Raw genomic sequence first — 71,181 nt, forward strand, 5'->3', positions numbered from 1 at the left:
GAACTATTTCCTGGTTTAGTTCAGCGAATAGAGGGAAGTTTGAGGGAAATGTCTGTGTGTGTGAGAGAGTGAGAGAGAGAGTGTTTGTGCGTGTGTGAGAGAAAGATTGTGCGAGTGAGTGTGTGAATGAAAGACAGAAAGATTATTATTAATAATATAATCCTTGCATTCGATGTCGCACTTTGTCACATCGTTGAAATCTCTCAAATTGCTTCAAAGAATATACTGTAAAGTGTAGTAACTGTGGGCGAAATGCATTCACCGACAAGAGATTACTAAGTGATCTATTTGTGTGTGTTTCCCCTCCCCCACGATAGCTGGAGCCTGCCTTTTCCTGAGAGAAGTACTGTGCTATCAACGCAACCTGGACTTCAATGCCTGCTATAACACTGCTCTCTCTCTGGCCTCTATCTCCCTGCAGTGTGCCAGGTCAGGGTGGAAAGGCTTCAGATCTTGCAGTATCTGGGGAGTGTGAGGTCTCTCGGTGGAGGGGGTGAAGAGAGAAGACTTTGAACGAGGGGGAGTAGGGGGGGAAGGGGACGGGGGGAAGTGGGAGGGGAGTGGGGAGAGGGTAGGAGTCTATGTGGAAAAACAACAAACCACAACTTTGTAGTCTCTCGCTCCAAGGCAAGACACATACACAACACCCATACACTTCGAAGTGGTTTCGGTGGCCGGCTCGGCTGGGCAGGTCAGGTCAGTGTCTTTAGTTTCAAAGATTTAACTCGAGCAGAGAGATTGCAGAGTCACAACCGGGTGTAATGTTTCTTGTTTTTATTTGTGTGTATATTTTTTAAAATAAAGTGCATGTGTGTGTGTGTCTCTCTCTCTTCTGGACACCATCCAGATACTCAGGGCTGCTGCTGCCTGTCATGTTTTAAGCTGTTTTTCTGTAAGGGAAGCCTCTCATGTTTGCAGCTTTCAACTCCTCCATGTCCGTCTGATGTGTTAAGCGCTCCGGGACCCTGCCCCACGCGAAGAGGACCTATATAAATGGAGGGGACGGCTGTGTGTAAACATTTACTTTTTCAGTTAAACATTGCTTCATATTCAATAGTACTTTTTAAAAAAAAGATGTATATATCTATTGTGACTCTCCCTTTAACACATGTCTGAGCTCAAAGCTAGACTTCTTCAACAATCAGCTTGATGCTGTTATAGGAAGATGATTAGGTTGGTGGTCAAACAGACCAAAGAGCCTGTAGCGTAATGGTTAGCAAGCTCACCTCGCAAGCAAGAGTACTCGGGTTCGATTCTTGGGCGGTGGGGGGTGGCAAAACTTTAGACAAGTCACTGCACTTTAGATTATATTCTCTGAAGCGCTTTAAGGTGTTTCGATGATGTGATTATTATTAGTTTCATTGGAAATTTCACTTGTGGACTTTCCTTAGTAGATAACACATTCCCGGGTGGGGCAAAACCTTAGGCATGTTTCCTTTCTCCACATGCCTCTGCATACCAAGCAGTAAGTAGGTACCCGTTTGATAGTCAATTAGCAGATCGCCCTCCGGGGGTTATAATCCCTTCAAAAAATAATAAATAATAATTTGGTCATTCAATCCACAACTGTTTGTGGAACACTGCTGTGCGCAGTCTCCCATAAAATACACAGTCACTACACTTTACAGAATATTCTGTGAGGCACTTTAAGGTTTTTCAAAGATGTGATTATTATTATTTTCATTGGAAATTTCACTTGTGGACTTTCCCCAGGAGATAACAGAATGAATCCATGATAGATAGGGTGAGCTGTACATGATTGCGGAAAGTGCCAGTTTAATGGCTTGTGTTCTTTGCTTATTCCGTGCTCAAAGTACAATGGCTGATTGCAGATATTTCCCTTATTGCCAGGGAGCGACCTTTTTTGAGAGAGGACTGAGGAGTGCTGGGAGAGAAGGTGAGGGACTGAGGAGTGCCAGGGGGTGAAGGGATAAAGTCTTTATGTTTTGAGCAGCTGCAAGACTGAGGTCTGCCGATGATAGGTAATCTGATTGGTTGCGCTTTCGGTTCTGATCTTTATCGAATGTTAACTGCTGCAAACTCTTTCAGTGCATTTCATCAACATTCCCAACTGTAGATCAGAGTTGTCTCATCGCATGTGAACATACATCAAAACAGTCCCTTTGCAACCAGTTTGGTTGCAGTTTGATCTGTTGGCTAATGTAAGGGGCTTTACTGGCAAAGCACTCTCCAGGTTAGTGAACTCTCGAGAGCAGCATTTCAGTGGTTTTAGTCTACAGTCCTGCAGACTTTGTCCCTGATCTTGAAGGGAAGTGTAACTGGATTGTTATTTTTTTCCTCAATTTGCCGTCTGCATTTGGCTGTGCTATCAGACAGCGCTATCAATGGCAAGCTATGCGGTTATAGCCTGTTAGACTCCAGCAGTTACCCCAACGTACAATCCCCAAGCCTTGCTTTTGCCAACCTGGGTCTAATACTTTCCGAAATAAGGTAAGCAGGATGCATCCCTCCAGGGAGAGAGAGCACGCATTCCGTTCCAACAATCTATTCTTGGGATTTCCATGCTAGGTGGGATGCATGGAATTCACGTCTTGGTTTGGAGACTCTTGAGCAGGTGATGGGTTTCCACACGTGTCAGGCACCCAGCTGGGCAAGAAAGAAATCTCCATGGTCTCCTTTTAGAAAGCTTTGCACTAAAGCTTTCACACGTTACCTCACTTATCTGTTGCCACTGTTGAAAAGATTACGTCTGCTACGCTGTGCGCCACAATCCTAGATTATGCCAGGCTGCGTCTTGAGGTTTTAAGAGTTTAATCTCTTATTAAAGAGAGCTGTCACCTTGCACTGCTATCTTTGGCAAAGCTGAATGATTGATTGAGTGATTTGATTCAAGTACCTAACCCTCCTGGTGGGTTGGAAAAGAAAACTGTTGATGTGACAGGCGCTAAGCAAATGTAACTTGGTTGTTGTTTATTGTTCGGGACCGAGTCTATTGAAGCTTTAACGTGGATTATCCCATGTGTTAGGTCGAGGATGTCAGGTCTTCACCTGGGAAAGAGGAGAGATGAGAGACGGCTGGAGCTGTCCAGGGATTTCACTGTCGCCTCGCCCGCCGAGTTTGTCACTCGGTTTGGGGGAACGCGGGTCATTGAAAAGGTACGGAACATTAGGTGTCGTTTCTGAAACTGAGACGTCTCAAAGCACTTCACAGAATATACTGTAAAGTGCATTGACTGTGTATTTTGTGGGCGAAACGCAGCAGCCACAATTGCGCACAGCAGCGTCCCACAAACAGATGTGGATTGAGTGGCCAAATTATTACTACAGTAAACCTCACATGAGTCGTATCAGTTGGGACCTTACATTTAATATGACTTATGCAAAGTATGAGTTATGTCAAACTTGGATAGAATATAAACTCTTGTCAGGGACCTGGGCAGATGTACGACTTGGGCAGATTGTACGATCTATACAGATCAGACTGATGCAAGTTTTACTGTATTCCTTCCTTCCTCAGGTGCTCATTGCTAACAATGGCATTGCAGCGGTTAAATGCATGCGGTCCATCCGCCGATGGTCATACGAAATGTTTCGGAACGAGAGGGCGATTCGGTTTGTGGTGATGGTGACTCCCGAGGACCTGAAGGCTAATGCAGGTACACTCCGGGGATTCAGTCTGAAGCTCCCTCTCAGTTCCGCTCGGCCAACTGTGGCCTGCTTCATGTTCTCCATCCACGGTCAATTTTCAGCCACTTTGTCTTTGCTCCTTGGAACTTCCTCTCTAAGCCCCTCCGCATCGGAGTCCCATAGCGTAGTGCGTTCCAGGACGCTACCACGCCAGCAGGACGCTATATAAATGCAAGTTGTTGTAGTATTGGTTACAGCGCTTGCTTTACAAGCGAGAGGACCCGGGTTTGTGTCCCGGGTGGGACAAGACGTTAAGCAAGTTTCCTTACTCCACATGCTTCTGTTTACCTAGCCAGAAAGTAGGAACCCGACTGTTAGTTGATTGGTGGAATAATCCCTTCCAAAAAAAAGAAATAATAATAATTTGGTCACTCAATCCACGACTGTTTGTGGGATGCCGCTGTGCGCAATTGGCTGCTGTGTTTTGCCCACAAAATATACAGTCAGTTCACTTTACAGTGAATCCTGTGAAGTGCTTTGAGATGCCTCAACGACGTGATAAGGCGCCGTAACAAATGCAAAGATTATTATTATTATTGGTCTTCTTAACACAAGACTTCTTTTCCTTTGAAAACCCGCTCCTTCAGAGTACATCAAAATGGCGGACCAGTACGTGCCAGTCTCTGGGGGATCCAACAATAACAACTACGCCAATGTGGAGCTGATCGTGGACATTGCAAAGAGAATCCCAGTGCAGGTAAATGGCAGTGTTTTTTTTTGTTGGTCAGCCGGTGTCTGACACATGCAGAAACCCATCGCTATGCTTCAGAGTCTCCAAACCAAGCAGTTTTTCACTGGTTTCCTGGCCGATAATCCCTCAGTTAAAATCGGTCATTCACTTTGTCGTGTGCAAATCGGCTGCTACGTTTGGCCTACAAATGTACAGTAAACCCTATGAAGATCTTTGAGACTTCTTGACAACACAAGGTGTCACGAAGTCTCAAACATGTCTTATGTTGTCAAGACATTTCAAATGCAAGGATGATTATTATTATTATTACTGGGTGTCAAGACAACACAGACAGACACAATACAAAACCACAACACAAATGCTCTATAATATAAACCAATGAAGATGTGCATCAATATCCACGTCCTCCCATGTTCCTCCAGGCGGTGTGGGCTGGCTGGGGACATGCCTCGGAGAATCCCAAACTCCCGGAGCTTCTGCAGCTGCACGGTGTGGCATTTCTAGGTAAGACCCTTTCAGTGACAGACCCAGTTGTACAGCAGAAAATATCTCCTTTTCCTGATGCAGTGAGGGCAAGCCTTTGGAGTGTGGCAAGATTGGTGAAACTGATGTAATCTGAACCCTGCAGAATGAATGAGGTAGCGGTGGTCCAACTTGATCCAATCTGCTCCTCGCCAGCCCTTGCATTCCTTATGTACTGGATGGTAATCAACTGGATATATAACATTAAGAAGCTTTGGGGCAGTAGGAACAAAGCAGATAGGGTAAAAAATATATTTCCCTTCTATTTGTGACCTGATTTTAAAACCACACTCTCTGGATCTCCATCCTGGACTCCCTCCAACTTACTCCCTCCTTCATTCAAGGTCCGTCTTAAGACCTACCTTTTTGACCTCGCTTTATGATCATCCTTTCCCCAACATACCTGCTTTGGCTCCCACCCCCACCTTGCATGCCCAGCCAGGATTGCTAAGTACCTTGGTACATCCTCCTGACGTGAAAGCTTCTGTGTAAATGTAATGTGTTCTACACTTGAGACATTTGCTCCATTCTGTTAATCTTTTGCATGCTTCATTTACATTTGTGTTTCCCTTCCCCCTCCTGCAGGTCCTTCCAGTCAGGCTATGTGGGCATTGGGTGATAAGATAGCCTCCTCCATCGTAGCTCAGACTGCTGGGATCCCAACATTACCTTGGAGTGGAAGCGGTAAGGGGTTAAGGCATAGTGGGAAACCTTTCCCTCCCAATAGATTGGGGAGGGAGGAGAGGAGAGCGAAAGGTTGTTAGATGGAAATTGTAACTTGTGTATTGTGCAATGCTTATTCGATTCTGTACCCTCCAATGCTTACTGTTGCAACACCTTGGTACAACAAATATTTGAGTGTTATTGGAACTTTTACTGATAGGGCAGATCAGAGTTGATAAGGTTCGCCAACCTATTTTGACTGAGTCATTATTAGGTTATTTCTGCCTTGTGACCAGGAAGATGTTAAAGGACTTCCCACCCCTCTCCTCCCAACCACCATCTACCACTGTTCGAAAGAATCGTGAAGTTTTTCTCCTTCTTTTTCAGCTGGGACAAATTTACCCCAAATTCAAACCTAATTAATTATTCAAACCTTGTTTTCATGATAATAGTAATCAATGCATTTGATCCAGGGCCTTATTACTTCCATCAATATCTCAAAGCACTTCCTACACTTTTAGTAGAGTGGAGTGACTGTATTCTTGAAGGCGAACATAGTGGCCAATTTGCACACAGGAATGTCCTGCAAACAGCCATGAAATGAACGACCAATTTTATTTGGGTGATTGTTAGCCAGGGACACCGGGAGAGAGTTTGTACGGAGTTGAAATTTTAATGTGCATGTGGAACTCTTAGATGCTCTTAAGCATGCAATGGATTTCTGTGTATCAGACACCTGGATGACTGAAAAAAAATCCAAGGCTTCCATACTTCTGCGAGGGACTCAAATGTGTTGGTGCTGGGTGTGTTTAGGTTTGACTGTGGAATGGTCGAAGGAAGATGAGATGCTGCGGAGGATGGTTCATGTGCCATTGGACGTGTACAGGGATGGCTGTGTGGGAGATGTCAATGAGGGCCTGGAGGTAGGCGCTGTTGCCAAGATATTTACACAAATGCTTCTTGAAGGTAGGACATAGGCTACAACAACAACAGCAACAGCAACTCATTACACAGTTTCAGCATCCAGCTTTCCCAGCAAAGGAGCAGTTTGCCTTAGATACAGAGTCAAGCCTCCACCTTCTCTGATCCACCGTTCTCACCGACCCTCGCGTTCAGCAGTATGTCCCAAGGCACTGGATAGTCAGGGTTTTGCACATAATCATTACTGTGTGTGTGTGTGTGTAGGCTGCAGAGAAGATTGGCTATCCAGTGATGGTGAAGGCATCCGAAGGCGGTGGAGGTAAAGGAATTCGAAAGGTCAACAGTGCAGATGATTTCCCCAACCTGTTCAGACAAGTAAGTGGGCGTCAGCCTCTCAGCACAACTTGGGGTCTAATGTGTGGGATTTCTCAATAAAAAAGATGTACGTATCAAATATCTACAACATTGAATGTGCTGAAGAAGTGTATAAAATGTGGCACTGATACGATTGGGGCATCAGATCCATGTCTTTGGCTGAAAGTAACATAATTTTCCAGTGAGCTTCACTGGGTAGCACTCAACTGACTTGCCTCCTTCAAGACCCATCTCAAGATCTTCCTCTTCGACTGCGCTCCTCGGTCACCCTCCTACCCCCACCCTCCCTGCCCTCCACCCCTCTTGATCCCAACCCCAACTCAGGTGCAAATCCCTGAATGTCCAGTGCTTTGGGACATGAAAGGCGCTGTGTAAATTTAACCTTTTTGTTGTTGTGTCAGGTCCAGGCTGAGGTGCCCAGCTCCCCAATATTCATCATGCAGATGGCTCAGAATGCCCGGCACCTGGAGGTACAGATCCTGGCGGATCAATACGGCAATGCCATCTCCCTGTTCGGCCGTGACTGCTCCATCCAACGCCGGCACCAGAAGATCATTGAAGAAGCGCCAGCCAGCATAGCCAACCAGGCCGTGCTGGAGTACATGGAACAGGTGGGGGTTTCTGTCTGTGTGTGCGTGTGTGTGTGTGTGTGTGTAGGGTACATAGAATTATGTACCCTAATTTTGCCCTACCTCAATTCCCGAGAGGGGCTAAACCTTACCCCACACACCTCTGTTTACCCAGCATTAAGTAGGAACCCTGTTGGTAGTCAATTAGTGGATCGCTTTGCGGGGGTGATAACCCCTTCAAAAATAATAATAATCATAAAAATTTGGTCACTCAATCCATAACTATTGGTGGGACGCTGCTGTGACAATTGGCTGTCGCGTTTCACCCACAAAATACACAGTCAATTCACTTGACAGTATATTCTGTGAAGAGCTTGGAGTTGTCTTAACAACATTAATGTGGCGTCTTTGAGCGTGATAAGGCGCATCAAATGCAAGGATTATTATTATAATTAAGATGAATGTTACAGCCCAGAAATATATCATTTGGCCCAACTCGTGTTCAGTTGCATCAACCTAATCTTGACTCTGCATTTATTGCTCCTTTACAGTGTGCGGTGAGAATTGCCAAAATGGTGGGCTACGTGAGTGCGGGGACGGTGGAATACCTCTACAGCCCAGATGGTAGCTTCCACTTCCTGGAACTGAACCCACGCCTGCAAGTGGAACATCCCTGCACTGAGATGATAGCTGACGTCAATCTGCCCGCTGCCCAACTTCAGGTAAAACCTCCAGCCAGGTAAACTGTGAACGTAGACCCTCCAGGTTACAGGTAGAATCTTCAGCCAGGTAAATTCTGAGTCGATGCCAACAATTTGATGCGCTGTATCAAACGCAAGGATTATTATTAATAAAATGTATTTATCTCAGTCCGCGGGTCCATGTGTTCATCATGCCTGTGCTTTTGGTTGTTGATGTACAGATTGCCATGGGGATTCCCTTACACAGGATTAAGGATATCCGGGTTCTGTACGGAGCACCTCCTTGGGGCGACTCGCAAATCAACCTGGAAACGCCAGCTAACAACCCGAGCCCCAGGGGTCATGTCATCGCTGCCCGCATCACCAGTGAAAACCCAGAAGAGGTAACAGCAACAACAACAATAATTTGGTCACTCACTGCACGACTGTTTGTGGGACACTGCTGTGCGCAATGGGCTGCCGCGATTCGCCCACAAACCACACAGTCACCACTTTACTGTATATTCTGTGAAGCGCTTTTGAGATGTCTCAACGACGTGAAAAGGCACTGTATCAAATGCAAGGATTTTTATTATTATTTATCACTGGCTTACAGATTCCGTAGAATGTTAGGGTTGAAGGCACTTAAAGTAAAAGCAACAGTTGATCTCCTTGGAAGGACTTGATGGAATCTGCTTAGTCTGAGAAATATTGGATGTTACGTTTTGTTTCTTCTCTCTCTCTCTCTCTCGCCAGGGATTTAAGCCAAGCTCAGGAACTGTCCAGGAGCTGAATTTCCGCAGCAACAAAAATGTCTGGGGCTACTTCAGCGTGGCTGCCGCAGGAGGGCTCCATGAGTTTGCTGATTCCCAGTTTGGCCACTGCTTCTCCTGGGGAGAGAACCGCGAGGAAGCCATCTCGTTAGTACAGTACCAATTATATAGGACGCCACAGAAAAGCAAGTTATTGTTGTTGGTTCAGTCCTGGGGCAGTCAGTCAACTTCCCACTTTGTTGCGAGCGACTATCTTGCATCATCAGCACACACACACACACACTTGCACACACACGCACTCACGCACACAAACACATACAGGGTTTTTTTTTTCATCAACCAGGCGGAAACCCATCACCGTTGCTTAAGAGTCTCCAAACCAAACTGAGAATTCCGTACGTCCCACCTACCCATGGAATTCCGAGAGATCGTATCTGGGATTTATTGTCATTTCCTTTGCAGGAACATGGTCCTGGCCCTGAAGGAGCTATCAATCCGCGGGGACTTTAGGACAACAGTCGAGTACTTGATCAAGCTGCTGGAAACCGAGAGCTTCCAATGCAATGAGATAGACACCGGCTGGCTTGATGAACTCATCGCCGACAAAATCCAGGTACGGATACTGTCCTGTGTGTATTCAACGAAGGTCGAGCAGAATTCAACGTTAGGTGGATATGAGAGAGGAATATTTACAATGTTCACCCATAAAACACACAGTCTATCCTCTTTACAATATACCCTGTGAAGCGCTTTGGGATGTCCTCCTGACATAAAATGCCAAATGCAAGGATTATTATTATTATTATTAATGTTTTTATTTTGTGCTCCTTTAGGCTGAGAAGCCGGACACTATGCTCGGCGTGGTCTGTGGTGCATTACACGTGGCGGATTCAATCTTTCAGACCAGTATGGCCGACTTCTTACACTCTCTCGAGAGGCAAGTTGTGGGGACGGGGAGGTGCCTTTTGAAATGTAATTTGATGGCGATTGTTTTCTCTTCACTATGGGACATGCTGTTTTTTTAATGTTGTGTTCTTCCTTTTACACAGAGGACAGGTGCTCCCAGCCCACAGTCTGTTAAACACAGGGAACGTGGAGCTCATCTATGAAGGAATTAAATATTCTATGCAGGTATGTACTGTGTTGTGTGTATTATAATGTGTGTATTCTATGCAGGTATAGTAGGCATTGTAGTGGTGTCCTGTAGCTTGGTTACCCTGCTCGCCTCACAACCGAGAGGACCTGGGTTCGATTCCCAGGCAGGGCAAAACCTTAGGCAAGTTTCCTTACTCCACAAGCCTCTGTTTGCCTAGCAGTAAGTAGGAACGCAGTTGTTAGTCGAACGGGGGATCGCTTTCCGGAGTTATTAATCCCTTCATTAAAAAAATCCACATGACTATTTGTGGACACTGCTGTGTGCAATTGGCTTCTGTGTTTCTGCCACAACATACACAGTCAATTTCACTTTACAGTATTTTCTGTGAGCGCTTTGAGACGTCTCAACCACGTGATAAGGCGCTGTATTGAATGCAAGGACTATTATTTTATATTATTGAGCTGGTTGAACGTGGAGGCTCTCCTGCTGCTATGTGTGATTCTCGTTCTTCCTTCTCTTTCGCGTCCAACCTGCAGGTGACTCGCCAGTTGCTGACGACCTACATTGTTATTCTGAACGGCTCTCACGTCGAGGTTGACCTTCACCGGCTGAGCGATGGTGGTCTCCTGTTGTCCTATGACGGTAGCAGTTACACCACGTACATGAAGGAGGAGATCGACAAGTAAGAAATACAGCCGCCAGGCTACTTTATAGCGGGCACGAGTTCTCTGGAAGTCCCTACTACTCACTCGCTTGTTCAAACCCTCAGGTACCTGATAACAGTTGGTAACAAGACCTGTGTGTTTGACAAGGAGAAAGACCCCTCGGTGCTGAGGGCCCCCTCTACTGGTAAACTTCTGCAGTACCTCGTCGAAGATGGAGGTCATGTCTTTGCAGGACAGTGCTACGCGGAGATCGAGGTATGTCGAGTCGGGTGCAGTTTAAAAGAGAGGGTCACACCCAGGCCCTGATCACGGAGACTTGTAGCGTGTTGTTTACAGCACTTGCCTCGCGAGCGAGAGGACGTCGTGTGGAGTGAGGAAACGTGCCTAAGGTTTCAACCCACCCGGGAATCGAACTCGGGTCCTCCCGCTTGTGATTCGAGCGCACTAACCACTACCTGTGGGATTAAAGACTGTCTCGTGTCCACACAGGTCATGAAGATGGTTATGGTGCTGACTGTAGAGGAGGCAGGGTGTGTGCATTTCATCAAGAGACCGGGAGCTTGTCTGGACCAAGGCTGTATTGTGGCCAGGCTGGAGTTGGATGATCCTAAGAACCTTCATCCAGTAAGTGTGATCTACCTTCAAAGGTGTTTACAATTATAAAAAGGTTTGATAAGGTCAGCCTTGGTGATGCTAATGCCTCAGTGTATCGGGGAGTGAATGCTGGCTTGGGAGCTAGGCTTCTCTCACAAACCAGGCCAGTGCAGTTACTCACTGAGTTTGGTTGAACAAATCTTGGCAAGAACATCACTGTCCTTCCTCCCTTCCTTCCTTGCCCTCTAGGCCCAGCTCTACAAAGGATTCTTCAAGCCACAGCAGACGCTGCCAATCGCTGGGGAGAAACTGCATCAGGTGTTTCACAGTGTCTGGAGAACCTGGTCAATGTCATGAATGGTTACTGCCTGCCCGAGCCATACTTCAGCATCAAGGTAAATGGCGGGGTTAGGGCAGTGCACTTGCAAACTGGAGCTCCCATGTCCAGGTCTTGACTTTCATCTCTAGAGCACAACAATGTGAAGCCCAAGTCGATTGCAAAACTAAGGGAAATTAAATTAGTACTTGGGTTTGGAGTAGGTAGGTACCATGATCTGAATGGCCTTCTCTTGTTACTATTTTCTGATGTTCTAAAGAGCGGGTAATTTTTCCAGTGTCCTGACCAATATTATGTGGGCAAAAGTTAAACACAATACATTACAAATTAACATTTACTTAGCGCCTTTCACGTCAGGAGGACGTCTCAAGACGCTTAACAGTAATGGCTTGGCACCCGAGCTGGCAATGGGAGTCGAGTGGGGGTGGGGAGGAGAAAGATGACCGAACGTGTGGTCAAAGAGGTAGGTCTTGATGGGGCCCAGTCTGCACTAGCAACAACCCATAAACAACAAAGTGAGTCGTCAGAATTTAATTTCAAGATGTTTAAACCTACCTCTCTCTCTCATTCTCTCTCTCACTGTCTCTCACTCACTCTTGCTCTCAGGTTAAGGTGTGGATCACAAAGCTAATGGAGACTCTTCGAGACGCCTCGTTGCCTCTTCTCGAGTTGCAAGACATTATGACCAGCATCTCAGGCAGAATCCCCGCTAGCGTGGAGAAAGCCATTCGCAAAGTGGTGGCTCAGTACGCCAGCAACATCACCTCAGTGCTCTGCCAGTTCCCCAGCCAGCAGGTAAACCAAGCCTCATCCTATATGTATGGGAGGCCTGTAGCGTATTGACAGGACAGGACGTGGTGCGGGCCAGGCCAGTGCCTGCTGAGCGGAGGGAGCAGACAGGTTGGTGAAGTTTTAATAGGTCGCAGAGATAGGGTGGAGCAAGGCCATGGAGGGCTTTGAAGTTGAGGACAGGGATCTTGAACTCGATCCTCTGGGGGATGGGGAGCCAGCGAAGCCGGGCGAGGGTGGGGGTGATCGATTCACAAAGTCTTACTTCAGCTACAAGAGTGAGTATTGGCTCAGTCAATGAGGAAGGGGAAAAGGCCCAACACTGCTTTGAACGTGCACTGTCTCACCTCTTGGCTATTTCAGTGGTTTCAGTCCCACTCACTCCCCTCGTGCTCCCTTCCCGAATTAAATTTCAGATTGCAAACATCCTCGACAGCCACGCAGCCACCCTGCAGCGCAAGGCTGACCGCGAAGTCTTCTTCATGAACACGCAGAGCATTGTTCAGCTGGTGCAGCGGTAAGTGTCCTTCTGTGAAAGCTGCTCCGTACGTTGGATACTTTAGGAACTGTATCAAAAGTCCTGTAGTGTAGTGGTTAGAGCACTCACCTCGCAAGTGAGAGGACCCGGGTTCGATTCCCGGGTGGAGGGAAACCTTGGGCAAGTTTCCTTATTCCACACACCTCTGTTTACCTAGCAGTAAATAGGAACTCGGTTGTTCATCGATTGGTGGAATGCTTTCCGGGGTATTAATCCATTCATAAAATAAATAATAATAATTTGCTCACTAAGACTGTTTGTGGGAAACTGCTACACGCAATTGGCTCCTGTGTTTCGACTACAAAATATGCAGTCAATTCACTTTACAGTATATTCGGTGAAGCGCTTTGAGACGTCTCGACTACTTCGCTACAGGACTCCAAATGCAAGTTGTTGTTGTTGGTGTCAAGGTGTCGTATTTAGTTTGTTTTCTCTTGTCAGTTACCGCAGTGGGATTCGTGGGCACTTGAAGTCGGTTGTCCTCGACCTGCTGAGGAGATACTTGTGCGTGGAAACTCAGTTCCAGCAAGGTGAAAAATGTTCTTAAATTTAGATTAAAAACAAAGGGAGGAAGGACAGCTTGAGATTATTTGGCTTGGGAAAGAGACGGACACGGTTTCCATTAGATGCTTTCCTATACAATTACACAGCGCCTTTCACTTCGGGAGGATGTCCCGAGGCGCTGGACAGTCAGGGATTTGCACTCGACCCGGGAGTGGTATCAGGAGGGGTGGAGGGTAAGGATATGAGGGTGAACAAAGGCGCAATCGAAGAGGAGGGTCTTGAGACGGGCCTTGAAAGAGACAGGCTTCTAACGCACAGATCTTGACATCCTTTCCGTTTTAGCGCATTACGACAAGTGTGTGATCAACATGAGAGAGCAGAACAAACCCGACATGACACCCGTCCTGGAGTGTATCTTCTCCCACGCCCAGGTCGCCAAGAAGAACCACCTGGTTATCATGCTGATCGTGAGTATGGCGCTGAGCAGTGAGCTAAGGGGCAGCGAGGAGGGGAAAGATGATGAAGAAAGACCGAAAGCGCGTGTTTGGAGGCGAGCCTTGAAATAGGGAAGGGAGGGAGGGAGCGAGTCGGACGGACCTGGGAGTAGATTCATTTATCTTCACTTTCCTCTCCTTGCTGTGGGATGGAGGTGGGAGTAGAGAGGCTGAAGGCCTGACTGCTGATGGTGGAGTGGGCTGGGTGGAGGATGTGGGGCAGGCCGGAGCCCGCTGAGCTTGAGATGAGAGAGAGATACCATGAGCCTTGCCTTGGTGGTCGTGCTGTATCATTGCGTCTCTGAGGAGAGGGATTGAGACGGTCCTGATATTAAACATCAGAGATGAATTTGTTCGCTTTTATTTCTCACCTGTTTTAGGATCAGCTTTGTTCCCGGGATCCCACACTGACAGATGAACTGATGCTGATCCTAACAGACCTGACACAGCTCAGCAGAACAGAGAACTCCAAGGTGGCTCTTCGAGCTAGACAGGTGAGGATTCTTCACTGCTCTGATAATTAATAATACTAATTAATTAATTCTTGCATTCGATCAATTCATTCCGACATCTCAAAGCGCTTTACGTACTTAATTTTACTGTAAAATGCCTTGACTGTACTTGTGGGCAAATTCGGCAGTCAATTTGCAGTGTCCCACAAACAGCCATGTTAGTCAATGACCAGTTTTATCTGAAGTCATTGGGACACTGGGAGAAACTTCTTTCTCTTTTTGAGTAGTGCCACGGGATCTATAACGCCCACTTGAACAGACGTAGACAAAACCCTGGTTTTTACGTCTCATCCGAAAGACGGCATTTCTGACATTGGAGTGTCAGCCTAGACTGTGAACTCAAGTCCTCGATGTGAACTCAAGCCCACAGTCTTCTGTCTCAGAGACGAGAGTGTTGCCGACAAAATATATAGCATATTCTGTGTTGCGCTTTGAGAGGTCTCGAAGACGTGACAAGGCGCTATATCAAATGCAAGGAATATTATTATTATTGTTGTAAATTATGCCTGGATGTTAACATTGTTCTTTTCCTCTCGTGCGTCTCTATTCCAGGTGCTGATTGCGTCGCACTTGCCATCCTACGAGTTGCGGCACAACCAAGTGGAGTCCATCTTCCTCTCCGCCATTGACGAGTATGGACACCAGTTCTGCCCAGAGAACCTGAAGGTGTGGCTACAACAATTCTGTCCATGTGTCTGAGCTGTGACAGGGTTACTATTCCCCTTCGTGATATGACACTCTGTACCTTGGTCTGGAGGTGCTGTGTTAGAAGACATTGGTAGACGTTCAGATAGTCTGATACAAATTTACCTTTATACAGTTAAACACAGGTGTGTGTGGAGTAAGGAAACTTGCCTAAGGTTTCGCCCCGCCCAGGCCCCGCCTGTGTCCTCTCTCTTGTGAGGCGAGCGCTCTAACTACTACGCTATAGGAATAACTCCCAAGTGACTAGAATTTCACAGGCTGAAGGTGCATGGCCTTGAAGAGACCCTTAGTACATGATGGGAGGTTGTCCTCGTTTTGAGGTTTAATGATTATCCAATGTCATTGGGCCATTGAGGGATTGGTACCTAATGTTTAAGTGCTCTGAGACTCTACCCCATGTGAAGGGCACCATATAAATGCCAGTTGTTGTTGTTGATGATATTTTCTGGTTCTTTTCAGAAACTAATCCTCTCGGAGACCTCCATCTTTGACGTCCTGCCCAATTTCTTCTACCATAGCAATCAGGTGGTGCAGAAGGCAGCGCTCGAGGTAAAGTCAACGTGTACTGAGCTTGCACAAAAGCCTCAACTTTCATACTTTTACACCCCTTTCCCCCTCTCCAGCCAAATGATGGGGGTTGACTGAGAGCCCACCTTCTGTGGTGGTCTCGGTCGTCCAGTTCCTGAGTCAGGCGGGTCTGCAGTACGCAAGTTTCCTTACTTCACACAATCGCCTCTGTTTACTCAGCAATAAGTAAAAACCCAGTTGTTAGTCGATCGATGGTTCACTTTCTGGGGGTAATAATCCCTCCCCCCAAAAAATAAATTAATAATTTGGTCACTCAATCTATGACTGTTTGTGGGTCGCTGTTGTGCGCAATTGGACGCTGTGTTTTGCCGATAAAATACACAGTCAATTCACTTTACGGTATATTCTGTGAAGCACTTTGGGACATCTTAACAACATGATAAGGCTCTGTATCAAATGGAAGGACTATTATTACTATTATTATGAACCTCAGGTGACAAACTGTACCTTCTCACCCTCTCAGGTGTACGTGAGACGGGCTTATATAGCTTACGAGCTGAACAGCGTACAGCACAACCAACTGCGTGACGGCACTTGTGTGGTGGAATTCAAGTTTACACTCCCTTCATCTCATCCCAACAGGTCTGCTCGGCTAAGGCTGGCTTCTTAGCTTCTTAGCTGCATTGCGTCGACCAGTGATTGTGGCCAACAAGCTTTACTTGAGCTAAGAATGAGCAATGTTTGTCTGCTTTGTCCACACTCCCAATTATTCTTAGGTACCCTGCACCATCCTGTTGCTATGCACCATTCTGTTAAAAAAGCATATGGGATACTAGGCTTTATAAATAGGGACATAGAGCCGGAACAGACACGATGGTCTGAATGGCCTCCTTCTGTCCTATATAATTCTATGATCCTTAGAGCTCTTTAACGTCGGGTGTCTGACACATGTGGAAACCCATCCCCATTGCTTAAGAGTCTCCAAATCAAACTGGGAATTCCATGCATCCCACCAACACATGGAAACTCAAGAGAGAGATTGTTGGAATGGAATGCGCATAATATAATTGCCACCGGGGAAGGAGCCATAGGCCGAAAGGGCAGAATGATCTCTCCCTATGAGTGTAGATGAGAAGCCTTTTAGGTTGCACACATCAATGCAATACAATGTTCAGTGCAATGGGAGGAACGTCTCAAAGCCCGCCAATGGTGGGCTGGGGGAGAATAAAACGGGAACAGTATTTATTTGGAGTCCTGCAGCTCAGTGGTTAGAGCGCTCGCCTTGCAGGTGAGGGACCTGGGTTTGATTCCCAGTAGGGTGAAACTCTGGGCAAGTTTCCTTACTCCATACACCAGCTAATAATCCCTCAAGAAAAAAAACAATAATAATTTGGCCACTTCAATCCACGACCGTTTGTGGGGCACTGCTGTGCGCAATGGGCTGCCGTGTTTTGCCCACAAACATAGTTAATTCACTTGACAGTCTATTCTGTGAAGCGCTTTGAGACGTCTAGAAGACGTGAAAAGCGCTATATCAAATGCAACGATTATTATTTATTGACCGACTAGCTTAACACTCTGTGTGTTTATAACTGTTCAATTTCAGAGAAGACAACCCTACCCTAGGAAGGTGGAGTATAGTCTCATCCATTCACAGCATGAAATGAATGATCAAAAAAAAACAAAGAATGGTGCCTTGCAAATTGTGAATAACTGACTAACCTGATTGGTAATCCCTTGGGGTGAGAGGGTGCACAAACCGAGATACAAGATCACAATTGAGTTGGGTTTGTCCTTAGGCATGTGATCACCTTAACTTCCACCTAGTTTTAACCTGTATTTTTGTGGAGTCCTGCAGTATTTTGGTTAGAGCACTCGCCTCGCAAGCGAGAGGACTCGGGTTCGATTCCTGGGCGGGGCGAAACCTTAAGCAAGTTTCCTTACTCCACATACCTTTGTTTACTTAGCAGTAAGTAGGAAACCAGTTGTTAGTTGATTGGTGGATCACTTTTACGGGGGTAATAATCCTTCAAAGAAACAATTCACGACTGTTTGTGGGACACTGATATAACTCTAACCCTAACCCTAAGTGACGTCTCGAGAGCGTGATAAGGGGGCGGAATCGCTGAACCTCTGGCAGGGGAGGAGGGACGTAAAGCGGGTCAGAATTGCTGCGAGGCTGGGTGGGTGGCAGGAGGTCACAGAGGTGGATGGGTGGAGCAAGGGCATGAAGGGATTTGAACATGAAGCAGTAAGTTTCTGAGACTGGGTTTTATAACAGTTTCCATCATAGCAGAGAGAAACTGGAAGTTCACAGCTGATTTTAAAATGTCCGTATTACAGAGCATACCCCCAAACACCTACTCATTTCAGCTTGCTAATAACTGCCTGAGCTCTAACAAGGGTCTATAATCCTACTTTAAAATTGCCGGTTACTAACAATGGCTATCGTGTCCACTCCACACTGGGATGCCTGTTATATCATGCTCCTCTGTATTGAGGGCTGCTTTGCTTACGCCTTGTGTAACCTTTGTACAAGTGATATCTTGTAGAAAGCATACAACATCCTTGAAGGGGAGAGGTGACGGGTATGTATTCAAGGCCGTGATGTTTGTTATGATGTTTCTGAAGCAAAACTATTTTGTTTGATAAAATTATTTTCAGTTCGAGCCCACGGTTTTGGTGTTCTAAGGGCTTCCTCTCAACGATGCCTTTCAAATATCCTCAGAGTTGTTCGGATATGGAAGCAATAGTTGAGGCAGATTCCATATTAGCTGTCAGAATGGAACTAGACTGGGGTGTGAGGAAAGGGCAGGTCAATGGGACTGAAAGGAGCCGACACATACACAATGGGCCAAATAACCTCCCTCTGTGCGGTAAACGTTTATGTTTCTGTGCAACAGTTTACATTTATTCAATTCCTTCCGCATCTGGACGATGTCGCAAATGGCTTCACGTTGACTGACTGGGAGAGGGTGGAGGGACTCTGGGATGGAGTTCCAGAGAGTGGGGTCACGCTGGCTGAAGGCTCGCCCATAGATGTTGGAGTGAAGCAGGCTGGCGTTCATTAAACCTGAAGTCTGAGCAACAGAGTTTGAATGCTGTTAACAGTGTTTCCATTTACCTTTCGCACTGAAACTTGTAGGATGAGCATTCCAACCAGCACAGATCGCTATGAGTTGAATCGGAAAAGCAGTGACCCCTTCGCCAGTGGCGTGCAGTCAACTTCGTGCCAGCGAATGGGAATCATGTTTGCTTTTGATGCTTTTGAAGACCTAATGAAGTGAGTATCGTCCCGACAGAGAGGGGAAATCGTTGCCAAGATCGGTTGTGGATGAAGAAGGCCCTTCAGTCCATCTCATCTCATCCCTCCAGAACACCCAACCCCACCATCCATCTATCCGTCACAGCATCCAGCTGCTTATTTAAATTAGTCCCAATGTCCGGGGGTAATAATCCCTCCACAAAAAATGCATCATAATAACCATTTGGTCACTCCACGACTGTTTGTGAGACACTGCTGTGCGCAATTTGGCTGCTGTATTTCGGCCACAGAATATACAATCAATCTTCTTTACAGTATATTCTGTGAAGCGTTTTGAGACGTCTCAACAATGTGATGAGGCACTATAACAAATACAAGCATTATTATTATTATATAGATGAGCTTTGCTTCAAAATAGCTCCCTCATTGTAAGTTCCATGAGAAAGTATTCAAGCCAAAATAAGCTTATGTCACATATAACAACATATAACTTGGCAAATATACACAATATGGTGACGTTTCGTTGTTAAACCCTGATATTGGTAACTCAGTCTTCACATGCCCGGCCAGAATAAATTGAGTCATGTTTTTCTTTAGTTATTCACCAGTTATTGAAATATTTGTGGGTTGTTGTTTTTAAAGGTACTTTGACGAGGTGATTTCTTCCTTCACTGATAACCTGAATTGTCTGGATAATCCCCTGCTCTCCGAGCCAAGATCCCCTTTCTTTGATGATGAGGAGAATAAGGTAGCGAGCCGCGAAGTCTCTTAAACATCCAACCCCTCAGTTAAGCGTGTTAGTCTGGCTCAGTCGGTAGCACTCTCGCCTCTTGAGTCAGAAGATTGTGGGTTCAAGCCCCAATGCAGACCTGGGATGTGCGCATTGTCAGAGGTGCGTCCTTCGGATGAGCCATTGAACCGAGCTCCATGTCTGTCTGCTCAGGTAGACGTTAAACATCCCAAAGAGAGAAGGGAGCGTTTCTCTCTCCCTGGCCAACGATGCCCCCAATAAAAAATTGGTCACTAAAAAAATTCCTGTGTGCGACTCGTTAAGGCGTCGCAAAGCACTTCACAGTGGATTGTGAGAGGGAATTGACTGTATATTTTTGTACATTTGTCCACAACAATACGCAGTCACCCCACTTCACAATGTATCCGGTGATATGAATGGCACGACACCAAATGCAAGGAATAGTATTAGTATTTTAACTACCCAAGAGAATATTAATTTCTAACCAGCGCATACATCATGTGGGTTATACCGTATGAAAGTGATAGTCAATGCTGGAGAATTCACAAAATGTGACGTATGCATTAATATTTATTTCAACAGTGCGTGAAGGGCGAGCCTGCATATATTCTGAATGTTGCCATGAGAGAGACGGACTGTGTGCAGGATGATGAGTTGGTGCAGGTGTTCAGCAGATTCATTCAATCAAAGGTGTGTACAGTATGTGTCAAGTGCTGTCATCTTTGACCTTTCCATATTCTACCAAAGATGCCAATCTTATGTTTTTCTCTTTTTCCCCCACCTCTTTTCTCTTTGTCTCTCCCTCTCTCTCACTCTCCCTCCTCTCTCATACACTCTGCCTTTTTTCTCCGTTGCAACCTCCATGATTTGTTCCTTTGTGTTTGCAGAAAGCCGTTCTCTTTGACAACTCAATCAGAAGAATCACCTTTTTAGTAGCGCAAAAGGTAAATTGTTTCAGTGTGTATTTATCTAATCGTGTCCGCGCAAGTGGGTTCTTGTGTACGCTTGTGTGTGTCCGCGAATTCTCAGCATTCCCAATCTTACTGACTTTCTTTTCCTCCTCTCTCTTCAATCCCTTCTTCACAGAGAGAATTCCCCAAGTTCTTCACCTTCAGAGCAGTCGCTGAGGTACATTGAGTCGGCACAGGGACACGGTCTCCAGTAATCCACGTCTCCCCTGAAGTGGAGCTGGGCACTCTGTGACTTCCCCTGAAGAAGATTCGTGTTTAGGAGCAGGACTTGGGTGGTGTAGAGAATTGTAACGTCCTAGATATAGAATCAACTGAGGTCTTTAAGCAGCATTTGCGCCCACTGTCCCCCCCCCTCCACCGTTGCCAGCCAAGCTCCAGCCACAATGCCTCTTTCCTCAAAATTGCTTTGGCTTGCTATGTCTCACCTGTGGGGTAAGACCAGTGGACCTTGGTGGTCGTCGCTTTCATAGAGCCAACACGGGCACGATGGGCCGAAGGGCCGTAAGGTTCCAAGCGCAGTCCATCCGGCCTCAGCGTTTGCTGTAACGATTGTCTCCGTCCTCCAGTTTGCAGAGGATCGGATTTACCGGCACTTGGACCCGGCGCTGGCCTTCCAGCTGGAACTCAACCGCATGAGGAACTTCGACCTGAAAGCCATGCCCTGTGGCAACCACAAGATGCACCTGTACCTGGGGGCCGCCAAGGTGGAGAAGGGGGCAGAGGTCACTGACTACAGGTTCTTTGTTCGAGCCATCATCCGGCATCCGGACCTCATCACTAAGGTGAGGAAAGCCCAGACCACCAAGATGTTTCACCCACAAAACGCACAGATAATTCACCTTGCGTTATATCCTGCGAAGCGCTTTGAGACATCTCGACGACGTGATAAGGCGTCGTATCAAATGTGAGGATTATTATTACATGAAGGGAGCTGTGGTCGTTGAGCTTTTTTTTAATCTTGACTTTCTTTTTTTTTGAAAATCCCCGACTTGTCCAGGGCTCGGGACGTCCTCCCGACGTGAAAGGCGCTGTGTTAATGTAACTTGTTGTTGCTGTTAATTCGTGCCAGCTCCTTTACCCACCAGGACACCCGCTCGTGTTTGTAGTCATCTCTAACTCTGTGCTGCTCTCTCCATGCGTTGTGTAGGAAGCTTCCTTCGAGTACCTGCAGAACGAGGGGGAAAGACTGTTGCTGGAGGCTATGGACGAGCTGGAGGTGGTGTTTAACAACCAGACCGTCCGCACTGACTGTAACCACATCTTCCTCAACTTTGTGCCAACCGTCATCATGGATCCGTCCAAGGTTAGATGACCTGAGCCCCAGCTCCACTGTCCACTAAATCCGGTTAATCCAGAACTCTGCGTACTCACCCGCCCTAAACTCTGTAACCCCATCACACCAGTCCTCGCCAGTCTCCACTGGCTCCCGAACACTGAACGGATCGACTTCAAGATCCTCTCACTAGTCTAGAAAACCCTCGTGTCCTGGCACCTCCCTACCTCTCCGATCTGCTTACTCCCCAACTCGCTACCCGCTGCCTTCATTCGACTGGCTCTGACCCCCTGCTTGTCCCTTGTGCCCGAGTCCTCTCGCTTGCGAGGCGAGTGCTGTAACCTCTAGTCTACAGGACTCCACAATTTATGGGTCTTTCTGCCTCACTGCTAGATTGAAACATCTGTGCGGAGCATGGTGATGAGGTACGGGAGCAGGCTGTGGAAACTCCGTGTCCTGCAGGCGGAGCTCAAGATAAATATCCGCCTGACTCCCACTGGGAAAGCCATCCCAATCCGGCTGTTCCTCGCCAACGAATCTGGATATTACCTGGACATCAGCCTGTACAAGGAAGTGACTGATCCCGGAACTGGTCAGGTAATCATAATAAATATCAATAAGCCTTACATTTGACACAGCACCATATCCCGTCATCGAGACGCTTGAGGGCTGGACAGTGTGTGTTTTATGGGTGAACGCAATCGTCAGTTTTATTTGTCTATTTGGGGTAAATTACTTTATTTGGGGAATTATTTCTAACTAATTAATGAATGGCGCCTTATCAAATGACTGTGTGTATTGTGGGCGAAATGTGGCAGGCTGCCAATTCGCTGTTAAATCAAATCTGCACTTTCGCTCAGATAATGTTCCACTCGTATGGAGATAAGCAAGGACTTCTCCACGGCATGTTGATCAGCAGCCCGTACGTCACCAAAGACCTGCTCCAGGCCAAGCGATTCCAGGCACAGACCCTGGGCACAACCTACGTTTACGATATCCCTGAAATGTTTCACCAGGTAATCCTCCTACCACATGTTTCTCATTGGAGAAGAGATCCATCTGACATGGACCTGAAGACTCGAACAGTACACAGTTCATACGATCTGTCACAAGGCATTCCTGGTTTAGTAATGGTCCACTCATCGCTGGTGTCTGACTAACCTTAGATCTTAGAAAATGCCCACAGCTTCCAGGTCGTTCGATCATTGCTGATGTCACTTCCGGTGTGCTATGCGCAGGAAGCACCTTATGGTGTAATTTCCTGTGCTCCGTGCGCAGGAAACACCATTCCCTGCTCTTTAACGTGAGGTTCTAATATTATGGCCCCAAACTTCCACTTTATAACGGTGTCCCTGCAATTTCCTCATCTGGCCAATGTCAAAATATGGATCTCAAATGCAAAAGAGCAGGTCTTTATCAATGACTGCACGTTTCTCGTCCTTCTGCGGACCAGGCTCTCTTCAAGCTGTGGGGCAGTGACAACGACTATCCCAAGGAGCCCCTCCTCTACACAGAGCTAGTTCTGGACTCTCAGGGGCTGTTGGTGCACATGAACAGGCTGCCCGCAAGTAATGAGGTGAGTGCGGTCTGCTCCCAGCTGGATTGAGGGTTTTCAATCTCTGTATGTCTGTCTGTCTGAACATCTGACCCTGGCCTTGGTCGTGTGACTGTGTGTGATAGTTACATGAGGGAGGAGGGAATTGGATTAAATTGGTTAAACATCGGCACGGACTAGTTGTGCTGTACAGTCGATGTAACTATATTTTGGGCTTCCCCTCAGGTAGGGATAGTGGCCTGGAAAATGAATCTCAAGACTCCCGAGTATCCAGCTGGACGTGACATTGTGGTCATCTGCAACGACCTGACCTATAAGATTGGTTCCTTTGGCCCAGAAGAGGATCTGCTGTTCCTGAGAGCGTCCGAGCTGGCGAGAGCCAAGCGCATCCCTCGAGTTTACATCGCAGCAAACAGCGGAGCCAGGATCGGCCTAGCGGAGGAGATACGCCACATGTTCCAGGTCGCCTGGGAGGATCCTGAAGATCCGTATAAAGTAAGCACGTCTCGATTCCCCGTCATTATCTGTTCAAGAATATTATTAATAATTCTTGCATTTGATACAGCGCCTCATCACGTCTTTGAGGCGTCTCAAAGCGCTTCACGGAATATACTGTAAAGTGAATTGACCGTGTGTTTTATGGGTAAGATATTCACAGCGTTATACTTAATACAGCTTGACTTTTTTTTACAGTGAAGTCTGATATCTTTCCTTTTTTGTTGTCTGGCCTTCTCGTTCCTCAGGGATTCAAGTATCTGTACCTAACACCTCAGGACTACACGAAGATCAGTCCTTTTAACTCTGTGCACTGCGAGCACGTGGAGGAGAACGGAGAGTCCAGGTACGTACTACCCTTCATCCAACCCCTTTATTGTTTTAAACAATTCAATCAGATCATCCCTCAAGCATCTAAACTCGAGGCATTTGTAGGCAAATACAGCAGCTACTTTGCGCACGGACAGGACCCGTGGACAGCCACAAAGCAACCGATTAATCTGGGGAAACTCTTCTCGAACAGTGAGTAACAGGGATGCTTCACGGCTTCTTCCCGTTGCTTTGCTGTAGGTACGTGATCACGGACATTATCGGCAACGAGGAAGGTCTGGGAGTGGAAAACCTTCGGGGGTCTGGGACCATCGCAGGAGAAACGTCGCTCGCTTATAACGAAATCATCACCATCAGTCTGGTAAGTCCCGCAGGCGATTGAGGAGATTGTTGTTGAATGTATATCAGGCACCTCTCCGCTGTGAGGTGTGCTGTGTAAATGCAAGTTCTTGTGGTCGTCACCTTTTTTTCCATTGCCTTTCCAGGTGACTTGCCGTGCGATCGGGATCGGTTCGTACCTGGTGAGGCTGGGGCAGCGGGTGATCCAGGTGGAGAACTCCCACATCATCCTGACCGGAGCTGGGGCCCTCAACAAGGTCAGGGGAACTGAGCACTTAGGCTGTTGCTATTGGGACTCAACTGGTTTGGGTTGGAACCAGCTCAACTCAATCCAAGCCCCATTGAATGACTGAAATCCTCATCCTAGCCTACTCACCTCTCCTGGTTAATGCACTCCGTCACTGGGTCATAGCTGCAGTTTTTGTGGAATCCTGTAGCGTACTGGTTAGCGCTCTTGTAAGCGAGAGGACCTACGTTCGATTCCCAGACAGGAAGAAATCTTAGGCAAGTTTCCTTACTCCACACGCCTCTGTTTACCTACCAGTAAAGTAGGAACCCGGCTGTTGGTTGATTGGTGGATCACTTTCTGGGGTTAATAATGAAAAAAATTTGGTCAGTCAATCCACGACTGTTTGTGGGGACGCTGCTGTGGACAATTGGCTGCTGCGTTTCGCCCACAAAATCCACAGCCAAACCACTTTACAGTATATTCTGTGAAGCGCTTTGAGACGTCTGAATGACATGACACTACGCTATATCAAATGCAAAGATTATTATTGCTCTCTTTTACTATCCCCACGCCTAACGCATCGTGACCTTTAACCTCCTTTCCCCACAGGTGCTTGGCCGTGAAGTCTACTCGTCCAACAGTCAACTGGGAGGCGTCCAGATCATGCACAACAACGGTGTCTCGCACGCCACCGTCCCTGATGACTTTGAGGGGGTTTTCACTATCTTACAATGGCTCTCCTACATGCCTAAGGTATGCCTGTCAGGAAGAGCCACACTTTGTGAACGCTGAACACAGCCAAAAGCTCCGCATCGGCTCAAAGCTCAGACATTGCATTATCCGTAACAATAATGATTATAATCCTTTCATGTTGTATTGCACCTTTCACGTCAGGAGGACGCACGCCCAAAGCACTTCACTGGATGTCATGGAAAGTGTAGTGACTGTGTTTCCCTGAGCCATCAGCCGACTCGCACACAGCAGTGTCCCACGAGCAGCCGTCAAGTGAACGACCAATTTTATCTGGGGGAATTTGTTGGCCAGGACATCCTCGTGGTGTCTTTGCAATTGTACATTAATTAGTGTAAAATCTTGCTCTTTAGGTGAACGTTAAAGAACCCGTAACACGATTAGAAACGATAAGGGAGCCAATAATTCTCCAAATTAACAGGTCGTTCACCACATGGCTGCCGGTGGGATTTTTGCTACAGCACAAACAGTCTGTTAGCGCACTAATCGTTGCTTGTGAAGCACCTTGAGATGTTTCGAGGTGAGAAAGGCTCCACACCAAAAAAGCCCTTTTCCTTTTCTGTCCTGGTCAGTGAATCTCTGTTGAGCCGCTGGATGGCGCTGTGCTCTGCCTTCCGAAGTGAACCGCAGAACTATAGATATTCCGTCCTTCAGACGAGACGTTAAACCTCACTCCCCTCCCCGTCTGTGCCCAGTTCAGGTGGAACTGTAAAGATTCCCTGGCGCTCTTCGAAAGGAAAAGGGAGATTCTCTCTCCTGGTGTCCTGGCCGACAGACAATTCCCCCCCTCCCCAACGACATTGGTCATTTGTTTCACGGCTGTTTATGGGACATTGCTGTGGGCAATTGGGACCATCTGACACCCCTTCTTCGCTGGGGGATACCGGAGCCTTGTATTGTCTCTGTGTCTTTATCTCTGTGTAATCTATAATGTTTGGAATGTGGAAACTGCACTGATGAATGTTCCACTCGAGAGATGGTTAGAATGTTAAAGATCCCACAGTACTGTTACTCTCGGAGTCTTTCCTGCCCAATATCCCATGAAGCCCTGGAGACGTCTGGAAGGCATTGATAAGACTCTACATCAAATGCAAGGATTATTATTATTAATAGTATTTTGTTTCATGCCCTCAGGACAGTCGGGCTTCGCTTCCTGTCATCACCCCGAAGGACTCCCCTGAGAGAGAGATTGACTTTGTCCCCACAAAAGCTCCTTACGACCCGCGGTGGATGCTGGCTGGCAGACCTCACCCCAGTAAGAGCTGAATTGGGGAGAGGGGCCAAGAGTTAGTTCACTGTGGAGACTTGCTTGGTTGTCTTGAGGATTGATTTCGCGATCCTCTCACTCATCTACAAATCCCTTCATGCCCTGGCACCTCCCCACCTCTCTTACCTTCTTGCTCCCCAAGCTACTATACCCGTTGCCTGTGCTTGACTGGCTGCAGCCTCCTGTTTGTCCCTCGTGCCCTCCCTTCCATCATCGGCAGCCGGGCTTTCAGCCACTATGCCCTAAAACTCTGGAACACTCTCCCTCAATCCCTCCATCTTGTCCCCTCCTTTCCCATCTTCAGGTTGCGCCTGAAGACCTTCCTCTTCGACCAGTGCCTATGGTCACCTCACTCTCCCCCATGCTCCGCCACTGTTAAGCGCCCTGTGTCAAATAAAAAGATAGTTCTGTTGTATCAATCTTTATATTTTGGCCCAGGCCGGTATTCAAGTGCTTTATGGTAAATAGTGCAAAGTATAGTGACTGTGTGTTTTGTAGGCAACTGTGAATAATCGATCTTTTTTCTCACAGCTGTCAAAGGCGAGTGGCAAAGTGGCTTCTTTGACCACGGATCCTTTATGGAGATCATGAAACCCTGGGCACAGACTGTGGTGGTCGGCAGAGCCAGGTAAACAGCACAACATTAACCCATCGCCACATGCTTGAAGACCTTCCTCTTCTACCTTGCCTACGGTCACCTCCCCCAATTCCCTGGCTCGCCGTCGTGGTCTGCTAGGGTCAAGCGCTCTGAGACCCTGCCCCGTGTAAATGCAAGTTGTCGTCGTCGTGGTCGACTCGTCACAGAGAATTTAGACAGAAGTTGGCAAGGGCCACCGAATGAGCTGGAGTTTAACTAACTAAAACCTCTCTTCTAACTCTCTCTCTCTCTCTCTCTCTCTCACTCTCTCCCCCATCTCTCTCTCCCTCTCCCTGTCAACTCGCGGACAGGCTCGGTGGGATTCCCCTCGGAGTTATTGCAGTTGAGACCCGGACGGTTGAGCTGACGATCCCCGCTGATCCAGCCGATCTCGATTCAGAATTAAAAGTAAGTTTGTGGGTTCAAGTCGGGGGGCTTTGAGCTCACAGTCTAGGCTGTGGGGGGAGAGCGCGACACAATGTCAGAGGTGCCGTCCGTCGGTAAATTAAGTGTTAAGTTGCCATCTCGTCTGTGTCCTGTTTATCTGCGCGTTAAAGATTCCGTGAATCGAAGTAAAAGGGAGTCTCTCTCTCTCCCGGGACCCTGACCGACAATCCCTCAGATAAAATCGGTCGCTTGTTTCATGGCTGTTTGCGAGAGGGACGTTGCCGTGCACAAATTCACTGCTGCGTTTGTCTACAAAATACACATTTGACAGCAATTATCGTGAAGCACTTTGAGATGTTTTGGTGTTAGCGTGTATTCAATGCGAGGATGATAATAATAATAATAATCCTTGCATTTGCTGTTGCCCCTTATCACGTCATTGAGATGTGCAACAAGTGCTTGTGTATATTGTAAAGTGAATCAACTGTGTATTATGTGGGTGAGGATTATTAATAGTAGTTGACGCGGGAGTGAAAACTCCTGCTTTTTAACCAACAGATCATCCAGCAGGCTGGCCAGGTGTGGTTCCCAGACTCGGCGTTTAAAACGGCTCAGGCCATCAGAGACTTCAACCGGGAACATCTTCCCCTCATGGTGTTTGCCAACTGGCGAGGATTTTCAGGTGGAATGAAAGGTGAGACCTGCACACAACGGCCCCAACACACCCCACCCGCCCTCCCGCCCGTCCGTCTGCCTTCCGTGCTTGCAGACATCCTCACGATGTGATAAACTGCTGTAGCAAATTATTTATCAGTTATTTCCGACTCAGGGACATCAGACTGGCTCGGTGGTAGCACACCCTCTCTCTCTCTGCTGTGCGTATACTGGCTGCCGCGTTTCAGCCACAAAGTCCACAGTAAATCCACTTCACAGTATGTCCTGTGAAGCTTTGAGACGTCTCAAAGACGTGATAAGGCGCTACATCAAATGCCAGGATTACATATAAGGATTATTGCTCTAATCCTGGTGCCTGTCTCCTCCTACCAGACATGTACGATCAGGTGCTGAAGTTCGGGGCCCTCATTGTGGACGGCCTGAGGGAGTTCCGGCAGCCGGTACTGGTCTACATCCCCCCTCAGGCTGAGCTGCGCGGGGGCTCCTGGGTGGTGATCGACCCCACCATCAACCCCCTTTACATGGAGATGTACGCGGATCGGGAGAGCAGGTACCAGCCCCGCGAGAGACCCTCGCATTGGCCTCTGAGCTCCAGACGCCCTGCTAACCAACAGCCTCGGAGAGAAGTGAGGGAGCGAGAGGGACAAATGGCTGTGCAGAAGTGAGGGAACGCAGACAGTGGGGAGGGAAGAGGAGAGGCGGGGAGTGGGGGGAAAGACGCAAAGGAAGAAGATGAACCTTATTGGATTTTGTGAATTAATTGTGAATTGAACACAACAACAACATGTGACATTTACACGGAGCCTTTCACGTCGGGAGGACGTCCCAAGGTGTGAACAGTCAGGGATTTGGACCCAAGCTGGGGGTTGGGATCAGGAGGGGTGAAGGGTGGGGGTTAGTAAAGTGACCGAAGGTGCGGTCGAAGAGGAAGGTCTTGAGGCGGGCCTTGAAGGAGGCGAGGGAGTGGGTGAGGTGAGTCAAAGGGTATACGGGATTGGCACAAACTGCTTTGAGGTGACTTGCCCTCTGTTCCTCTCCCCCCCCCCCCCACCAGGGGAGGTGTGCTGGAGCCCGAAGGCACGGTGGAAATCAAGTTCAGGCGGAAGGACTTGGTGAAGACTATGAAGAGGATTGACGCCATCTATTTGGGGCTCAGCGAGCAGTTGGGTGAGAGAGAGCGCGATTCTTGTCTACAATCCAAATGTGCTGCCGCTCGCAACCCACCTGCATTGTCCCTTGTCCTCTGCCACTTGACAGTGACTTGTGCTCGACCCGGTAGGTTCCCCAGAGCTGGCCGAGGAGAGGCGCAGGGAGTTGGAGGCCAGGCTGAAGGCCCGAGAGGAGTTCCTGCTCCCCATTTACCACCAGGTCGCCGTTCAGTTTGCCGATCTGCACGACACCCCAGGACGGATGCAGGAGAAGGGAGTCATTACAGTTAAGAACAATTGCTCTGCACTGAATTTCTGGTTCCTTGTCTTTCGCCCAACCGTCTAGACATCCGCCGCTTCGGTAGCCCGGTTCCTGAGCCAGGCGGGTCCGCAGTATTCCAGGGCTCCGCTGACGACATTTTGCTGTGTGTGTGTGTGTGTGTGTGTGTGAGTGAGAGGGCTGGCTGGCCGGTAGGGCGGCCAGTATTGGTTGCCTGGTCATGAATCGTGGACCCCGTTCTCTTTCAGGACATCCTGGAGTGGAGGACCGCCCGCACCTTCTTCTTCTGGCGCCTGCGCCGCCTCCTGCTGGAGGAGGTGGTGAAGCGCGAGATCTTGGCGGCCAACCCCGACCTGAGCAACGGACACATTGAGTCTATGCTGCGCCGCTGGTTCGTGGAGACCGAGGGCACCGTCAAGGTCTGCGCATACCTTTTTTGATCGCGATCGTGCTTTACGGTCATCCTCCCCTCTACTTCCCTCCCTCCCTCCCTCTCCCCCCCCCCCCCCCGGCTCCGTTGTCAGACTCCGCCACTGTGAAGCGCTCCGGGATGCTACCCCACGTGAAGGGCGCTGTATAAACACAAGTTGTTGTTGTTGCTTTTCCTGTAACAGGTTTACTTCAGTGCTTTTTGTTTTAGAAATTCATCACGTCCAATTATTTTCCCCCCCCCACCCCCGATCTTCTCCCTGTCTCTGCCCCTGCTCTGGCTTTCCAAGTTGATGATGATGATGATGATGACGATGATAATACTTGCATTTGATACTGCGCCTTATTACGTCGTCGAGACGTCTCAAAGCGCTTCACGGGATGTACTGTCAAGTGGAGTGACTGTGCATTTTGTGGGTGAAACGCGGCAGCCAATTGTGCACAGCAGCGACCCACAAGCAGTCGTGGATTGGGCAACCAAGTTATTATTTTTTTTCCTGCTTTCCAAGATTATTACTCCCGGAAAGCGATCGGCCAATTAACCGACAACCGGGTTCCAACTTAATAAAAGTAACTGCTGGGTAAACAGAGGCGTGTGGAGTAAGGAAACTTCCACCCCGCCCAGGAAACAAACCGAGTGCGCTAACCACTATGGTAAATGCTCACCATGGGTTCTCCAGTTCGGGAACTTTCAGGCCTTTAGGAAGCGCTGGATTTATCGCAGAGCCAGAGAAGGGAGGATGTTGCTCCCTGACCTTTCTCTGTCCGTGTGCAGGCCTACCTGTGGGACAGTAACCTGCAGGTGGTGGAGTGGCTGGAGAAACACCTGGGGGAGGAGGACGACACTCGATCTGTCATACGGGAGAACATCAAGTACCTCAAGAGGGATTACGCACTCAAACACATCCGCAGGTCAGTGTCCATTCTGAGTGCATAATAATAAACTCCCAAGTCCCAACGTGGGGCTTGAGCCTAAACCTTTTGACAGTGCTACCCACTGCGCCAGGCTGAGACACACGCATGTGCATTACTTGTGTGTATTTGTTTTGTGCGTGCACATTTATATACACACATGCCGTCAGCTTGTGTTGGTACATGATCTGCGTGTGTGTGTGTGTGTAGACGTGCATTGGAGTGGGCTGTGTGTACAATAATGATTATACTAATGATAATCCTTGCCACTGATGCAGCGCCTTATCGTGTCTTCGAGACGTCTCAAAGCGCTTCACAGAATATACTGTACAGTGAATTGACTGTATATTTTATGGGCGAAACACGGCAGCCAATTGCGCGTAGCAGCTAAGTGTTTTGTTTTGCTATTTTCCAGCCTGGTTCAGGAAAACCCCGAGGTGGGGATGGACAGTATTATCCACATGTCGCAACAGATCACCCCCGCTCAGAGAGCACAGATCATCCACCTGCTCACAACCATGGACGGTTCAGGCTCCAGCTGAGCAAAGGCACACAGTGAGCGCTGGAGCCTTTAATCTCGGAGTCTCAGCGGGCGTGCGGCCAACACAGCGGAGAGCGGGAAGAACACAAATTGGAATTTTCAGGAATAGAGAGAGAGAGAGAGAGAGACCCAGCCCTTGTGTGAACACCTTCTCATCCACTTACTGCTAGGTAAACAGAGGCGTGTGGAGAAAGGAAACTTGCCTAACATTTTGCTCTGCCTGGGAATTGAGCCTGGGTCCTCACTCTTGCGAGGTGAGCGCTCTAAACCACTTACACTACAGGACTCCAGCATAGAGGTAGGTTTAAGCCCATTGCAACTAAGCTGTCTTTGAGATGAGGCATTGAAACCAAAGTCCCATCTGTTTATTCAGTGAACGTTAACAGATCGCGATTCTATTCAAAAAGAGAAGGGAGTTTCTCCTGATGTATGTATGTGTGTGTGTGTGAGTGCGTATGAGCCAATGTTCGAGCGTTTACAAAGACTGGTCCCATTTGCACAAATATGTCTTCAGGTTAAACGGAAGTGAGTGTTGCCACAAAATGCAAGTGTATTGGAGTTTGAAGTGATCCGGTATGTCTGGTACATTTAATTCATGTTTTTTTTTCTTTTTTAAGAGAAAATATATCTGTATAAATATGTATACTTGAAAGCGCCTGGAATTTAAATTTTTTGGGAATTCCGTGACTGAACAATTATATTCGATGAATTAAAGATTAAAAAATATATATCGATGATGTTTTAGACATGCAACTGATTTTTTTTCTGACCTTTCCGATAATAATAACTTGCATTTACACAGCGCCCTTCGCATAGGCTAATGTCTCGGAGCGCTTAACATTGGTGGAGCGTCATGCTGAGCCGGGGGGAGAGAGAGGGTGAGTGACCGTAGGCGCAGTCCAAGAGGAAGGTCTTCAGTTGCGATGTGAAGACAAGTTTGGATAGGGCGAGGATGGAGGCAGGGAGTTCCAGAGTTTCGGAGCGTAGCCTCTGTTCATCTAGCAATAAGTTGGGACCCGGATGTTATGTTAAGATTTGTCGGATCGCTTTCCCGGGGTAATAATCCTTCCCCCACCCCCACCCAGAAAAAATCGGTCACTCAATCCACAACAGTTTGTGGGGACACTGCTGTGTGTAATTGGCTGCCGCGTTTCGCCCACAAAATTCAGTCAATTCACTTTACAATATATTCTGTGAAGTTCTTTTGAGATGTCTCAACGACATGATAAGGTGCTATATTAAATGCAAGGATTATTATTATTATTACTGCTGTTTGGGTCAGCTAACTCTGTACGCGCTAGCATTGAAGTCGTTGAACAGTGTGCCAGCTGAGATAAGACCCAGAGCCGTCTGAGTACAAAGGAATCATAGTAACAGTCAAAGCGGGGGTCATTTTTCTAATTTAAATATTTATTCGTTAACCTAACACATTTTACACTTAAGAGTTTCATTACATTCTAGTCGAGACGTGCGGTCGGTCAGATTACTGGCCTGAAATTAGAGCAAAGAAGAAAAAAAACATCTTAAGAAATATCGATTTCTTTTCCCCTTCCGTCATGATGTGAATTTGACTTCAGAAATTTGTACCTTTTATGATTTGTTTCATCACAGCAACGATTTGTTATTTTACCAAGTACCTTGAGGTTACGAACTCCTATTTGTTGGTCGCTATAAAACTGTTCTGAAGTTATAAAAAGTTTTATTTTAACCAATTTGTTCCTTAAGTACAGGTTTGGTAGATTTGTTCATTTTATTATCATAATTCCCCTACATTAAACCATCTCAAATTGACTGCCGTGATCCCCTATAAATATACAGTCACTACACTTTACATTGAATGCTGTGAAATCAATCAATTTTACAGTATATTCTGTGAAACGCTTTGAGACGCCTCAATGACGTGATGAGGCACTATATCAAATGCAAGGATTATCATTTAAATCGTTTCAAAAACATTGACAAATGATAGTAATCAAATTCAAGGATTATTATTATTGTTATGATAAAACTCTTCACAAAGTTTCTGTAAATTATAGTGACTGTTTATAGGTGAATGTGCAGACAACTTATGTAAATTAATGTCCCAAAACCAGCCATCAATTGAATGACCAGTTTTATCTGGGGGGGATTGTCGGCCAGGACACTGGGGGAGAGAGAGAAAGAGAGAGAAACTCCTTTCTCTTTTCTAATAGTGTCACCAGGACATTTAACATCCAAGAAGATGGGATCTCAGTTTAATGTCTTGTCCGAAAGACGGCATCGTCGAAAACTTAGCGCCCCCTATTGCCAGATTAGGGTAAGTAATGTGAGCATTGGTTTGTCAACCCAAGAACAGCGTCCTATTTTTACCTTGTTAAATTGAGTGATGTACCACGGAAATGGGCCATTCAACTCCACTAATCCATGGGTGTTTATGCTCCACATGAGCACCACTCTTCTCATTCCCCTATTTACTGTGCAAGATAGCGCTGTGACCACTTCCACCCAACCTGGGCCTCCCAAACTCCATTACAGTCAGCATTGCCTTGATTCAACCTTAGGTCCCAGAGCAGAGCAGCCAATCTGCAACTCCCAACGATGAGAACTACACCCATCTCACGCTGCCCTTGCTGACGTCCATGTCTTAACTCTCTAGCCACACAGTTGCTTGGCTTGATGGAGGTTTGTTTGTCAGCAGGGATGTGGTGAAGGGAATGGAGGGGTAAGCGAGGAAAGGCAATGAGCAAGCAGGCAAGATGTTCGAGGTTCCTTCCCAAAATGTTTCCCATTCAAGGTCAGGAGGAGTCCATCTGAACACCAGCACAATGACATTGTTCTGACCGACTCCCAGGCCAGCCCTCTAGTCCTGTTGGTCACTGAAAAGTTGAAGCTGGCCACCAATCTCTGACGTCAACAGAGCAACAGGACCAGAGTTCCAAAGAAAGATGGTCAGAACTGTACAATTTGCAACACATCCTTGATACATGGAGATGCTCTCAACATCTCACCAAACTCCAATTCCTCTTTAATAACCAACCAACAAGTGGATTTGCTGCACGTTGTCTTATTAAACGAATACAGTGTTTTACTTCACATGAAACCAGTCCTCCCCTCACCTCAGGTCAATAAATATAAATAAAAACAAATATACAAACGGTAATACTGTCTATCACACAGGCACCAGCACATTACACGGTTAAGAGCTATCACAATTCACAGGACATTTACAAAAGGAAATAATTCACAGTTCTAGGATCTAACGATATTGGTTCGAGTTGAGTTTCGGACTGTTGAGGAGACAACGCTTGTGAATCCAGAGTCATTTTCTCCTTCTTAAAACCACTTCTCTCTCACAGGGATCCTTAAGTCCGCTTTAAGTAGCACATATACACCAGTAGATAATGGAAGCAAAATTGTCCCAACATGATACAAGGTCTTTGTGGGTGATGAACTGTGCAATTGGCAAGGAGCGAGACCCCTTCTGGTTGTGAAGGAAAGCATCACTGGGACCATTATATCCATCAATCAGCTTGAGGAAGAATGGTCGGTTTGGTCACCGTCTTTAACCAGGCAATGGTCTATCCAGAGATACAATAGGTGCTTGACTTACAGTATATATTGTTGTTTGGGACATGACATGTGCAAGCGACTGCCAGGATGATGGAAGGTGAACTGGATGGACCTTGGTCTTCTTTCGTCCAGCGATGCTTTTAATTCTCTTTGTGGTCCAGAGTTGACTCTTGGAATGAGAATACCTAACCTTGGTTTGAATGCTTTCAACCCGTTCTCAACCCAACAGCCTGGCCAACCAGAAACGACATGTATCCTGCAACTGCAAAGACTTGACTGTCTCCCACTCCCCGGCCCACCCACCACCACCACCACAAAAGGCCTTATCTCCAGCGATATCAGTAGAGTTCATGATGGATGTGGAGTAGGCTTGATGTTCGAATGTACTTTTCATTGCCCCACATTTTCCTTGAATTCAAAGTTGGGCAACAAGGGTTGTGGGGTGGGGAGGGATGAGGCGGGGGGATAATTGAGAAGCGTTGCAAACCGTCGGCTAGCCTGGACAATGTCATTCTTACCTTCAAAGACAATCATCTTCCTGATCAGAGTTTGCAATGTGCTGACGTTAAGAGATTAATGTACAGTTAAAATAGACGCAAAAGTTTCTTTCAAATCTCGGCTTCTCTCCAGAGTTCTGCTCCCACCAAAATATAACAACAGTGCTTTAATACCCCAATGGCTTTATAGCTTATTTTTCAAACCTTCCATGATTTTTTTTCCCCAACAAACTAAAATGGTTGAGGTTTGTTTCCATTTCGAAGAGTCCAGACACAGATCCCAGCTCCTGTCTTGTCTTTACGCCCTCGTCTCATTTCCAATAAGGTTCGTTCTCCTTCAGTTATTGCTTCTTTTCATTCCCCCTGCCCCCCACCCCCCCCCAAAAAAAAAAAGAAACTTAACAAGTCATGTAGCGGAAAAGCTGAGGACGTTTAGAAGCAACAAAACATCCAAACCCTTTGAAAAACACAGGCGTGTGACATGCCCCATGTTGGAGTTGACAGGACACTGGAAACGGGAACGTCTATGTTGGAATTTTTTTTTTGGGGGGGAGCGGCGATGTTTAAGTGCATCTTTGAAGTCCACAGCATTGCCTTTTCGGGAAGTCCCTGCCTTGGTTGTGGTTGGAGAGTCTATCTATTGCAAAGCGATAGGCTTGTTGCCCTTGGTGTTAAGGTACTGGGCGGGTACATTCTCCAGACTGGCGTAGGTCGTGTAGAGACCGGTCACCTGCAGATCGGGGAAGCAGTGCTCACTGCTGCTCGAGATGGGGGTAAGGCCCACGGTGCCCAGCGGGGACTCCGAGAGGTGGAGAGGCGACGTGCTGAAGGCGCCCAACGTTTCCAGGTTGAAGCTCTCATCTTTTATCTCTTCCCAGAGGTTTCCTGTTAATGGAGATACAAAGTGGTTCGACTATTGGAATTGCAAAGATATTGTATTAATAACTATTATAATAATAATCGCATTTGATACATACAGGCGCATTTTCAGGTCGTTGAGACGTCTCAAAGCGCTTCACAGGATATACCGTAAAGCGGAGTGACTGTGTGTTTTCTGAGCCTATTGCGCACAACTGGGTCCCACAAACGGTGGTGGATTGAGTGACCAAGTTATTATTTTGGAGGGATTATTACCCCCGGAAAGTGATCCGCCAATCGACCAACAACCGGGTTCCTACTCACTGCTGGTAAACAGAGGCGTGTGTGTGGAGTAAGGAAACTTGCTTAAGGTTTCGCACTGACCCGACCGGGAATCGAACCCGGGTCCTCTCGCTTGCGAGGTGAGCTCGCTAACCACGGTGCTGCATTATATGTTACAAGAATTATTATTATCATTATAATTATTATAAGGATTAGTGTTATTACCATGCACTTATCAACCCTGTGTGTGTGTGTTATCTCACTCACCGTGCAAGGCAAAGTCCATGATGGTGGGGTCGAGGGTGTCTACGTCAGTGCTGGTGTCTGTGGTCAGGCAGAAGAGCTCGGAGTGGGGGCCGCTGGCTCCATGCTGGGATAGGGGGCTGCAGGTGATGTCCGGCACGGTGTGGAGTGGGGGTGTCTGGGCTGGCGCTGGGGAACCAGGGGACACGCGAGACTCTCTCTGCTGCTGGAGGTGATGGTGGTGATGGTGCAGGGGCAAGGAGTGCAGGGAGAGCGTAGCCACTGCCTGGTGAGGGAGGTGGGATCCCGACAGACCCCCCTGCGTGCCCCTCACTTGTCCCCCAGTCTGCCCCAACCGCTCGGAACGCTTGGGCGCCCTGCGGCAGTTTTCCGGTCGGTCGGAGATCAGTTTGTCCAGTTCATCTGCACGGAGAGAAAAGTAAACACATCAGGCTTGAAAACAAGACGATAGAATATAATTATACTTGCATTTGATATAGCGCCTTGTCAAATTGTTAAGACGTCTTTGTAGAGTGGATTGACTGTACCTTGTGGGCGAAACATAGGAACAGTAGTAGGCCATTCAGCCCTCCGAGCCTGTTCCGCCGTTTAATTGGATCATGGCTGATCTGTGCCTCAACTAATCCTTTCAATTCCAATTACCCCCTTTCTCCCCATATCCCTTGATACCCTGACCTACCAAAAATCTACCAATCTCACTCTTGATGGTGTGGACGGATCCAGCAGCCAATTGCACACAGCAGTGTCCCACAAACAGTCATGGATTGAGCAACCATATTATTATTATTTTCAGGGATTATTACCCCCCCCCCGAACCGGGTTCCTACTTACTGCGAGGTAAACGGAGGCGTGTGGAGTAAGGAAACTTGCACTGGGTGTTGGAAACTATTAGTGCCTTGGGACGTCCTCCCGACGTGAAAGGAGCTATACAAATGTAACTTGTTGTTGTTCGAGACTGACATTGGGCGCTACAGACAGACACTGTTGACTATCAGTGCTATCTCTCTCTCTCTCTGCTCAGTACCTGGGTTGGCCATGCTCCTCCGAATGGCGGGCAGGTCCTTGCGCTTCCACTTCTGCATCTCCTCCTCCATCTTCTCGATCTTGGCCGGGTTGAGGGCCCAGAGGCAGCCCTTGCGGGAGGAGCCGCTCAGCTTGTTCTCCACCTTCTCGAAGCACTTGTTGAGGGACAGGTTGTGCCGAACCGAGTTCTTCCAGCCATCCGGGGCCGTCTGAAACAGAGGCAACAGCACTTAGCACAGGGAGAACTCAACTAAGGTATGTTTCCTTTGTCCGGTGGCAAGTGGTAAATGTTGTGGGCCTGCGTGGAGTTCCACCCTCGGCTGTAATCATTGTAGGACATTGCTTTAAGGAGTTAAATGGCAATTAAGAAATTAAGGAATTAAACGCCAATGATACGGCAGCAGGAAGGGAACCAAAGGGTAGTGGTTTTGATGGTTAGGGTATTGCATAACTATGTGAGTTAAGTAAGCATGTAGAGTATAAAGAGTTACTTACCTGGATTGGGAATCATTACAGACGTGCTGTGAGATGTTGAACCAAAGCTGCAGTGTTCTCTGCAGGAGGTGAGGAGGAATTGGTCTGAGATGTATGTCTCTGATGGGTCTCACATCTGTTCAGGTGGACACTAAAGATCCCGCAGAGCTAGCTGAAAAGGGAAGGGTGTTTCTCTGTCCCAGTGACCCGGCTGACAGTCCCCCAGATACAAATTGGTCGTCCGCCTTGTGGCTTTTTGTGGAACATTGCTGTGAGCAGATTAGCTGTAAGGTGAATTGACTGTAACTGCTGTGAACGAATCACGGCAGTCAATTGCACACAGCAGCGTCCCACAACTGGTCATGGATTGAATGACCAAATCATTATTATTATTTTTTTAAGGGATTTTTATTCCTGGAAAGTGACCCGGCAATCGATTAACAACCGGGATCCTACCTATTGGCCAGGAACCGAACACGGGTTCCTCTCGCTTGCAAGGTGAGTGCTGTAACTACTACGCTACAGGACTCCACTATAAAGTATACATTGTAAAGTGCAGTGAGATGCTACCCTGGGTGGAGGGTGCTGTAGAAGTGCAAGTTGTTGTTGTTACCGTGTGTTTTGTGGCAGCTAAGTTGTGTATAGCAACGTCGTGGCGAACGGCCATGAAGTGAATGACCAATTTAATCTGGAGCATTAAGTGCTTTAAGCACTCATAAAGGGACGTGTGCAGTGATCTCTTACCTTAAAGTAGGGGAAATGTTCCTTCATGAAGCTGTAGATCTCACTGACGGGAAGGCTCCCGGTCTTACTGTTCTTTAGAGCCATGGCGATCAGACAGCTGTCAATCACAAGGCACTAACGTTAATAATCCTTGCATATGATATAGCGCCTTATCACGTCGTTGAGAAATCTCAAAGCGCTTCACAGAATATTTGAGTGACCAAATTTTTTGGAGGCATTGAGTTCCGAGGGTCAGGGGGTTGTGGCTGAAAGCACGGTGGTCGATGGTGGAGCGGAGGGGACGAGGGACCTGCAGGAGACCTGAGCCAGCCGAGCGAAGGCGGTGGGTAGAGATGAGAGCAAGTCAGAGCAGGAGTCGAGTGGGAAGAATCCCTGGCCCAGCCTTTGACAGCCAAACGAGTTTCGTTGAACTAAAGGGATCAGGTTTTTTTTTTAACAGTTCTCTTTGATTTGGTGAAAATTCACATTCAAATCCAAGTCTCACCGACCTGTAGGAGTAGATGGGTTTAGGGTAGGTCTTGGGCTGGAGGTCCTGGGTGCTGTGAGGAGCGAGCCGGGGCTGGGAGTACTGAGACTGAGTGCTGTAGGACGGGCTGTAGATGTTGCCAGGAGAACACTGTAGAGGGAGGAGATGTAGAGAGTTAGAGATAGAATCAAATCCTTCTTCGTAGGTCTATGTGAGATGTTCTAACTACATCACGCCATACACACGGTTACACACATCAACTCAGTGACAGTCTTTCACGAATGCAATAAAAGACATCTCCTATAATAGCTACACACTCTACTCAACGCATATTGTAGGCCTAACCAATATGCTACAGGACTCCATGGCCCATTGGTTTCTGACATGAGCCCAAGTGCCTATTACGCCCAAGTAAATTTATCTAATTGCCCACATGGAATCTCTGAAGGTTTAGTCGAGCGCTCCAGATGTGCTGGGTGTGTTACCTGCTGGCTGGATGGAGGTAGGCTGTACAGCTGTTGAGAGTGAGCTTGGTAGAGGGATGGTTGTGTCTGAAACCCAGTGTGGTGCTGCCCCGTCACCGAGTACTGGGAAATCTGGTTGGAATGAGAAGAGAGAAAGGAGTCTGGTAAATAAGCAAGCTTCCAGCCACAACCCCTGCGCCTCGGCCCCGTTTTGTGTTTCTCGGCGTCGGGGGATTGTGGGTTCAAATCCCACGTCGGGACTTGGAAACGTATAGTCTGGGCTGACGCTCCCAATGCAGTGCTGGGATACCAAGAGAGAGAAACAGTCCATCCCACTTCACAGTCCAAGCCCTGTAACGACGGCTTACATTCTGTGCCACGCTGTTCATTCCCAGGAGGCCGTGCTGCATGGACGCCTGGACGTGGATCATGGCTCCCTGCACGGCGGCCGGAGACATGTTAGACATGTTCAGCACCAGCCCTGCGGACACAAAGGAGAAGCCGTTAAACAGCGGCCGCAACGACCGAGCAGCAGGAGAGGCAGGTCAGAACCGCCGACAGTCAAACTTTTGCTATCGAGACAAAACTCAACGTTAGAGTTGAAATTTTCTCTCGTCTGTTTTACTGGTTTCTTTCTCCCACCTCCCCCTTTGACAATGTGTACCTTGCGCTGTTCCCCCCTCGCCCCCCCCGCCCCCATTGTGGGTCAGCTCGGCTCAGTGGGTGGACCTCTCACCTCCGAGTCAGAAGGCTTGCGGGGCTTGAACCCGCAACCAACCTACTCGGAGGCGAGAGCGCTACCCTCTGAGCCAGGCTGGTGTCGGGCTGACTCAGCTCGGTTCGCCGAAGTGAGGCCCACTAAGCTAATCGAAGCTGGAGGAGAACATCTGTGTCGGACTCCATTCCGGAATGTTCCGCTGCGCCCTTTGGCCGTCACCTGTTTGAGCGGTGAGTGTGGCGTTTTGCGATCCCAGGTTAAAGTTCATGCGGCCGGTGGCCATCTGTTGCAAGCGAGGCACGTCCACAGAGGTCAGCCAGGACAGCGACTGGAGATCACTCGGGAGGTCATCCTCGCTCAGCTGGGTGGGGTCAGGGCTGACCAGGCCGGGCCTGGAGACAGAGAAAGGTGACGTTTATTCAAAGGTGCAAAACTTTTTGTCTGCAACCCCAACAGAAGCCTGTTTATTCCTCCCTCGTTCCCCTGGGAGCTATCAATTTTCACTTCAACTGCATTAAAATGCAGTCCGCAGTTCGGCACACATGAGGATCGATGGGCAGTTATGGACGAGGATCAGCGAAGCTGAAAGGACTGGTAGCTTTCAGGGCAGATGAGCGTTCCCCCGATCCTTTGTGAGTGTTAAACCCACATTGCCACCGCTCCTCTTTGCCACCTTCCCGCACTGCTCGGCACTCGTGACCCGTAAAGCGTAGCGGTTAGCGCATTTGCTTCGCAAGCGAGAGGACCCGCGTTCGATTTTCCAGGCAGGGAGAAACCTTAGGCAAGTTTCCTTACTCCACCCGCCTCTGTTTACCCAGCAGTGCGTAGGAACCCGGTTGTTAGTCCAATCGATTTTAAGAGAGAAGTGGGTGGAGAACAAGAGATGACAGACAGTTACCCTCACATAGATTAACATTTTGGAGTGCTTTACGGTGATAGGATATAGATAATAATCTTTGTATTTGGTACAGCACCTTTCACATTAGGAGGATGTCCAAAAGTGATTCACAGGATTTAACATGAAGTGGAGTGACTAATGATAATGTTTGCATTTGCTACAGCTGCTTATCACGTCAATGAGACGTCTCAAAACGCTTCACGGAGTACACTGAAAAGTGGTTTGACCGTGTAATTTGCACATAGTAGTGTCCCACAAATGGCCTTGAGGTGAATGCTGATCTGATGCGGTGGGATTGTCGGCCAGGACAGCAGCAAGAGAAACTCCCTTCTCTTCTCAAGTAGTGCCAAGGGATCTTTAAGGTCCATCTGAACAGGGCGCAGACTGGGAGCTCATCTGAAGGACGGTGCCCTCTGACAATACAATGCACTCCCAGTGCTGCGCTGTAGTGTCAGCCTGGACTGTGAGCTCAAGGTCCTGATGTAGGGGGACTTGAACCCACAACCTTCTGAATCCCACTTCAACTCACTCAGTGTCCACCCTACACTGGGGCTCTCTGCACAACTGAACTCAGCCTCACTGGCCTGAGCCTCACTGAGCTGCGGTGACGAAATCAGACAGGATTTTCCAATCTTGAGATTTCTGCTGGAATGTGAGTGTGTGTATGTGTGTCAGGTGAGGGAGGGCAGAGAGAGGAGAGAGAAAGAAGAACTCCCTTCTCTGGTCTGTGCTCCTTCCCCACACACACACACACACACTCCCATGGTTGAAAACTTGTCTTCATTACTCACTGCTGATATTCACATTAATACAGGGCACTTGGGCTCGGCACACAAAGGTGATTGGCACCCATGGAACTGGTACCCACAGAAGGAAAAAGGAGAGAGAGAGAGAGAGAGAGAGAAGAGGGGAAGGGAAAGAGAAGGAGAGAGAGAGAGACAGTATAATGAAGCCTGGACCATCAGCCCTGGAGCTTTGACAGATCCAAGTCACCAATGCAATAATTTTATATTATTGCAGAATATTTAGCGGGCTGTGTCAAGAGCGGGATTAAACCCCTTTTGTGTGAATGATAAAGACAGGGATAGACACGTACACAGAGAGACTGCTAAACCCGCGCACACATAAATACCCACAAGAGCTAAGCGCCCTGATACACATACACAGGGCTGCACGCACAGATATACACACAAATATATGCACACACAGATATATACACACACACGCACACACACAGATACACGCAGAAAATATACGCACACCCACACACAGATACACGCGCACGCACACAGATACGCGCACGGACACAGACGCACACATACACACACGAACGCACAGGCGCTGCCTCCTTATACACAAAAAAAAGGCCAATAAAAAAACAGCAGTTTGAAATATTCAAAGGGGCAGCCGGTAGTTACAGAATCCCAGTGATTAATAATGCAGACGCCCACTTAAAAGAACAATAAAAGCCGGGGGTGGGGGGGGGGAGTGGGGAGTTGCCAGGGGGACGGGGGAAGGAGTCAGTTAGTTTGCGTTGGCCGAGCGGAGAGACAAGGAAGGCATCAGGTGACACATGTCCGCAGTTACAATTGGCCAAAATTGTACGAAAACAAGAGAAAGAGAGTAATTTGAAGTCTGCGGGTGGTTGGGGGGGGGGGGGGGAGGGCGGAGGAGGAGGAGGGGTGGGGGGGTGGCGGACAAGAGCAGTTGGCCCGTGCATTGAAAGCTGATAGTCCATTGTCTGTGCAAACGGTTACTCTAGTGGCACGCGGCACTGTTCTCCCTCTCTCTCGCTCTCTCTCGCTCTCTCTCTCACAGCCTCTTTAACTGTCCACTCCCCACAACCCCTCGTTCCATCCCCCCCATCCCTACCCGCTCCCTCCCTCCCTCCGTCTCTCTTCTCCTCCTCTCCTCTCTCCGGCTTCAAACTTTGCGTTAATCCTCAAACCAAGTAACAGCCGGCACCCAACAGACATCAAATGCCATCTGTCACCAACCCCCTCCCACACACACACACACACACAACCCCCCCCACCCACCAGACCCTGACAAACCTGCTGTACAATTGAAACTTAATGTGCTCTAAATCCCCCCCCACCTCGCCCCCCACCCCCCCCCACCCCCGGGTCCGGTTGGATGGGTCAAAGGTGACGATAATAATAATCTTTGCATTTGACACAGCACCTTATCACGATGTCGAGGCATCTCAAAGCGCTTCACGGGTTACACTGTGAAGTGGAGTGACTGTGTGTTTCGTGGGCGAAACACGGCAGCCAATTGTGTGATACACACACACACAACCAAATACATGAACACACACCACACACACGCGTACTCACATTCACAAATATACATAAACACACACACACACACACCCCATCAGTACAATCGGTCCCCACCCTCCCAAGCAAGTTTATGCAAACTTTAAGGAGGTGAAATAACTGTTCAGCTCCCTCCCGCCTCTCTGTCTTCCCCCCCCCCCCCCCTTTTTTTCCGCCTCTTGGGAGGCATTCCCTTTAGGAAGCGAATCTCCGAACCATCTCGTTTGTATTGGCTCGGACCAGCCAGGCTGGGGTCTCACACACAGTGCTGTCTTAACGGGATTCCTTAATCCGGAGCCCGAGCAGTAAGGGCGCACTCCGCTAACAGGAAGCGCGTCACAGCGACCCGCAGGAAGTCCGCTCGAACGTAGATTGTGTCGGAGGACAGGTCGGGGTGACATACTTCCCGTTTCCTCATCGTGAAATTAATTTGGTCTTTAGAATGACGGGGAGGGGGTATGATAGAGTCAAAGGGGGAGAAGTTATTTTCACTGGTCGGTGAGTCAGTAACTGAAGGGCATCGATTTCAGATAATTAGGAAGTAGTAATTAGCTTATATCTTCTAGAGTAGGGTGTAGTCCCTTTATATCATAAAATCCCAACCAGCGCTGTAAGGAGATAATATTAATCCTCACGATTGATAAACACAGATCTATACTTTAGGATGTAACAAGCGTAAAACAAGAGGACATAAGTTTAGAGTAGTAAAGGGCAATTTCGGGGCTGACACCAGGAAGTTTTTCTTTACCCAGAGGGTAATCAATTACGCCTTTAACATCCACCTGAACAGGCGGGCGGGAGCTCGTTTAAAGTCCCGTCAGAAGGAAATTGTAAAGGAAGGAAACTCAAGAACTGAAAGACCAAATCATTCACCCTCCGCATTCACACATCCTCACCTCACTGTCTTTACACAGGTTATGCTAACACCTACCACTTTAACTACCTCTGTCTAGTCACTTTCTTACCCGGGAGAGTAGTTGAGGCCACCCTCAATGAGGGACTGATTAAGAAAATGCTTGATGCGAGGTTGGGTGTTATAATATAATTAGGATAATCCTTGCAATTGATATAGCTCCTTATCACACCTTCAAGTGCTTTGGAGCTTTCGCCATGAAGTGTAGTGACTGTGTATTTGTAGGTGAACACAACAGCCAATTTGCACACAGCAATGTCCCACAAATAGCCATGAAGTGGATGACTAATTTTTATCCGGGGATTGTTGGCCGGGACACCGGAGAGAGAAACTTTTTTTCTCTTTTTGGGATCTTCAGCATCCATCTGAACAAGGGGTGCAGACGGGGGGGAGTTTGAAGTCTAATTCCCCCCCCAGCATTGTATCGGAGTATCAGCCTAGACAGTGAGCTCGAAATCCCAACAAAGTCCCAGGTTTCTTCACCCAAACCTCTCTTGTGATGTAAAATACAATAAGACGATCTTCACAGTTTTGCAGTTTCTCACGGTTAAAAATGAGCTCAAAACAAAGAGGAATGAGCATGAGGACCTGGGTTCAATTCCTGGGCAAAACCTTAGGCGGGTTTCCTTACTTCACACGCCTTTGTTTACCGAGCAGCGAGTAGGAACCCGCTTGTTAGTCAATCAATATACTCTGTAAAGCGCTTTGAGGCATCTCAAATACGTGATAAGTTGCTACATCACAAATGCAAGGATTATTATTATTATTATTATTATTACTTCAAAGCATCCATCATTTTGCCCCCAAAATACACGGGCACTACACTTTACAGTAAAATATCCAGTGAGGCGCTTTTGACGTCTTATTCTCTCTGGGCAGCTAGAAATGTTTCAGAGTTCAAGGGCGCGTCGTTTAGACAACTTACTAGTGTGTCAGTGTGTCCCTGGCCTGTGCGAATTCCAGTCTCGTTCCTTTCCTTTGCCCCGTGTTGTCCGATTAAACAATTGACCAAATTCTGAGCACTTCCCAGACACTGTTTTGTCTCCTTCCGCTATCTTCCCACCAAAACACTTGACTAATTGGAGACTGTTTCTCCTGAATGACCCTGGACCCCCCCCCCACCCCCAGATCTGTCTGCAAACTCCAGCCAGCAACGTGACAGCCTGTAAACAAGTGCAGGTGATACAATCCGACAGCTCCACTCATGTCCAAATATATTCTTATTGGCTCAGTCGGTTGCCCTCTCGCCACTGAGTCAGAAGGTTGCAGGTTCGGGCCCCCTCGTCGAGAATTTGAATAATAATAATAATGACGACTCAAAGCGCTTCACGGGATAGACTGTAAAGTGTAGTGACTGTGTATTTTGCTGGCGAAACGCGGCAGCCAATCGCGCACAGCAGCGTCCCCGCAAACAGCCGTGGATTGAGTGACCAAATTATTATTTTTTAAATTTTGAAGGAATTATTGCCCCTGGAAAAGCGATCCCCCAATCGACTAACAACCGGGTTCCTACTTACTGCTGGTAAACAGAGGGAGCGTGTGGAGTAAGGAAACTTGCCGAAGGTTTCACCCTGAACCCGGCTGGGAATCGAACCCCGGTCCTCTTGCTTGCGAGGTGAGTGCTCTGACCACTACACTTCACAGGGTCCTTGGGGGATACTTCAATGAGCATTTGAATCCAGTTCCTTCCCAGAACTGCTGGTCTCAGTAGTTCCTACCATCCCAGTCCCCCAAAATAAAGTGCACAAGAAAGGGATCAAAGTCATTCTTTGTAACCGTTTTCTTTTAAAGCGATCCTGATGGACATTGCTTCTGTGCTAATACAATCGCAGGGGTGAACGCAGGCTAGCACTAACCCCTTCGGGCTGCGCATGTTCTTTCACGGACCAAAATCTCTTGATCGCTCTCTGGCGAGCTCTGGCGGGAACGTCGCCTTTTAATCTCCGTACACTATTCCAGCGGGGAGGGGAAAAAAACGGGTTCGTTACTGAACACGACAGGGAGAAATGAACCTTAGGCTTCTTCTATCACCGTATAAAGGGGCACTTGCTTCCCTGAATAAAGTGTCCCGCAAACTGCACCCTCTCTCCCACTTTCCCCGTGTCCTCACACCTATCCCCTACGATCTCATCCCCACCCCAATTGTGCCCCCCAAAAAAGTAGCTTTGGAACTCTCCCCCGGCCCCTCCGCCATGCCCTTACCTTGCCCACTTTTAGACCTTCCTCTTCGACCGTGCGCATTCCTCCCTCCCTGCCCCCCTCAGGCTCCATCGTTGTTAAACGCGCCAAGACACTGCCTCGTGTGAAGGGCGCTGTGCAAATGCAAGTAGTTGTTGTCGTTATAAAGTGCTTCTCAGTAACACGGCTGAGGGAGAGTGACCGAGCTGTGGCTCCTCTGAAGTTGGGCGATTTGGGTGCGTTCAGAGCGAGGGGGTGATGTGACCACGTGGCGCAGTGTCACTAAACAATTCCTTGTCGTCTCTTAACTCCGCAGCGTCGCGGACCGGAACTCCGGCGCCCGCCGTGAATTTCCGAGCCGTAATCAATAACGGCGGGGGATGATTTGGGGCAGAAATCCCACCCTGTCTGGGTTCGCTCCCGAAATACACACAGTCACAGTGACACAGTCTATGACCTGCTAACTCCACGTCAGTCTGTCCCCTCCCTCTGCTCAGAGGGCCACTTCCTGCTCCACTTCCCATCGCCCGTCCCACCATCTTCAGTCGGGCTTTCAGCCTCTCTGCCCCCACCCTTTGGAAATCCATCCCACAGTCCCTTCGCCTCGCCCCCCACCCTCCCTCGCCTGCTCCTTCAAAGCACGTCTTAAGACCTTCCTCTTTGAACCGTGCCTTCGGTCACCCTCCTACCACCCAAACTCCCTGCCCTCTCCCCCCCCCCCCCCCACCTCCTGATCCCAACCCCCAGCTCGGGTCCAAAGCCCTGACTGTCCAGGGCCTGGGCACGTCCTCCCGACGCGAAAGGCTCCGTGTAAATGTCGTGTGTTGTTGTTTACTTTACATTTTTTGAATAGCCAGTGTGCAAAGAAAAATAATGTGGTCCCTCAATCCACGGCTGTTTGTGGGGACGCCGCTGTGCGCCATTGGCTGCCGGGTTTCGCCCACAAAATATGCAGTCAAGTCACTTTACGGACTATTACGTGAAGCGCTTTGAGGCGTCTTAACGACGTGATGAAGCGCTGTATCAAATGCAAGGATTATTACTGTTATTATTATTATTATTATTATTGTTATTATTGAGGGGTTAAACATTAACTAACTATTTCGTGGATGTTTTGACCAGAAAGGATACTTNAAAAAAAACAAGCTGTGTATTTCGATGGATCCCTCCATTGAGGGGAAGGAAGTGTATTGTCACTTTAAATCGTTGTTGGCTTTTCTTATATCATGTCTGTGAGGCTCCCTCCTCCCTCCTCCCACTACTGTTAAATTCCTCTACCCCCCCGCACCCCCCTCCCCACCATCATCACCACTCCATCGCGTTTATTTTACGTGACACTTGTATGAACCCCACAGAAAATCAGTATGAATGAGTTCAGCTACTGGTTCCACGTTCTTATCTCACTGTTCACACAGTCACTCACTGCACTTGCCACGCAGCCCAGTCTAGTAGCCACTCACTGTGATAGCCACACAGCCCAGTCTAGTAGCCACTCACTGTGATAGCCACGCAGCCCAGTCTAGTAGCCACTCACTGTGGTAGCCACGCAGCCCAGTCTAGTAGCCACTCACTGTGATAGCCACGCAGCCCAGTCTAGTAGCCACTCACTGTGATAGCCACGCAGCCCAGTCTAGTAGCCACTCACTGTGATAGCCACGCAGCCCAGTCTAGTAGCCACTCACTGTGATAGCCACGCAGCCCAGTCTAGTAGCCACTCACTGTGATAGCCACGCAGCCCAGTCTAGTAGCCACTCACTGTGATAGCCACGCAGCCCAGTCTAGTAGCCACTCACTGTGATAGCCACGCAGCCCAGTCTAGTAGCCACTCACTGTGATAGCCACGCAGCCCAGTCTAGTAGCCACTCACTGTGGTAGCCACACAGACTCTCTCACACACACATAACAGGAAAATAAAAAGGACATCAGGATAACCCACGGAACTCACATTTAGGTCAAGTTTAACCCAGCCACATAAATCTACTATCAGAGGGTCACAGTTCTACCTCTCTATCTCCCTCCTCCTCTCTCTCCCCCCCTCTCCCCCCTTACCCCCCCCCCCCCTCTCTCCCTGCCTATCTGAACTGGGGGTGGTGGGGGGGGGGGGCGGTTGAATGAGTTGAAACTTATGTTTTCCACATAAGAGCCATCAAATCAAACTTTTAATTAAATAATCTGAAACTTTCCCCTTTCACACCACCTCCAACCCCCCCCAAAAAAAACACTGTTTAACTTTTAGGGGGGAAAAAAGTTGCAATGGGGGTGGGGGGGGGGGGAGGAACACACAACAAGTTATCCTGTGGGTTTGGGCTTCGATTTTTTTTCTGTTTAAAAATAAGTAATGCATCATTTCTATCTATATATTAAATTATTACAGTGAAAGACAATAAAGTGAATGTGTGTGTGAGAGAGAGAGAGAGGGAGAGAGGGGAGGGTGGGGGTGGGGTGGGGGGGGGTTCACTTCTTACCTGTATTCCTGTGCTGGGTGTTGAGAACTGTGCTCTGTCCTTAAAATCCCAGACATTTCAGATCTGATCTCGTTTTCTATCATCTCCTTTAAAGAAATAATAAAGAGGGAGGAGGGGTTGCACACACAGAGAAATGATATGGTATTCTCCCCTCCCCATTCTGTGGTGACCAGGACTGTAGCTCTCCAACATTTCAGGAATAGAGAGGGAGAGAGAGGCACATAAGTGCCTGTTACACACAAACTTACACCCACTTACAAAGTTACTCAATGCACCTTCTCACAGCAACAAAGAACGAGAAACACCAAGCAATGGTAATAATAAATAATAAAGCATGTGTTCCCTTAACCAGCAACAAGTCCTCTCTCCTCCTCACCAGGTACTATTAGTATTATTATTATTATTAATACCTCCCCTCCCTCAGAAAGCATTGATAATAAATAACAACAATAATCTGATGAGGAGCTATTTCCTCTCCTTGTCTCTCTCTCTCTCTCTCTCTCCTCCCAATTGCAACGCACATGAGTTCTTCTACACGTAACCAACAACAACAAAGTATATTTATAACCCAGATTAAAGCAAAACAAAAGAGAAGGAAAAGACAACTTAACTCCCTTTTTTTTTGGTGTGTGTGTGTGTGTGCAGTACCTGACTGGCTTCGGGTGTCTGCTTGTCCTGATCTGGATCTGAACCTAAATCTGCTCGATATTGCTCAGAGAAATATCGGTTTGATTTGTTTCGGTAGAGCCTGAAATGTGTGTTTGGCAAAATCGAATGCAACCGGTGGGTGGGTTTTGCTGCGAGACTTCACACACACACAGACACACACACACAGACACACACACACACACACACACACAGAGACACACACACACACAGACACACAGACACAGACACACACACACAGACACACACACACACACACAGAGAGAGACACAGACACAGAGAGACAGACACACAGACACAGAGACAGACACAGAGACAGACACACAGACAGAGAGGAAGCTGAGGGGGTGCTTGTTACCTGTGTTGCTGTGGCTCTGGGGTGGTTGGGTGTGTGTGTGGGTGTGTGTGTGGGTGTGTGGGTGTGTGGGTGGATGTGTCTCTCTCTCTCTCTCTCTCTTTGCTGTTTGAATTTTTGAATCCAACACAAACGGTTTTTAAATTTCCCGGCACTGGATGTAGCCCCAGTGGCGCATGCGCACAGAGAGGGGGGGTGAGTGAGTGAGTGAGTGAATGAATGAATGAGTGAGTGAGTGTGTGTGAGTGTGTTTGGGGGGAGGGGGGAGGGAGGGATCGATTAGTTGCAATCGATCAGAGACTGCAGATCAATCCTAATGCAAACCAACCCCCTCCTCCCCCCACCCCTAACCCCCCCCACCCCTAACCCCCCCCACTCCTCCTCCAACACACACACACACACTCACTCACTCATTCATTCATTCATTCACACTCAGACAGACAGATACTGATCAAAATTATGCTCCTCCACCCCCTCTCCCCCCATTCATATAAAAAAAAGTTGTCTCCAAAGTCCCCCCCCCCCCCCCCTTCTGAGAAAATTATTTTTTTCCCCTGGGAGGTGGGGAGTGAGGTTTCTTTTTAATCCCCTGTAAAAAGTTTGTCCTTCTTAAAAGTGTTTTCTCCCTAAAATACCCCCCCCCCCCCACACCCCACCAGCAAACAAAAACGTTGTGAACAAAGTTCTATAACACTTGGGGTTTGTTTTTTTTTTGGGGGGGGGGTGTGTGGTGGGGGGAGTTTTCTATTTTTAATCCCCTATTCAAAAAAAAGTTTGCCCTTCTTAAAAACAATTTCCTCCAAAATGAAGGGGATCAAAAATTGTGAACAACGTTATATAAAAAACTCCTCTTTTGGGAGGGGTGGGGTGGAGGGGGGGGTGTGGGGGGTGGAGGAGTTATCCCCTCTCCCTTTATAAAACGTTTGCCCTTAAAAAAAAATCCCCCCTATAAAGTTGATCAAAAGTCGTGAACAAAGTTAAATAAAACTTTAATTTTTTGTTTCTCTCCCCCCCCCTCCCCCTCCCCCCACTCCTCCTCCCCCCCACTCCACGTTCTCCCTCTCTCAAAATATTCTGGTGTTTAATCTAAAGTGGGGAGAAAAACACACACACACACACACATACACACAATTGATTTACAATAAAATGTTAATCCTTTTCATTGCTTTAAAAAAAGTTTTGAGGCTGTTTTTTTGTTGGTATCTGGACTTTGCCCTCTCCCTGGTACTGGAACTCTCTCTCTCTCTCTCTGTTGCCAATGGTTAAAAGCATCTGTTGGCTAGAGAGAGAGAGAGAGAGAGAGAGGGTGGGGGGGGGGGGGGGATTTTTTCTCTCCCCCTCTCCCTCTCTCCCAAACACACCCCATTCCCTCCTCTATTTCCCCGCCGATCTGCCCGCCGCTCAGTCCAGCTCCAGTGCCTGTTTCGCGGGAAAGGCACTAACCCTGGCGCGGTTGAGAGGAGACACATAGAGGGAGCGAGGGGAGGGAGGGAGGAGGGTGGGTGGGTGTGGGTTGGGAAACCACACCAACTGGCTTGCTGTACGGTTTAAGGAAGGGAGAGGAGAGGAGGGGAAAGAATGCGCAAACAAAAGAGCTTTTAAATAACGATAAGGTTGGAGTTCAACCATGACTCAGATTAAACACAGTGGAAAGAAAGAGCGAGAGAAAGAGAGAGGGAAAGCTGGCACCAATTTTGCCTTAGTGTCTGAGTGAATCGCTGAGATTGCGGCTGAGTATATATATGTGTACAGTTGTGCGGTTCCCAAGCGGAAATCAGAAGCGTATCCTCCTCTTCTACCACTTCAGAATAATAAATAATCCTGGCATTTGATATCACTCCTTATCACGTCTCAAAGCGCTTCGCAGAATATACCGTAAAGTGAATTGACTGTGTATTTTGTGGGCGAAACGCAGCAGCCCATTGCGCACAGCAGCGTCCCCACAAACAGCCAAATTATTATTTTATCAAAAATGTTTTTTTTGAAAGGGTTATTATTACCCCCGGAAAAGCGATCCGCCAATCGACTAACAACCGGGTTCCGATTAACTGCTAGGTAAATAGAGGCGTGTGGAGTAAGGAAACTTGCCTAAGGTTTTGCCCTGCCTGGGAATCGAACCCAGGTCCTCTCGCTTGCTTGCGGGATGACACACAAGCTGGAACAAGTGACACACAGGATAACAACGCAGTAAGATGTTGTTGTTTATCAGTTGTTCTACACCCAACCAGCGCCCAAGAAAAATTACAGAGCATATAGCATTCTGGTATGTTCACAGAATTCCCCCATCTCTGTACACGTGTCCCCGTCTCCTCGACCATCACCCGCTTTATCTGTCTCAGTCATCTTCCCAACAGACATACGGACAGACAGGCTTGTTAATTGAAAGGAAATGAAGCCAGCTAACCTGCAGAAATCTCATGCGTGACACAGTCCCACAGTTGTGACTCTTGAGTGCTGGGAAGTATTATTGCTCAGTGTGTAGTGTGTGTGTGTGTGTGTGTGTGTTTGTCTGTGGGCGGGAATTTAGGCACCAAAATCATTCACACATCCAAAGCCTTGTTCTCTTGAACCCCCACCCCCACCCCCACTCACCACCTCTCCCAATGAACCTCTTAAAAGGGAAGAGCATTTGGCCCCAAATATTTGCAAAACCAAATGCTTCAAAAAAAACCTGCAATGTTATCTATCGCCTGATCAGCAGAGGTAGGGATCAAGGATTCCTTAGGGCAGCAGATTTGATCTCCCCCGCCCTCACCAAACACACACACAAAACACACACCTGACCGAGCTCCTGTCCGTGCCTGTTCAGGTGGACTTTAAAGTCAATTTTATTCGTTTCTACTTTGAAAGGGAGTTTCTCTCTCTCTCTCTCTCTCTCCCCGTGTCCAGGGCTTACACCACCGCACTCACCCCCCACTCCCCACCCCTCCACTCCCCCACACATACATCAGATAAAACCAGGCATTCACTTTGGCTGTATGTGGAGGAAGTCGCTGTGAGTAAACATGCTCCTGCGTTCGCCTACAAAGACACACAGTCACTGCACTTCTCAGTAAATACATAAAATCCCTCAAAAAAACCTTTGGTCACTCAATCCACGACTGTTTGTGGGGGGACGCTGCTGTGCGCAATTGGCTGCCGCGTTTTGCCCACAAAATACACAGTCAAGTCACTTTACAATATACCCCGTGAAGCACTTTGAGACGTCCTCCCGACGTGAAAGGCCCTCTATAAATGGAATCTTGTTGTTGTTGGTGTTGTTGTCTCGACGACGTGATAAGGCGCTGTGTCAAGTGCAAGGATTATTATTGTTACTGGATTCTGTGAAGCGCTCTCTGAGACATTTCGAGGTCAAATCAAATGGCAGGATTCTTCCTAAGGGCAGCAAAATGTAGGGTTTTTTTTCTCCTAACTCCTGCTCCAGCTGAGATTTACAAAGTAGTGAGCTTCTAAATAGGTCAGCTCTGCCTGTGTGCAAGTGCTTGTCCCCATCTCAGCCTTATTTCCCACCACAGCATCTCAGCCCAGCTAGAGCTCATCGTCTGATTGAATCTGTTCCCTAACTCTGCACTCAATAAAAATAATTTGATATAGCGACCACACCAAGTATGGAGTCCCGGAGCCTAGTGGTTGGAGCCCTCACCTCACAAGCGCGAGGAACCGGGTTCGATTCCCGGGCGGGGTGAAGCCTTAGGCAAGTTTCCTTACTCCACACGCCTGTTTACCCGGCAGTAAAGTAGGAATCCGGTTGGGGGTTCCTACTTACTTCTTTTCAAGCGTAATAATCCCTCAAAAAACAATGTGGTCACCCAATCCACGACAGTTTGTGGGACACCGCTGTGTCCACAACATAATAAGGTGCTATATCAAATGGACGTATTATTATTATTATTATTATTATTATTATTATTATTATTATTATTATTATTATTATTATGTTTATACAACGCCCTTTACATTGTTGGGTGGGAACCCGGAGCGAAGGTTGGGGGGGGCGGAGGGTGGGGGGTGGGGGAAGTGACCAAAAAGTGCAGCCGAAAAGACAGACCTCAATTTCAGTCACGTTGCGAATTCAAATTTCTAAATAACCTAAAAATCTGACATTAAGGGGGACAATCGCTCTCCCAGACACAGTTCCCCCCTTCAAGGGGTTGAATGTTCATTTTTAAATCGCCCGCCTTAGTTTTTTGTCTGCGTCTTAACTGATTGATGTTGTAATAAAATTGTTTTTTTCTCCCCCTCTCCCCCGCCCCCGCCCCTGGACACTGTAGCCTTTAATATCTCTCTTTTGTGTTGAAATATGTCGTTAGTTGTGAAGGTACAAGTTAATCCTTTGGGGGAGCCGGGCTTAACAATGCTCCAGCCCCCATGGGAGGAGACAGATACCAGGCAGATGGTGGGTCCACACTGTGTACAATGGGCAGGAGAAGTGATTACACACACAGATATAACGGTTGGAAAGAGAGAGAGAGACACAGAGAGAGAGAGAGAGGCACCTTCTGCCCTCCCCCACATTCCACTAACCACTGCTCTCTGAAAGTACTTACTTACTTACTTACCCTGGGAGAGAGAGGGATGGGGATGTGGGGATGTGAGGGGGGGGGGGAATCCGGTCCACGATCGATTGTGTCGCTCCAACCGACCTGATGACCATCCGACCAAAAGGACCTTTTAATAATAATAATAATAATTTGATATAGCACCTAATCCTTTCGTGGAGTCGCCTCAAAGTGCTGAGCAGGACACATCGTAAAGGGTATTTTGTGACTGTGTATTTTGCGAGCGAAAAGAGGCAGCCAGTTTGCTTGTCCAGCAAACAGACCAATTTTATTTGGGGGAATTGTTGTCCAGGACACCGGGAGAGAGAGAAACTCCCTTCTCTTTTCAAATAGCGACGTGCGGGATCTTTAACGTCCGCCCGGACAGGCAGACGGGACCTCGGTTTAACGTCTCATCCAAAGGACGGCACCTCTGAAAATACAACGCCCCCCACACCCACCCCCCTCCCCCCAGCACTGCATTGGAGCATCAGCTTAGATGATGTGAATGCAAGTTCGGACGTGAGGCTTGAGCCCACAAGCTACCAACCCATCCAGGCTGCTTGTGGGTCTCCGCTGTGCACAAATTGGTCCCGACACTACGCCACAAAACACACAGTCACTACGTTTCGCAGTCTATCCCGTGAAGCGCTTTGAGACGCCTCGATGAGGTGATAAGGCGCTGTATGAAATGCAAAGGGTTATTATCATTCAGGGCTTGTGTGAGCTGTGCTGGGACACAAGGAGTGCGGGGAGGAGCGATGTGGAATGTAGGACATTTCTGTTCTTGTGTCTCGGCAGGAACCAACACCAGTGGCTGAGAGCTCCCAGGCTAAGGCATGCCGGGATGGCTATCAATTCAGGTGGATCGCTTCTCAGAGTCACATCCTGTACCTGAGAGAGGGAAAAGGCTGGGAAGAATCGGGATCCCAGGACATCAAAGAAACAACGGAATAAAAGCAGCCACGATCCAGAGGGAGATAGAGAAACATGCAGACTCAGGTAAAAAAAAAAGAAATCTATTTAAAAAAAGACGTAACTTAAAACATAATCAGTTTTGCAATTTGATCCAATTAATGGTGTCGCTTTCTGCCTCCGCTCGACTGACTCCGGCCTCCTGCTTGACTCTCGTCCCTCAGCTCCACCATCAGCCATACGCCCCGAAACTCTGGAACACTCTTCCTCTCTCCCTCCGCCTTGCCCCTTCCATCTTCAGGTCATGCCTGAAGACATTCCACTTCGCCCCCCCCCTCCCCATTGCTTGAGGGGCGCTATATAAATGCGAATTGTTGTTGGTGTAATAACGTGGAACAGGTTCAGCGTAAGATAGAGCAGAGTTTCGATGTGTTATAACCTTGTAAAAACCGTAACAAGGCGGGAAAGGTAACTATGATTTAAGGTTTTTATTAGGTTGTTCTGTTAAGTTCCGTCATCGCAGGATTCAGTATCAGGAAATCTAGGGCATCTGCAGTGTGTGAGAGTTAATGCTCCCCCAGTGAATTGGCTTGTGCCGTGCTTATTCATTAAGGCGCGGTTTCACCTACAAAACACACAGTCACTACACTTTACAGTCAAAGTTCTAGGGAGAGACCTAGATGAGACGCTGCATCGAATGCATAATCACTGTGCTTTCGTTCATCATTCCCCCCCCCATTCCCCCCGTCAGCGACGCTTCAGCCAGTAGCGCAAAGCGCTTTGAGACGTCCTCTGATGTATAATAATAATAATAATCCTTGCATATGATATAGGGCCCTTATCACATCGTTTTGACATCTCAAAGTGTTTCACTGACTATACTGTAAGGTGTAGTGACTGTGTATTTTGTGGGCAAAAGCGACAGCCAATTGCATGCAGCAGTGCCCCATGAACAATCGTGGATTGAAGTGACCAACTTGGTTCCTACTTACTGCTCGGTAAACAGAGGCGTGCGGAGTAAGGACACTTGACTAAGGTTTTGCCCCGCCTGGGAATCAAACCCAGGTCCTCTCGCTTGTGAGGCGAGCGCTCTAACCACTACACTACAGGCCTCCATCATGTCCTCGCTTCAGGCCAGGCTGACGGCTGAAGAGGATGTTCTGTTCTGTTCCCCTGTCTGGTCACTGGGGACAAAGCGACCTTTTGAATAATGTTCAGCGGTGACAGAGGCCGGAGCACGGGATTGCTCAGCTTTGCTGAATAAGAACAAAAATCAGCAATGTACTGCCAAATGTTCCTAATCACTGCCAGAATAGCACCAGCTTTTATATACTGTGTGGTTTGGCTGAGTCTCTTGCTTTCACATTCACTGCAAGATCTTCTCCTGCACAGCACCTTATGCAGGTCAGGTGTCAGCCTGGCTCAGACGATAGCAAACTCACCGAGCCCCACCACACACCCCCTACCAACCCCCCACACCCCCATGGTCGGTCACAGACTAGGCTGACGCCACATTGTCGGAGACGCCATCCTTTGGATGAGACATTAAACTTCGCTCCCCGTCTGTGCCTGTTCAGGTGGACCTTTAAAGATGCACTACACCACTGGGGGCAGAATGGCTGAAAGCTCGTTTGCCGATGGTGGGGATGAGACGGAGTGCGGGGGGAAGGAGGAGGGAGGGAGTGGGGGAAGGAACGCGAAGCAGGAGTGGCGTCTGTGAGACCGTGGAGGAATTTGAACGTGAGGCGCTGACACTGTATTTTTTTAGAAAGAAGTAGAAAAATATAAAACCGAGAATTTGCCCCAATACACTGGGAGGTGGAAAGATAGGATAATGGGTACAGCAGGAAGAGTGTGAGCCTATTTCAGGCCCTGTCTTTGCCTCCATTCATCCCAGTCCCTGGTGACATAAAACCCAGGTTAAGTGTAAAAGCTTTAACTCCTTTGTCCGCTAATTAACAGCCTCGGAGCCCTTTTAACCTGATACTTGTGGTCCATGACTCTGGGTTTGAGAGTCTGTCAGACTGGAGCTATTTCAGCGCCATGATCAGGAAGGATATTTGTGGTCCAAGGACAGACTAACCCCTTACGCACCCCCCCACCACTCCCCACACACGCGCACACACACACGTTCAAGGAAGAACGCATATTATGAAGCACAGGTCCATCCCCATCAATGAAAAGATTCCCTAATCCCCTCCCCCAACTGAAGTTCCCCTCCCATACAGTTATAATCATAATAAAGTAATCCTCGCATTTGATACAGCACCTCATCACGCCCTTGAAGGATTTTATTGGAAGTGTAGTGACTGAAAGAAAAAGAGAAAGGAAGAAAGAGAGATACAGAGAAAGAAAAAGTGTTAATATTAGGTGCACGAGAAAGCCATTTTGCCCACAACAAGGTCTCGCAAACAGCCGCGAAACGACTGATTAACGTACGACAGAGTTTGCACTCTGGACCAGACTTTACATTGACCAAAACAGACACAGATCTTGTCCACCTTTTTGGTTCAGATTTGGCCCAAGTTCCTATTTACCGTTCCGTGGCACAGTCAACGCGGGAGAGAGGGAACTCCCAGCAGGCGATAGCTTTCCCGTGTGGTGTATCTAGGTCACCACACAAACATTCCCGGCTCTCAGAGCTAGAACTAAAATAGACGTGCTTATTTTTGGAAGTGGTGGGGCAGGAGAGGAGAAGGGTCTGTGTAAAAGAGACATGGAGAGGCCAGACTCGCAGAGAGTAGGGGGCTGTATTTTGCTTCCAATTGGGCACTATTCCTGACCCGGCCCAGTCCAGCCTGGCGATCCACAGTCTGAACGGTAGGTGTTTCCCTGTTGAACTCAGAAATCCATTGCTGTGGTTCCTCCTCATCTTAAAATTAGAGCGAAACAATTTAGGAGTGAAATCCAGAAGCAGTTTTTCACACACACAAAGGCTAAAGGAAATCTGGAGAGCTCTCTCCCCCAAAACTCAGCCCACAAAAGGCTGTAGAATATAGTTGGATCCATTCAAATTTTCAAGACTGAGGTGGATGGATGTTAGTCAGGTCAGGGGATATGGGGCAAAGGCGGGGTATTTAGAGTTGAGGTACAGACCAGCCGTGATCTAATAGAATGGTGGGACAGGCTCGAGGGGCTGAATGGCCTACACATGGAAAATCCAGAGATGCACTGTTGGATTGGAATGCGCATCCTGCGTGAGATCTTTGACGTGGACAGGGACGGACGGGGAGCTCGGTTTTATCATCTCATCTGAAGGCCACCCCTGACAGTGCAACACACACCCCGGCCCTTGCACTGGAGCGTCAGCCTAGACTGTGAGCTGAAAGCCTCGACGCGGGGCTTGAACCCACAACCCTTTGGAGCCACAGAAGAGAGCGAGAGAGAGAGAGCGAGAGAGAGGATGTGTCCAGGTAACAGTGTCACGCACATTACCTGAGCTCCTGAATCATTAATCTGACGGCTAGATAACTCCGCTAGCCTCAGGCAGGTCTGATAAACGATCCCGGATTGAAGCAGTCGATCTTTTATTCATTGGCACGAGAATAATTGAAACAAACAACACTTTGATACAACCCACGATGGACGCGCAGGTATTTCTTTCTAGATGTTTCTTTTCGAACCCGAAGCCAAATAAATAATTCCCCGAATTAATCAATTACCCCATAAAACCCAGACCTTAAACGTATCGTCACTTCAAGTAGAATAAGTTAGTGGGGGGTGGGGGGGGGGGGAATGCGACAAGTGGACCTGGTCCCTTTAACAGAGGTGTTTGCATTACGGTGTAAATTTTGGGGTGGATGAGTTTGCCGGTTCTGTTTTGACGGTGGTTGTGGGGGCGGTGGGGAGAGTGGGGAGAGCATGGAGGGGCGGGGGGGCATTTCTCTGTAAGGAGAGCTCAATAATGTAACAGTGGAGATGAGATGTTCAATCCAGGACTACATCAAAGGATCTTGGATCTGAAGGATGTTCCAAACTGATCTGAACTCCCCCCACCCCCCTCTCCCCGGTGGAAGGCAGGGACAGCAGCCACAAAATGTATTAGTTGATCATGAATGTTTAAAGGGGCGCTGAACATATTAGGACCTGCCTCTGTCCTCTATACCCTCTAACCCTAATTGGACATAGAGAGGGAGAAGATGTCAGTCTCTCCCTCTCTCTCTATACCCTGCTGGAGGGCAAACCGCAGGAGACACCCAGAACATTGGAAGAAGCAATATATACTTTGACGGATTGGGGGGTGGGGGGGTAAGAACATCAAAGTTATTTTTCTCAACCCTCCCCCTTTCCCCTCCTCCCAAAAGGAAACTAGTTTGGGGTACATTTTGCACGAATGAATGCTTCGATATCGTGTGTGTCCTTTGGACGATCCCATCCTCTATTGTATCTCTGTTGTGGAGTCCTGTAATGTAGTGGTTAGAGCTCTCTCCTCACTAGCGAGAGGACCCGGGTTCGATTCCCAGTCTGGGCAAAACCTTAGGCAAGTTTCCTTACTCCTACTCCACACGCCTCTGTTTATCAGCGGTAAGTAGGAACCCGGTTGTTAGTCGATTGGTGGATCGCTTTCCAGGGGTAATAATCCCTTCAAGTAAAATAAGAATAATTTGGTAACTCAATCCACAATTGTTTGTGGGACTTTACTAAGCACAATTGGCTGCCGCGTTTCGCCCACAAAATACAGTCAATTCACTTTACAGTATATTCTGTGAAACGCTTTGAGATGTCTCGAGGGCTCTATATCAAATGTAAGGATTATTATTATCAAACGAGACGTATCGAATCAGATTATTAAATGGCTGTATTTCAACTGCGTTGTGAGGGGGTGTGGTAGGGCTAGTAATTATGTCAGATTGCCTTTTTTTTCCCCCCTCTCACGCGCCCCAGCCCCCTTTTTTTCCATCATGCACACCCACTAACTTCAGCTCGTAGGCATTTAGTGAGGTTTAGAGACATCCCAGGCCAGGAACAGAGAACATTTGTGATGGAGACTGGGCTGTGTCGGGCTGACAGACAATCGACGTATTAGACCTGACATCTCTAATGTGCTGCTTTAATGAATATTGTTCACCTGTCTCATTGGGTTAATGTGAGGTCAGCCTGATAGAGAGAAGACGGGGGGGCGGGCGGGGGGGGTGGCGAGTAGGAGGACGGGGAGCGGGGGGTGGGTCGGGGGGAGAAATGCATTGGGCTACACACAACAGGTGAAGAGATCTGTATTGCCTCCTTTTGCATTGTAGTGACTGGCCGGGCTCAGGGGGGAGAGGCAGGGAGTCTTGCGAACAAGCACTCATTGTTCTCTTCGCCTTTTAAATGAGGATTGGAGTAAGTAGGGGGTCCCTGACCGTTAGTTAGATTTTTTCAGGCTGCCTGTTGTCTCCCTCGGCTCCTGTCTTAGTCGAGTCTCTCAGATTAGGAGAGGGACTTTTACTCCTTTTATGAAAGGGGGAGGGAAGAGGGGGTTGAAACAGGTCCTTTTATAACCGCCGATGTCTAAACCTCTTGGTGTGAAACGCGGGCTGACGTTAAACGCTTTCTAATGAATAAATATTCAAAGCAAATTTCGAGAGATATTTGTAGCGGATTGTTACACTGTGAAACTTTTATTTTGCGGGGACAATAAAGAGAATTGGGTCTCTTTCTTCCAACCTCTCCTCCTCGATTATCCACCCAAGCATTTTTATGTGACAGCGAGACAGTCTTTTGAGGGGTGGGGGGGTTCTGAGAAAAGGAGGGTAAGAGTTAGGACAGAGGGGAGAAGCGAAGGGGGGCGGGGGGGGTGGTGGAGTTTTCAAAACACGCGGTTTTAAATATAAAAAGATATCAAAGAGAGTTCTGATTAAAAAAAAAGAGCTTTTATTGAAAGTTTCTTGAGGGAGAGAACTGAAAGCCATTTCGGGAAAACGCTCACACAAAAAAACCACGAGAGGATTTTTTTTTTCTCTAATCACTACTCCTTAATTTGATTCCAAGGTTTACAGTGGTTGAACTGATTTTTTTATGGTTTAAAATTCCCTCAAGGGATACCAACACCCCCCCACACACACACACACACACACACCACTCACTCGCCCTCACCCTCACCCGCACCGGATTAATCTCCCAAACTCTCTCCAATCCCTTTTCTTTTAGCAGCTGAATTCTGTCTTGGGTTTTTTTCTTTGAAAATCAGGAATCCGTCAATGCAAAAAAAAAATAAGAAAATGTGGTGTTTTTAATCGTAATGTTTTACTGTAAATGCTATTATAGGTGTCAGTCCGACTCAGTGGGTAACGCTCACAACACTGAGTCAAAAGGTTGTGGGTTCAAGCCCCCACATCGGGACTTTGAGCTCCCAGTCCAGGCTGATGTTGCAATGCAAAACACACAGTCACTACACTTCACAGTGAATCCTGTGAAGTGCTTTGTAACGTCGGCTTGTATTGGAAGAAAGGAATGCAGGGATTATAAAAAGAGCAATCAGGATGTGATTTTCGAACTGTGTGAGATGAGTGAGTGTAAGTGTGTGCGTGAGTAAACGTGTGAGTGAGTGCGTGTCTGAGTGTGTGAGTTGAGTGAGTGTGTTGGGTATGTGAGTTGAGTGTGAATTTGGGCATGAGGATTTGTGCGCGTGTGTGAGTGTGTGCGTGTGTGCGCGCGTGTGTGTGTGTGCGTGTGTGAGTGCATGTGTGAGTGTGTGCGCGAGTGGCTTAACGCTGTGCTGTGGGTGTGCTGCATTATTAGAAATTGTGATCGTTCAGATGAGACGTTAAACCGAGGCCCCATCTGTGCCTATTCAGACGGATTTTAAAGATCTCGTGCCACAATTCAAAAAGAAAAGGGAGTTTCTCTCTCTCTCTCTCTCTCCTCCCCCGGTGTCCTGGTCAACAATCCCCCAAATGAAGTTTTATTGTTAAATTGTGGGACATTGCTGTTCTCAAATTAGCTGCTGCATTCGCCTACAGAGTACGCACAGTCACTACACTACAGTAAATCCTGACGTGAAAGGCGCAGTGTCAATGCAAGGATTATTCCTAATATTATTAGCTGAGTCTCGCAAATAGAGGAATTTCCTTCCTGGAAACGGAAATACTGGAATGTTGACCCCACGGGAGCTCCTTCCCGATGGGATCTGCTTCGGGAGCGTGAAAAGGAATCTAACGGGAATACAGAAACCCTCCCCCCAAAATTAGACCCAACAAAGACAGCATCACAAAGCCTTTCTGTTTGTAATTTCTGCCCTCTGGCGGAGGAAGTTGCCTATTCAAGTAGAATGGGAATTTGGGCTTCTCAGTACAGTGAAACCTCATCAAACGCTTCATAGTAATTATTAATAATAATAATAATCCTTGCATTTGATACAGCGCCTTATCACATCGTTGAGACTGTATATTTCGTGAAAATGAATTGACTGTGTATTTTGTGGGCAAAACTCGGCAGCCAATTTCACACAGCAGCGTCCCCACAAACAGCCGTGGATTGAGTGACCAAATTATTATTATTTTATTTTTGGAGGGATTATTACCCCCGGAAAGCAATCTGCCAATCGACTAACAACCGGGTTCCTGCTTACTGTTAGTTACCCCAGTGCACACTCTGGGCTCTCCCCAAGCCTTGGCTCTTGCCAACCTGCGCCTAATACTGTCTGGAATTAGGTAAACAGGATGTGTCCCTCCAGGGAGACAGAGAAGAGAGAGAAAGAGATAGAGAGAGCGCAATCCATTCCAACAATCTACCTCTGGGGTTTCCATGTGTAGATGGGATGCATAGAATTCTCAGCTTGGTTTGGAGACTCTTAAGCAACAGTGGTGGGTTTCCCACCCGCCTGAGCAAAAAAAACCTAAGACACAACGGAACTTCAGGTCCTGTGGTTCCCAAAAAAACAGGAGCCAGGGTTTTATTTTTACCTCCAGCAGTGTACCATCCTGCACGAAACAGCTCCGGAAAAGCAGTGCCAGGCTCCGAATGGGAATAGAATGGGATCTTCTGGCTATTTTCTGCACTTCCTGCCATGCGTGGGGTGGAAGCCGGCTGATCTCTATCCTCCCGCACCCTTGCGTTGGCCTCTCTCGCTATCGGCAGCGGAAAGCAAAGCCAGGAAGCTCCAGTTGGGTTTTTGCCAGGCACCCTCATGTGCAGACCTGATATCAGTGACTATGACAGTCTATTCAACAAGGACATTAATCTGTTTTATTACTAAACTATTTTAGATTCTTCCAATGTCCCCATCCTCACTCCTCCCCGACAAGCACCACCCCCCACCCCACTCTGTCCTTCCACCTCCTCCTCTTCCTCTCCAGAGGCTCCAACTTCCACCCAGTCTTAGCCGGTGACACCAAACACTGTGTCTTAAACTCTGAGATGCACTGAATTCTCTCCCCTCAAAGATGGTCGATTATGGCTGGATCCATTTACATTTTCAAGACTGAAGTGCACAGATGTTTGTTAGGTCAGGGGATTGAGAGATATGGGGCAAAGGCAGGTAATTGGGGTTGAGGTACAGATCAGCCTTGATCTAATAGAACGGAGGAACAAGCTCGAAAGGCTGAATGGCCTCCTCCCGCTCCTATGTTCCTAAATGACGTAAGTTGGGACAGACTGGCTCAGTGGGTAGCTCTCTCACCTCTGAGTCAGAAGATTGTAGGTTCAAGCCCCCACGTCAGCCTTTGGACTCACAATCTAGGATGACAACAACAACATATTGCATTTATAATAATATTAATAATCCTTGCATGTGATATAGCACCTTGTTGAGACATCTCAAAGCAGTGCACAGAATACATTGTAAAGTGGATTGACTGTATATTTTAGTGGATGAAACGCGGCAGCTAATTTCTCACAGCAGTGTCCCACAAACAGTCGTGGATTGAGTGACCAATTTGTCTTGTTGTCGTTGAAGGATTATTACCCCCAGAAAGCGATCCGCCAATCGACTAACAACCTGGTTCCTGCTTACTGCAAGGTAAACTAGGTAAAGAAACTTGCGTAAGGTTTCACCCCGCCCGGGAATCGAACCCGGCTTATCTCACTTATGAGCCAAAAGCGCTAACCACTACGCTAAAGGACTCCATTTATATCAGCGCCTTTCACATTGGGAGGACGTGCCAAGGATTATTATTATTATTATTATTATTATTACAAGCCAGCAGCTCCCAATGTTGCCTAACAGTCAGTCCAACCTCTTGCCTATCTCACTTATCCTTGACCCACTTCCCCTCCATCCTCTGAGGACAAACACGCTCTCTTTCCCACATCTTCCTGGCCGGAGGTCGTGATGTATTGTTTTCGCTCTGAACCAGAGTCTTGTGATATCAAGAGTTGTTTGTGTAAATTCCGAACTCCAACTTCTTATTCCCACCCTCTGTCCCTCCATCCCGCCCTCCCTCCACATCCCCACACCCCCCCACCCCCTCCCCATTCCATCCACCCTCAATAAACCAATGCATATCCTGCTTGTGGGGCGCTGTTGGCTTGAGACACCGAGATACATCCACAACACTATAAAGCCAAGACATTAAACAGCAGTCAGAAAATATTAAAGGAAAGGGAGACCACAAAGCAAGGCTGAGGGTAAGGGCTGATCTTTTACTTGCGAAGCTACCTTTAAGCATTCAGTCGTTCATTCGCTGTATTCTTGCGCAACGATGTAATCCTTGCTTTCGAAATTATTTAATTACATTAATATGCAATAATAATATTCCTTGCATTTGATACAGCGCCTTATCACGTCTTCGAGACGTCTGAAAGCGCTTCACAGGATAAGCTGTAAAGTGAATTGACTGTGTATTTTGCGGGCGAAACGCGGGAGCCAATTGTGCACAGCAGCGTCCCCACAAACAGCCGTGGATTGAGTGATCAAATTATTTTTTCTCGAAGGGATTATTGCCCCAGGAAAGCGATCCTCCAATCGACTTAACAACCGGGTTCCTACTTACTGCTCGGTAAAAAGAGACGTGTGGAGTAAGGAAACTTGCCTGAGTTTTCGCCCTGCCCGGGAATCAAACCCGGGTCCTCTCGCTTACCATTACCCCACAGGACTCCACACTGTACTGTAGAGACGGGTTGTGTATGAGATAGCGCAGTGCACAGCCCAACCCCCTCTCTCCCTACATCATGTAGCACTGCACATCGAGTCAGTCCCATTAAGTGAATGCCTTGTATTGGTTTCCTGGGCACAGGAGAGGAGGGGAGCGGAGGGGAGGGGTGGGCAGTATGGAAACTGGATAAGATAGACTGACTCCAGGAGTTTATTTCCTACAGGAAGTTGAGGAGGAGCTGGCTCAGAGCCTGGGGACTTTCCAACGTAAACAGATTAAACAGTTTATAGCCTGGGCTCGGGTGACGAGCTCTCTCTGGCAGTGTAATGAGGCTCTCTTAAGAACATAAGAATTTGTGGGGACGAAAAAACACTAAGGTCCATCCAGTTCACCTCCCACCATCCAGCCAGTCGCTTGATACGTCATGTCCCAAACTACATATTGTATCCATCCCGAGATATTATTTCCTGACAGAAATCGATCTAATATAAGAAACCTCTCTTGCTTGATTCCCGCCAGCGACTCCTCATCTCAAGCTCCGACCACGTCGATCTCCTCCACCCCCCCTCCCATCTTTCTATCTCTCTATTCCTCACTCTGGTTTTCTGCCTCTGTCTCTCTGTCTGTCTCTCTATCTCTCACTCTGTCTCTCTGTTGCTCTGTGTCTCTCTTGCCCTCCGGAGAGCCTTGTGTGTGAGCCTTTGTCTCTGTCTTCCTTGACTGTCCAGCACGTTGGGACGTCCTCCCGATGTGAAAGGCGCTATACAAATGCAATTTGTTGCTGTTTCAGAAACAGAAGGAGCCAGGCAGTCGGCAGCGGGTGAACATGGAGGGAGCGTTGACAGCCCGGGACAGAGTGGGGGTGCAGGACTTTGTCCTCCTGGACTCTTACACCAGCGAGATGGCTTTCCTCGACAACCTTCGCAAGCGTTTCCGCGAGAACCTCATCTACGTAAATATGCCTTTGCTCGCACGCACCAACCGCATCTGTGACGCGCCTTTGAGACGTCTCGACGACGCGATAAGGGGCTACATCAAATGCGTGGATTATTATTAATATTATCATTAACCCCCAGCGTCCCTTTGCTGCTCTTGACACGAGTCTGTCTCCTTATTCGTCAGACGTACATCGGGACATTGCTGGTGTCTGTCAATCCCTATAAGGAGTTGGAAATCTTTACCTGCAAACAAATGGAGCTGTACCAAGGCGTGAATTTCTTTGAGCTCCCGCCTCACATGTAAGTTGGGAGTCAATCCAATTGAGCACATAGTCTGTGAAGCGCTTTGAGGCGTCTCAACCATGTGATAAGTTGCTGTTTCAAATGCAAGGATTATTACTGTTATTATTATTATTGCTATTACTTTGGATGCAAAGCTGTGAGATGCAGATGTTGACCCCATACTGATCCGATTCCCACGCACCCCCTTTCCCCACCTCCCCACCCGCTCACCTGTTGCCTTTAGCTACGCCATTGCTGACAACGCCTACAGACTGATGTGCACCGAGTACAAAAACCATTTCATCCTGATCTCCGGAGAGAGTGGAGCCGGCAAGACGGAGGCTTCAAAGAAAATTCTCCAGTATTACGCCATGACCTGCCCAACCACAGAGCAGCTACAGATAGTGAGGGACCGTCTGCTTCTGTCAAACCCGGTGCTGGAAGTGAGTACACAACTGGACACGGACTAGACGCGGACTAGACGTAGATTAAATACAGACTGGACATTGGATACATGTGCTCCGGGATGCTACCCTGCGTGGAGGGTCCTGTATAAATGCATGTTGTTGTTGCTGTTGACATGGATCAGACACAGGCCACATTCAATTTGTGCTGTGTGCACAATTAGCTACAGAAAGCACAGAGTCACTACATTTTACGGCAAACTCCTGCAAAGCGCTTTGAAACGTCCTCCCGACGTGAAAGTCGCTGTGTCCGATGTAAGGATTATTGTTGTGGGTACAGTATCTCCGGTTACATTGACATTCCTCGTTTCCTTGTTTGGTTTCAGGCTTTTGGAAATGCCAAGACTCTCCGGAATGACAATTCCAGCAGATTTGGGAAGTACATGGACATCCAGTTCAGCTTCATGGTGGGAGTTCCATCTCTTAGACCCTAATTACTGTGCGCAATCGGCTGCCGTGTTTTGCCCACAGTGCATCCTGTGAAGCGCTTTGAGACGTCTCAATGACGTGATATGGCGCTATATCAAATGCAAGGATTATTATTATTAATATTAAATGGACACGATGAGGTGAGACCCTTATGGAGCCAAAAGTCTTAAGTGTCATGATAATTCATGTGCTCCCCTCTCCATCATTCCGTTGACGGTCCCACTAACCCACCTGCTTGCTCCTTGTTCAGGGAGCTCCTGTCGGAGGTCACATCCTCAGCTATCTGCTGGAGAAGTCCAGGGTTGCCCACCAAAACCACGGCGAGAGGAACTTTCACATCTTCTACCAACTGTTGGAGGGAGGAGAGAACGAGTTGCTGCGTTGGCTTGGCCTGGAACGTAACGCACATCAGTACCACTATCTCGTCCAGGTAACATGGCACATCCACCCAGACTATCCCAGGCAGGCCAGCTCCAACACCCAACTCCTACGGAGAAGTTCCACACGGTTTTAGATCTACATTTATGTCCCTTTTTGAATTGTCCTGAATTTAGGAAATTGTGGAATTCCATTAAGAAATTTCTCAAATCAGACCTCAGGATCTGGAGCCTTCTTCTGCTAGTTTGTCATTGGTTTCAGGATGATGCCCAGGCTCTTATGTTTTGCTGAACCCTCTGTCTTGTGACTCTATCCCTCTCCCCATAGGGACAATGTGCCAAAGTGTCTTCTATCAATGACAAGAACGACTGGAAAACCGTCCGTAAGGCTTTCTCCGTCATTGATTTCAACGAAAACAACATTGACGTGAGTTTGAATACAAGAGCATCAGAGTGTTAATCGCAGCGGGCGGTCACTGTGTGTGTTTGTGTATGGGGGAGGTGTGGGGGGGTGTTGTATGTGTGGGTTTGTGTGTGTGTGTGTTTGTATGTGTGGGTTTGTGTATGTGAGTGGAAAATGGGTGGAAAGGACAGTGAGATACATTTAGTCTATTTGATGCTCCTTCACAGGAAAGGGGAGGACGGTAGAGCAGGTGGGATGAGATCCCATGGGCTAAAGAGCCTTCTTTGACCAAACGTCTCTTGTGATTTCTGTCTTATATTTACGCACTCATGAAATTGAGTTGAATGGAAAAAGTCAATGGCATTTAAGCAGCTTTGATTGATAGCAGACTGGCTCGGTTGGTAGCACGCTCTCTCGCCTCTGAGCCGTAGTGACCAGGAAAGTCCCAGATTAGAACTTGGGTATGTCAAAGCATCGGGGACAGGACAAGAGAGATCATGTTCAGGGTTGCAAAGGAGCAATTTCATGTCAGACACTAAAAACTATTTCTTTACCGAGAGGGTAATTAATGACTGGAACAAGGTTACCAAGAGCGGTTGATGGATTTATTCATTTAATGGAAAAATTAGATCAAATGGACCAAAAAGCCTTCACCTTCTTGAATGTCCCTTGTAATAAAATAATAATCCTGGCATTTGATACAGCTCCTTATCACGTACTTGAGACGTCTCAAAGCGCTTCACAGGATGCGCTGTAAAGTGAATTGACTGTATATTTTGTGGGCCAAACGCGGCAGCCAATTGCACACAGCAGCGTCCCACAAACGGTCATGGATTGATCTTGTGGCCTGTGTCTTTGTGTCCCAGGATCTGTTGGGGATTATAGCCAGCGTGCTGCACCTGGGAAACATCAAGTTCGAGGTAGACAACCGAGGGCACTCGCTTATCACCAACGACACCCAGATCAGGTGGATCTCCAAGGTAAACGGGCTGTAAAAACTTGGAACCGCACAGAATGGGACATGTCCATCTCAGACCATTCTACCTGTCAGGGCTTTAGGTTCGCAGGGTTGAGGTCATGTCCCCACCTCCAATTCTCCTCAGCCAAACAGGCTCCAAAGGCCACAATGCCTAAGATCAGTACAGATTTTTGTTTTGGTCTGACACACACAGAAGAGTATCTAAAGCAAAGTCAGTTCCATACATCCCACCTACACATGTTATGGAATGGAATGCGCACTCTCTCCTTAGAGGGACGTGTCCTGCTTACATTACTCTGGAGCCTATTAAATGCAGACTGACAAGAGGCAAGGCTTGGGTAACCCAGAGTGTGCAACGGGGTAACTACTGAAAGTCGAGGGGCAGGGGTGGGGTGCGGGGATATGAAGAGGGTGAGGGAGCAAGTTGGAGGGTCTCCAGGATACAGTTCCAGAGACTGGAGAAAGACCGCGCAGTACAGATAGCATGCCTTCGGTCATCTTCCTTCCTCCACCCCCCACTTGCTTTCCAAACCTCTCTGATCCCAACTCGCAGCGCCTTGCCCAGCACCTTGGGATGTCCTCCCGACGTGAGAGGCGCTGTGTGAATGCAATTTGTTGTTGTTGTCGATAGGAAACGAGCGCTAATCATTATTGCGTCTTGTTGTTGTCTCAGCTGCTCGGGGTACCTGTCACCATCCTGCAGGAAGCTCTCACTCACAAGAGGATTGAAACCAAAGCTGAGGAGGTATGTGTAGCAACAGGTGCTCAACAATGTGCTGAGGTGTCTTGACTGCTTTCCTGAAAAAAATATCGAGTATTAAATGGACATTAAGGATACCGTTTGCTCTGAAATTGCAATGCAATGAGTGG

General features: G+C 47.9%; 3 protein-coding genes across 3 annotated transcripts in view; 2 read left to right on the top strand and 1 right to left on the bottom strand.

Moving 5' to 3' along the window:
• Window positions 1-617: 617 nt before the first annotated feature.
• On the top strand, window positions 618-32,572 carry acacb (acetyl-CoA carboxylase beta). Its single transcript, XM_007901845.2, is given in 54 exon segments — window positions 618-696; window positions 2,988-3,117; window positions 3,479-3,617; window positions 4,236-4,345; window positions 4,762-4,843; window positions 5,447-5,545; window positions 6,338-6,447; window positions 6,710-6,820; window positions 7,222-7,431; window positions 7,941-8,111; window positions 8,312-8,473; window positions 8,826-8,989; window positions 9,305-9,455; window positions 9,676-9,779; window positions 9,892-9,973; window positions 10,475-10,620; window positions 10,708-10,858; window positions 11,093-11,227; window positions 11,447-11,522; window positions 11,525-11,592; window positions 12,141-12,329; window positions 12,740-12,840; window positions 13,303-13,391; window positions 13,708-13,832; window positions 14,240-14,353; window positions 14,924-15,037; window positions 15,536-15,625; window positions 16,128-16,246; window positions 17,211-17,234; window positions 18,750-18,887; window positions 19,512-19,617; window positions 20,203-20,310; window positions 20,508-20,564; window positions 20,707-20,748; window positions 21,158-21,373; window positions 21,739-21,894; window positions 22,258-22,461; window positions 22,725-22,880; window positions 23,318-23,440; window positions 23,645-23,914; window positions 24,163-24,260; window positions 24,485-24,605; window positions 24,730-24,840; window positions 25,422-25,565; window positions 26,697-26,817; window positions 27,361-27,457; window positions 27,778-27,874; window positions 28,412-28,547; window positions 28,901-29,078; window positions 29,583-29,695; window positions 29,808-29,962; window positions 30,205-30,375; window positions 31,161-31,297; window positions 31,713-32,572. Coding segments are annotated over 53 exon segments (6,741 nt in total). The 5' UTR covers window positions 618-696; window positions 2,988-2,994; the 3' UTR covers window positions 31,840-32,572.
• Window positions 32,573-36,067: 3,495 nt separating this feature from the next.
• On the bottom strand, window positions 36,068-53,429 carry foxn4 (forkhead box N4). The gene is given in 10 exon segments (NM_001292643.1): window positions 36,068-36,769; window positions 37,292-37,690; window positions 38,313-38,520; window positions 39,530-39,626; window positions 40,018-40,145; window positions 40,481-40,591; window positions 40,828-40,940; window positions 41,397-41,569; window positions 49,953-50,038; window positions 53,378-53,429. Coding segments are annotated over 9 exon segments (1,560 nt in total). The 5' UTR covers window positions 50,036-50,038; window positions 53,378-53,429; the 3' UTR covers window positions 36,068-36,521.
• Window positions 40,943-71,181, top strand: part of myo1ha (myosin IHa) — a 41,174-nt gene continuing 10,935 nt past the window's right edge. The window contains 10 exon segments of the mRNA XM_042337454.1: window positions 40,943-41,003; window positions 56,313-56,513; window positions 67,230-67,391; window positions 67,562-67,677; window positions 67,904-68,102; window positions 68,450-68,530; window positions 68,803-68,982; window positions 69,258-69,356; window positions 70,199-70,312; window positions 70,985-71,056. Coding sequence (XP_042193388.1) covers window positions 56,502-56,513; window positions 67,230-67,391; window positions 67,562-67,677; window positions 67,904-68,102; window positions 68,450-68,530; window positions 68,803-68,982; window positions 69,258-69,356; window positions 70,199-70,312; window positions 70,985-71,056 — 1,035 coding nt within the window. The 5' untranslated portion in view covers window positions 40,943-41,003; window positions 56,313-56,501.

This window comes from Callorhinchus milii, unplaced genomic scaffold, assembly GCF_018977255.1.
Source record: "Callorhinchus milii isolate IMCB2004 unplaced genomic scaffold, IMCB_Cmil_1.0 Scaffold8, whole genome shotgun sequence".
NCBI classification, from domain to species: domain Eukaryota; kingdom Metazoa; phylum Chordata; class Chondrichthyes; order Chimaeriformes; family Callorhinchidae; genus Callorhinchus; species Callorhinchus milii.